We start from the raw sequence: 72089 nt of genomic DNA, 5'->3' as shown, positions 1-72089 counted from the left end.
CTTATCGACAAATCCCATCACTACGTTAATCATTGTTTCATATACAGTTATATAGGTGAATTTATGCTTCCATGTCGTCAACTACTGCTGTGTTGTTAAGTATTGATTCAGGGTGGGTGACAGCTAATAGAGGTGTCCTAAGGAGTTCTGCAGTGTCGGTAAGTGCGTTTCAGTCCCTCCCCTGCACGTTCGCAAGGAATGGATGCTTTGAGTTATGGAGCCAGCAGGTGGACCAATGTGTAAAGCGGTCATTTAAGCATCCAAATTCTTAGCAATAGGGTATATATAAAGCCCCAAAATGTCCTCTCTATGTGGAGCGGTGCTTTCTGCTTGCACCCACTTATGACAATTACATCTGTTGATGCGATATTTGGAAATATCCCTTTTATGTTCTCCATGCTTCTTACCCCATGTTGTCTTTATGTCTCCCCAATTCCTCTCCTCTTTATATTTAACACAACTGATGTCCAGTCCTTGCTATACTACAATTTCTTCCTCTCTTCTTTTGCATTATCTCTTGTGCTCATTATCTCATAGTTGATGACTCATTGCAATATTTCTCGTGCATCTCAGGCCCTTTGTCCTTCTTCCATGTAATATTTCCTTTAGTTTCATATAAAGAGATCTCCATCTCTATAGTTTTTGCCTGTGCAACCTATTGGGAATGCTGCACTTCATAAAAATGAAAATTAAATAAGTAAATATACTTATTTGAGGTGATCTGAAAGAAAACATTACAAATTTAAGTCCTGTAAGAATGTGATCACTTTGTAATAAGACAAACTCCTGAACAGAATTGCACCAACGTGCCATAAAGATAGACCTTTATCCATAATATATATTATTTTTTTTTGTTAGGTTGAAATCGATTTGAGATATTTGCATTACAAAAAAGGTGCAAGGAGTGTTAAAAGGGTAATCTTTTACAAAATCATTTGAATTCATATTTATGGGCAATGCAATGCCTAATTAAAAAACAAAACAGTTTTCATTGACTGAGGGAGATTTGTCTCCAATAGCCATTGTGGCATGTGCTGATTGTCTTCACATTGCCTTTGGTTCATGGGCTGTTAATTAATTACCACAATATGGGTGGCTGCCACAATTTGTCAATTTGTTTTGCAGTCACTTTTCATGCTATTGTCTGTGAACACTTTGAGGCTCCCACTTCAAAAATCTGGGTGAAATCTGTTGGCTTCAATATCACATCATGACCACGGGAGCAGGTGGGGTTATGAGGTGCATGAAAAGGTCATCAGCGATGGTCATCAAAGATGTTATTTAAAATGTCATAGGTGATGTAACATATGAGGTTATAAGCAGTGTATGATGGGGTTCAAGTTATAGTTAGCTCAATAAACTATAACTGGTCAATTTAAGATGTTTTTTGGCTTTCAAACAAAATCAATTTGGAATGTAATATATATATCATGCAAGGAAATTCTCTCCAATATGATAAAGGATATTGCGCACACTTGTTTTATGCAGTGACCATAATATACATATATAAAAAAGTTTGGGGCTGATCCGTGCAGTGGGGACCGAGAAATAGGGACACCGAAAAAGGGCGCATTTGTAATGTTAATTAGCATAGGAACGCGTTGTAGAACCTACAACCCGAACCACTGGACGGAATTACACCAAATTTGGCAGAACTGTAGATGTTGTTACACACATTGTGCTTTTTGTTATTTGATGTAAATCCGTTCAGTAGTTTTTGAGAAATTTAAGCCAAAAATAATCAATATATCTCTGGCCGTGGATATTTCGCAAAGGTTTCGCGATTAATTGCGAATGCGTCAACGGGAATGCTCTGATTGGCTGGACGCAACCTGAACAGAAAGTTGCAGCTGCCATTTTATCATCTGGCAACAGTTCCCGGGGCTGGAAATTTGTGTGAAAGCTAATTTAAGGGTTCACGGTGAACATACTCTGACCCCGTGTTTGAGAAATGGGTGTGTTAGTGACACAAGTTATGTGTCCAAAATGGATTATTTTTATCGCGTGCAATATTTGCAACGACTCCGTGACCGCCATGGAAGCTCCCATGTATCGTCACTAGGGTGTTGCAGTTATTGTGACTTCATCATGAATATTGGTGGAAATTTTGAAAAAATCTGTGAATTATTAATTTGCATTGTTATAGAGATATTGAGATTCTGATAAATGTTTTAGTAGAGCTATTTAGATAGTGAGTTATCTAGTTTGATGGTTAGAATTTCTTATATAGTTATAATTTTTTTATGTGGTGGTGGCTATTGAATTCCTACTTTTGCTTTCCGCTTTTGTGCCGTAACCACGGGAATCGCAATCTTCCGTATCATCGCGAGCTCCAGAATCATTGCGAAAGTGGAAAATAGGTGTTAGAGATGGTTGTTATAGAAATACCCTAGAAAAACATGAGTTTTGAAGTGTACAGCAATAAACCCCTTGTGTGTAAAATACTATGTGTGCACATATGTGTTTTTCACATTATAGGAAAGGTAAGGTAGTCGTAGTTAAAGGCATGGTCGCGACTTCCCGAATAACACCAGAAACAGAAAATAGGTCTTAAAGGTAGATTTTAAAGACACTTAGTACCAAAACATGAGTTTAAACAAAGTTTAAAGAAAATGTGTAATATTTTGGGTACTAGGGTGGTTCTGGAAAAGAGCTTTGTGTTGACTATGTGTATATGAGAGCTACACATAAGACCGGATGCAGAGTTTCAGGTTACTTAGAAACACCCTGCTGCCTTCGTCTGTAAAGTGCACTCCATCAGTTCTATAAATTCCATGCATATCAAAATGCAGACTGTTGTTATAGATATAGCCCATGCGATTGTCTCTGAGGAATGCAGAAACAGTTTTATTAACCGCCGCACCAAACAACAATACCATAGTGGTGAATAACACACCCCATTCATGGCTGAAAAGTTTGGTTGAGGGTTTCGGGAATAGAGTGGTTACCCCTGGATCCTCCCAGATCAGCAGGATTCACTCCCCACTTCTTGACTAAGAATAAAATGATATATGGAAGGAGATTGATATACCAAACTTCCACCCCCCCTTTGATTTGATTGTGAAAAAAGCATATATCAGATTAACTTTATCTGGCAGAGGGTATGTGTTTCAGATGTTAGTACTGTTGAAAGTTAACATGAGTAATGCATTTAAAAATGACAATGGTTTAAATGTCTAAGCATCATGTGCAGAACAAACAGATCTATGTTATATGAATTCTGTGATCCGTGGTACTTTTAGTCACACTATTAAATAGGAGTACTGTAGTCATGAATAAAACATACGAAAATGTGCTGTGCCTGTATATAAATTATAAAGTAGTATTATTTGTTAAGTATGTATTAGGAAATGTGTGTCAATGTGGGTTTTAACTTATATGACCGGTTTGCATATGTTTAGATAGTAAGAAATAAAGAAGAAATAAAACGGAGAGACCCATGATGTCTTCACTTTTACACTATGCACTCATCCAACCATCTAGGGAGTATTGTTGTACTCAAACAGAAACACATGTATTTACAAGTTTAAGTGAGGAATATGTACTCTTTTAGAGCCATCTGGTGAATTATATATGTAACCTGTCAGACACTGTTTGCATGTACTCGGAAGAATTAGTGAGCTATATGCTGGGGTACAGATTAATGTGCAGATTTTTTGCAGTGTTTCTCAAAATTAAAATCTGACATTTCTGAGTAGAAAAGGATTGAAACACTTAGGCATGAGCACAATGTAAGTCGGAAAGCCTCCGTTCCGCCTTACATCGTTGGTTTCAGATTGACAGCATTTTTACGATGAAGGCTGTTGGATTTGAAACAAGCAGGTTGTACCAACTGGCTTCTGGCGGGCTAAAGGAACCCACCGGCCAGTCGGAGGCTGCTCATAATCACCTATGTATGGCATTTATGCCATGGGGATTATGATGTTGGTTTCTGACAGGCTTGTCATGCTGGGCTTTCCGACATGAAAAGCCTGTCAGAAAGCGACTTTGGGGGCCCCTACGAGGGACCCCTTCCCACAGCGACCTCAAGTTGGAGGACATGGGGGGCGTTAATCCCTGCGCCGAGTGTAAGGCACTGTGTGGTGCCTGCTACGCAGTGCAAAGATCAACAAAAACACCCATTTCTCTATGGGAACTTGTGCTGCGGCTGGTTTACGGCCGCAGCACAAGCGCCCATAGAGAAATGGGAGTGTGCTGTTGCATCCTAATAATGCGGTCAGGCCGCTGACTGGAGGTCGGTTGGTCCTGATTCCACAACAGTATTGTGCGAAATCAAGTCCACCCGACATCTTTTTTAAATTTTTTTTAATTTGAGTTTTATATAGCGCTGGCTAGACCCAGAGGTATCAGAGCGCTTTACATGAGGAACATTGAGTTACATCATACAAATTTTACATCCGTTACAAGAGCATAGTAAAAACACACAAAAAACAATGTTACAGTAGTAAGGACACACAGCCGGGAGACAAGGAGAACTGTGCCCAATGACCGGCTGGGTAGGTGACGGCCGAGAGGGAAAACCAGGGCCGATCTCCTCTATAGCTGTCTAGCACCTCCACCGGGCATCAGCCATGTTGCTCAGGCCTCCGAGGTCAGGGATAACAAGAATAACAGTTTTGCATAGTTACATTCAGTTACAGTTGCATAGACAAACATATAAGGACAAGTCCCCAATGGAGGATGGATGGAAATGGGGAGGGGAGTAGAAACAGGGGGATGGGAAGCAGATCAGTTCTGGAAGACCGGCAGTGGAAGACAAGTACCTCATGGGAGCCCAAAAAAGATTAGAGTAAGCGGGCCCAAACCCAGGTGGGGTCACAATCCTCCTCCAGTTCCGCCGAGATGCCGTCACTCGGTGTCGGAGTCCCACTGGGCTCAGTGCTGAGCCCGACTCTCTTTAACATCTTTATGACCCCTCTGGCGGCACTGGCGGAATCTTTCGGGGCCCAGATCGTTTCCTATGCCGATGATACCCAGCTCCTCTTTACCTGCGGGAAAGGAGCAGATTTTGACGGAGAGAGTATCCGGGGTTGCCTTGGGGCTGTTTTTAATTGGTTCCAGCTTAACAGCCTCAAGTGCAACTCGGATAAATCGGAGGTACTCTTCTTCGGCTGCAGATCGGACCCAGATTGGCAGGAATGGTGGCCTGCTAATATGTTTCCCCCTGCAGGCTCTTCCCAGCTAGCCAAGAACCTGGGGATTAAGATCGATAATGGTCTGACGCTGAGATCCCAGATTCTTGGTCTTACTGGTACCTGTTTCGGCCTCCTCCGGATGCTCCGCAAGTTTCTTCCTATGCTCCCGAAGGATCACAGGAAGATAACGGTTGAGGCTATAATCGGCTCGAGAATGGATTACTCGAATATCCTTTATCTCGGCCTGCCGGAGTATCTGTTGCAACGACTGCAGGTGGTCCAGAATTCGGCAGCACGGGCCATCTTTGGATTACCCGGCCGAGCTAGAACCTCGGGCCTCCTGCAGTCACTCCATTGGCTGCCCATCCGGAAGCGGATAGTCTTTAAGACCTTGACTTTGGCCCATAAAGCTCTACATGCTTCAGGAGCAAAATATCTCCAAAAAAGGCTAGCTTTTTACCATCCTGCAAGGTCCCTGAGGTCGGAGTCTTTGTTTCTCGCCGTGGTCCCTCGCATAAAAAGGGCACGTATAGGAGGTCGATCTTTCAGACTGCTGGCTCCGCAGCTTTGGAATACTTTACCAGTGACACTGCGCAGTACCTCCAATCTGTTGGCGTTTAGGAAGGGCCTAAAAACCTGGCTTTTTATTCTTTAGATATCAGCCTTGATTGTTAGTTTAGGGACTTCTCATTTTTCTGCTTTTTTTTCTGTTATGTTGCGGTACAGGTTTGCATTAAAGCGCTGGGACACTCTTTGAGTAGCCGTGCGCTATATAAGACAAATATAACATAACATAACATAACAATATTTACTAAGTCCAGTGCCAAATTCAATCACCGCATTAGGTCATCTCTGTACTTTGGGGGACCTCAAGATGGGGGTGAAAATAAGGGAGCCTCATTAGTGGCCATTAATGTCTGGGGGGGTCACTGTACCACCCAAACCCTAAGCTGAGAGTGAATCCCTCAAGCGACATGCATGCAGAACAATGGCTATCAGTGTATGGAGCAGAGAGCTGTGAAGAGAGCTGATCAATGGGTACAGTCCAAATATACGACAAATCAGTAATAACAGTACAAAGGTGAGAAGTCCAGTGGGACCCAGTCTAACAAACTTGTTTTTATGAGGGCCTGAATGTACCAGTGACACAGTGGTAGAGGAGCACAGAAATAGCTCCTATGATGTGTTTTTGGATTTACAGTATTGAGACACTGTATTGGCTTTTACACTTTGGTTGATATTTTAAAATTAAGTACATAAAGGATAAAGTTGTCTTTTAGCGTGTATAATTGAGAAATGAGATATGATGCAGGTGTTTTGTAGAAGAGGGTGAATATTAAAAGGTAACTAATTACTAATTTTGTGTTTTGGTTTGGGTTTGGTACATTGACGTAAGTGCTTGTAGTTTTATAGGTAGGTTGATTTGTAGATTTAAAACTGCAAAATAACATAAATACTGTTTTTGTATTATGTGTAAGCCAGTAGTAAAGTAGTTGGTACACTGGCTGGAGTTCTTTTTAAAATATAGGTTTTTTTTTACAGATCAATATCTGTCTAATTACAGACAGAATGCCTACAAAAACTCAGAGGAAAAAGGAACAGAAGTAACTTATGTATCTATGCAGAACTGAGACTCAAAAGGGGCAAAATGAAGAAAAAGTGGTGAACGAAAAAAGAGCTATTGGTAAAAGAACAAAGTAATTTCTCAAAAATATACTTTTGCATGGTACTGGGGCAGAATTACAAAAGGTTTATGCAGTGGCGTAGGAAGAGGGGGGTGGTGGGGGCGGGCCTGCCTGGGTGACACGAGTTTTGAGGGTATCGAGACTCCGCCCCCCCCTTTTCAGACAGCCGCCTTGGGGCAGCAAACACAGGGGCCGCCACAAGCGGCCGCAGGTCTATCTACGCCACTGGGTTTATGATGGTGTGCAGTTTCATTTCTTTGGTCCTGAGCATGTTTCTAGAGAAAATGAAGAGTTGTTAAGAGGAGGAGCTGCAGAACAGGACACAGATATTACAGTTGATAGTTTTGAAAAAGAGATTACAAAATTTAACACAGTGTGGTCTGAAAAACCAGAGTATGTTTGTATATGCTGTCGACTCATTCACTGGAAGATTCAAACACAGACTGTTGACATGTATTTAAAAAGTGAAAAAGTAAATAATGATAACGGACAAAAGTTAGCTGTGTATTTATTTGTAGAGGAATGCTTTGACTTATCCATACAGCAAGTTACATGTAAGTAGTGTTACAATAAATCAGAATATAAAAAATTGAAGACCACATAGAAATTAGATACCCATTTTGTAAGATAATAAAATGCCTGCTAATGTAGAAAACTTTCAAGGGCCAAAAATGAAATAAAAACATCAACATTCTTTACAGCATTGCAAAGGGCTGTTATGGACTGCTCTCCAGCACCCACTTCAACTTGACAAACCATGTAGTGTGATAGCATACGGGACAACTGTGAAGCCAAATCTTGAAGTTGATATTGGACCCTCTGAATGGTCTCTCTGCCCTGGTGGTGTGCGGCCGCTATTGAAGTTGAGGGTCCTTCAGACTCATGTTGCCTTCTTGCTGCTTTTAGATGATTGCCATGGTATGTTTTTAGATGGTAAAGCAAAGACGGAGTCCTGCAAGAATATTTTTTATTTGTACCTCTTAATAATGTCTTGTGGCATATTGTGCATTACTGTGATATCCCAACACTGATGGCCTTGTCCTGTACAGATACATCCATGAATGAGCAAGTCCTTTTCACAGTTGTTAGTTTTGTGAAGTTTACCTGCTTCTTCTTGACCCCCTACTCATAAGTTGCTAATAGATTCGGGGCCTTATCAGGAGTCGATGACTGCGACTGACATAGTACTACTTTTGATTATGGGCTTAGCACACAGGGTGACCAGGTTGAGGATATGGATCTGATTCCCAAATTGCTGACTTCTTGTCCAAATAATTTGATCTCCATTGGGCCACACTTGCCCTTACCGGCAACTCATACAGTGCCCCTGGAATATGTCGCGGCGGCCGCAGACGAAATAGCTATAAAACCTTATCGTTCCGCACATAGGGAGGAGAGGGTAGAGGTGGAGGGCGGTTGCTCTTCAAGAAAGACCAAAGTTCTACAGGGGTCCTCATCTAAAGTACAAAGTGAGTTGGGGGTCTGTGCCCCTCCAAGGACGGTAGAAAGCACCCCGTATGAGATTCCTATGCCCACAAACAGGGCTATGAGGCCACTAGAGATACTGTCATGGAACGTGGCTGGGCTCCCTAATAAGCTAGGCAACACTGACTGGGAAACTTTTATTAAAGAACATGATATATGCATGTTCCAAGAGACGTGGGCCAGAGAAAACCTTTGCCACCCCGGGTTCGCAATTTTTAATATTCCAGCTAGATGGGGCGGGAAGGGACGCCCGTCTGGAGGACTATCAACATGGATTGCCTGTCATCTAGGCTGTACGGCCGAGGTGGTAGAAACAAATTCACTTGACATCCTGTGTGTGGTCTTACGTTGGCCCACTGGGATGGGTCTGAGTCTGGTAAATATATACTCTAGACCAGTCGGAGCTGCGGCCACCTCAAGGACATTGGAGGATCTAGTGACTTTTCTTGACTCTCTCACCGGCCCAGATACACTCCTGGTCGGAGGGGATATTAACATTCAGTTTGAACCACTTCCGACTCACTTAGATGGGATCAGTAGTGAGGAGGACGATCTTTGGGGAATCCAAAGCATTGTAGGTCCACCAGTCAGGGCAGCATCACCCCTCCTATTGCAAGTTTTAACATTAACATTGGCAAATTCACTTAGAGCATGCAATGGTAGGTTCGATGGGGATATTCCGCCCCAGCCAACTTTTAATAGACCAGGACAGGAGTCCCGGATTGACTACATACTGATCAGACTTCAGGATTGGAAATTGGCATTAGATTTTAAAATAGTCCCAAGGGTGGATAGTGATCATAACCCCCTAATCCTTTCATTAGCTGCAGATGGTTTCCTCAGGACCGAAACTCGAGGAAATAGACTACCTGCCCCCAGTCTCACCTTATCCAGTAACAGACGAAGATTAAGGTGGGACAAATTGCTAGAGAAACCGACCCGTATAAGGGCAATATACGAGCAAGTGGCATTAACCCTGGAAAGAGTGGAAAGTCTCCTCCCTCAACTGTCCTCGCCAGAAGGTTGTTCTCCCCTCGAGGACATCCATCAGACCCTTTGCGACAATTTAGCTGAGGTATTGAACCCTGTGGTCCGGGGCAGGAAACTGAGGAGTGAAAGAGCCTCATGGTTCAATGCCAGCTGCAGGGGAGCTAAGAAAGATCTTCTCCAAGCGCTCAAAAATAAGGAAGCATCCTCGGTGGTTAGGGAAAAGAGGGTGGCCTATAAGCTCCTCCTTGAATCTGCTAAAATAGACTGGGATTGGGAGAATTGGACAGAAATAACATCTGCTCTCAAAACTAGAGATTCAAGGAAATTTTGGCACATAGTCAAACATGGCTCAGTTGAGCCTGTTATGGCTATAGAAGGCAACATTGCACCGGAAGTCTGGGAAAAACATTTCTCATCGCTCTATAGTAGAGCTGGGCAAGACCAAATGGGAACTCCGCCTGAGAGCCTAGTGGCCCCCACCACCGATAATCACACTGAGCTGGAAGAATTTAAGCTGGAGGAATTGGAAATGGCAATTACTTGCCTTTCCTCAGGAAAAGCGCCAGGCCTAGATAAGCTCCCAGGCGACCTCTTAAGGCACGAGGTCAGAATTTGGGCACCATACTTCCTGGTACTGTTTAATGCCATCATCCATGGGATGGCTCTCCCTCCAACTTGGCTCGGGGCGGAGATTGTGCCCATTTTTAAAAGGGGCTCACCTTTGCTCCCCGCTAATTACAGACCGATCAGTCTGATAGACGTCCCACAGAAACTTTTTGCGAGGCTTCTGTTGGACCGACTTTTGGACTGGATCGAGGAGAGGGACATTTTGAGCCCTCTTCAGGCCGGGTTTCGCCAGAAGACTTCTACTATAGATCAGGTATTCAGGCTGTCCCTTCTACATTGGAAAACAATACAGTTGGAGGGTGGCAGCCTCTATACTGTATTTGTAGATCTAAGGGCAGCCTTTGACCTGGTCCCACGCGGTAAGCTCTGGGAAGTCCTGGCGAACGTTGGGATGCCAGCTGACCTCCTGAGTATGATCATCCGCCTCCACACAAACACCTATGCTCGTGTGAGGTGCGGTGGACAGGGTGCACTCTCAAATAAGTTTCCCGTTGAGAGAGGGGTAAGACAGGGGTGCGTACTTGCACCGACCCTGTTTTGCCTCTTTGTCAACGGTGTCATTGACCACCTTAACGGGGTCCCCAATTCGGATGTCCCGAAGTTGGCGGGAAGGAGGGTCCCAGCAATTATGTTTGCTGATGATACCCTCCTTCTCTCCAAGTCACCTATGGGAATCCAGCGTGTGCTGGATGGATTTGGGGACTTCTGTAGAGAGCATGGATTGGAAATAAACACTACAAAGACCAAATTCATGGCCTTCAATCCGCCACCCAGGTTCCACCGTATTCCTCGCATAGGGGAAAACATACTCGAACGAGTAAACACCTTTGAATACCTTGGTGTTACACTCAACGAGGAATTGGGGTGGGGTCAACACCAGGAGAAAGCGAGGTTGAAACTAGCGCAACATATTGGTGGAATATTAGGGATGGTGGGGAAGAACAGGTCGACCCTCAAACCGATAGGCCCTCCTCTTCACATTTATAGGGTCCAAGCAAGAGGAGCAGTTACCTATGGGAGTGAATTATGGGGTCACAAAGTACTGGACAGCTTGACAAAGGAGGAGAACAGATTCCTCAGGTGTCTAGTAGCTCTTCCTCCGAGTACACCGCTAGTGCCTTTACGACTTGACCTAGGCATTAGACCCCTGGAGGAAGAGTTGGCACTTCGTCCCGTGATCTATTGGCGCAGATTGTGGACGGTGCCCGAACTGACTCACTACAGACAGGGCCTCCAGGAAGTTCTCAGCTTCCCAAATTCGGGGAACATTGCCTGGCTTAAATTCGTAAGGAATAGTTTGGTGAGCCTAGGTCTAGATGCACTATGGAATGATCCTTGTAACGCCTGTCCCAAGCTTTCCAAAAAAGCTCTAACCAAAGTGTATCATGATTCCAAGGCACCTTTACTCCGACCTTCTAAATCTTTAGGGTCTCTAACAAATCAATTCCTTCTTATGAAGAGTACTTACACCTTTGAATTGGCCCTTGACAATGTTTACCCTATAATAATCAGGAAGCTTTATTTGCAATGGAGGCACGGGTCTTTGCCAATTCGTGCTTTTACTAGTTCCTGGTCCCTGTCGACACCCAGTATTTGCCCGGCATGCAGATTAAGTGACGAAACTGAGCTGCATCTCATATTCTTTTGCAGGGGTTATACTGAGGCGCGCAGAAAATGGATTATCCCTATCTGTAGGAACCTGGGCTTCACCAGGTGCCATGAAGCCTTTAGAATTCTTAAGAGCGAAACGGCCGTGCACATTATGTTCGCAGTGGCAAAATTTTTGGGGGCTTTTTGGCACAAACGGAAAAAATATCTAAAAATGCCAATCTGATTCATTGTATGTAATTAGCATGTATTAGCCGTGTGGCTGCACTATTTTTAAATATTTATCTATTGTTGTTAAATGTTTTTACATCATTTTATGTACTTTTATGGAGTTACTCCGAAATAAAGTTTTCTTGAACTTGAACTTGTATATATTATTTCCCGAAATACATATGATTCCCTCCACAAAGTGAAAAAGAAAAGCCTTCTCAACCTGTTCCTCTCACCTCAGCATTGTCTGTTTGTTTTTATAGAACTGGGGTTTTCACATACCTACATTCTGCCTCTGACAATGCCTTGGACAATATTGTCCCTTTGCAGTATGGGGTTGTAATGTCAATGCTGAAACCAGTGATCTTCAGCCTTAGAAATAATGATGTCCAGTAGGTCCTAAAAGGAGCATTTTATAGGCCTCTGCTGACATGACAGAAAGGTCAATGTGTAAGAAAGACAAATAGGGATGCCGTCCATCAAGAAAGCACACTTTGTATCATTCTTGTGAATGACAGGTTGTACGTGTTTTATCATACTGTTGAAAATTACTAGCACATGTATTCGTCATTATGTTTCTCTTTCTTTTTCATGAGAAGACACACAGTTTCCATGAAAAGCCATTAGTTATAATTAGGCCTCCCTTTTTTATTGTATTTATATTTGTAACATTTCTCTCTGTCTTTATCCATATTTATTTTTGGCCGTCTAATTGGTATTTCTTCATATTTATTATTGTCTTTGTGTGAACAGATGAGATGATAACTCGTATATTTCTGCATTTATTTAACGGATAAACGTGCACTCATACTTTGATGCCTGTCAGGTATCACACATCACACAGCTAGAGTATATAACAATAATAAACCCACATAAAAAAATAATATAATAGGAAATTTACATGATGAAATATGCATTAATTTAAGCTCATCTCATTGAGCTGTGTAACTCCCCACACAGCCAATATGTACAGCTAGAGGCCTAAAAGGCATTAATCACTGCACAGTTAGTCACTCAAAAGAAGCCAAGTTATCTGCATTTTTCCATTTTTTTAAATAAACACAGTCAGGAAAGACAATGTTTTCTATCTATATTTATCTGTATAATCAGTAAAAACAGAAAACAGGGAGCCCTAGTTAAAATAAAGGCAATTCACATAGGCATTTATGAGAACATTAAGTTGTATTTTTGTAGTGGTACTTCACACATTCTTAAATGCCTTTATGAATATGCCCCAACACCTCTAACATGAGATTAAAATGGGAATACATATATAATTAGTGCAAATAGGAATGTGTGCTTTTCTCATTCTTACTAATGTAAAGTTGGATGCTTCCAGTCTGATTCATGAAGCTTCATGAAGAGTGTTAGAGTAGATAAAAAAGGATTCTTGTAGTACTTCTTCCCATACTCATAAATACTTTTGGAATTGGACTCTGAGTTGTCTCTCACATACATTTGGGAAGATTAGGCTTTTTCCAATATTTTGACATTTGCAGATCATTTTGGACAAATGAAAGTAGAGGGATCCACGCAAGCACACCAGCCTGGATTTCCCTGGTTCTCCTTTTTTAAGAGTTGCCCAGGATGGTAGAGTCCCCTAAATGCTGTCACCCTCAAGCCAAAATATGTGGCTATTTCCATGAAAAATTAGAATAAAATAGGTTTTCTTTAGGTATAATTTCTGATTCTGATAAAGAAAAAAGTGTGGGTCCTACACAATCACAACATCTTGGATTCTCCTATGCTTCTAGTTTTCATACGTGTCTGGGGAACTTGATGATATTGAGTATAAAATCAAGGGTGGGGTTTAATATTAAAAAAGGAGGTGGCTTCTTTAACTTACCACTTCATGGGTGCACTGATCGCAGCCTAAATCAGCCAGAATGACGGAAACTAACAAAGTCTTCCCAGATTAGTTCTCTACCACTATGCTGCTAATCTGAGCAGAGGAACAGCGTTTGGGAGAGTGCTGTTTCATACATAACACAAAACTGTAGACGAATAACAATAAATGGGGTGTTTCTCATCTTGTTGTTTATTGACTGTCACTCGGATCCTCTTGGTTAAAACATCTACATTATTTACAGTTTTCCCAGCTATAATTGTATAGATTGGCCCAGATGCACAATGGGAATCGGGGGGGAGGGGTAGGGTGATGGGAGTTTTGGTACATCAAGCAAAATCACTGGCTAGTATTTAGATAGTTACATAATTAGAACAACGAGACGTTAATTAATTCTTAATTATTTCAGAACGATTCATTTGATCTCTTTTGAAACTTTAAGTATTTACTCCTCACAAGTACGTCAGTATGTACATCACTGAATGCAATACACACTGCACATTGCGAAGCCCGCATTCAAGAGCATTGCCTTCATAGGGATAGATTCATAGCACCCTGATGGTTCCTACACGAGGCATACATACAAACCCATAGGTGTGAGTGTACGGGTGTGACACTCAGGAACCTATTAGTATCTAATCACTAGCTAGCACAGTAGCACGACTTGCACTGGGGAAAAAGGGACATGATTTTAGCACAGCACACGTGAATCTGCATATTTAGTAGGCTTCTACCAATAGCAAGCATCAACATTCATGTACAAAAACAAAAATCAGAAACGGTGAAAAACCCTCTAAGCAGATAGAATGTCCTATACAGTTTGAACACTGGTACATTTAACGAGGCAGATTTGTTTCTCAGTAGTTTGCATCATCTCTTCCACAAGCAACTTTACTCTGCACACTTGTAACCACTGAGGCGAGGCTGGTGTTCAGCTCCAAAATCAGTAAAAATTCCCACTCACCAGCAGTCACCTTCACTTGTGTATTGAGCCTTCTTCTACATTACATATTCATTTCCGAGGTGTGTAAACTGAGAGGACTCACATCACTCAAACCAAACAAACTCTGAACTGAGCAGAACAAAGTCGGATGAGGCTAAAAGAAAGAGCTCGCCTCGTGTAAAGGCGCATGTTGCTCTACAGTGAGACATGGCGAGCTGCGTGGGCCTGAAGACAGTCTCCAGCCCGCCATCAGCAGCAGACGGAGGTAGCAGTGCGACGAGGAGAGATCAGAGAAGGGACTCTGCCCTGGTCAAGTGCTGCAGACCTATTGTTTTAGCAGCTGGTGTCAGAGAAGAGGAAAGTAGCCGCAGCTCTCATGTGGCATCAGACACGTGGCTGCCTGCAATCACCTTATTGGCGCCCAGTCCTGCCTGTTCTCCTCAGTTAAATCGATTTCTTATATGTTCTCCTCACAGCTGCTCTAAATTCCGTGTTCCATAGCGTGTACACCATGGGATTTAAGAGTGGTGTGACCACAGCATAGAACACAGGCACCACTTTGTCCACATGGACGGCGTAACTGGACTTTGGCCTCACATACATGAAGGTGATAGTCCCATAAAAGATGAAGACCACCATCAGGTGGGAAGCGCAAGTGGAAAAAGCCTTCCTCTGCCCCTTGGTGGAAGGGATCTTCAGTATGGTCTGTATTATATTGGAATAAGATAGGAAGGTAAACAGGAGAGAATGTATTATAATGGTCCAGGTTAGAACGAAGACCAAAATATCACTGAGCTGGATTTCCCTGCAGGAGAGGTTGAGTAGGGCAACAATATCGCAGAAGAAGTGGACGGCAGAAAAGTGTCCACAAAAGTAGAATCTGGACACTGGGATCACTAGTAACAGCCCAGTGAATAAGCCACTTATCCAAGACACACTGTTCAGATACCTGCACAGTCTCCAGGTCATTATCGGAGTATATCGCAAGGGGTGACAAATGGCGACATATCTATCCAACGCCATGGCAGCTAGGAGGAAAAGCTCAGTTAGACCCAAGGCAACAAAGAAGTAGATCTGCAGGACACAGCCACTGAAAGAGATTTTCCGGCTCTCTGAAAGAAAATCGCCCAGCATCTTGGGGACAGTGACGTTAGTGTACCATATCTCCAAGAACGACAGATGACAGAGGAAAATGTACATTGGGATCTGGCGCAGGTGACGATCCACCTTCACCACCACAATAATTAGCATGTTTGCTGTTATGGTCACAATGTGAAAGGAGAAGAACACTCCAAACAGCAGGCGCTGAAACGTCCTCGATGTTGGGAATCCGACAAGAACGAACTCAGTAATGATGGATTGATTTCTGCTTGACATATCTTCATCCAATGGGTTTCTAGATGAAAGAAAATGATCAAAGTAACTTTGTTGTCGATGCTTATACAATGTAATGTGCTGATGTTCAGTGGAAAGAGAATACTTGGCAGGTAACCATGTAATATGGTTCTACGAAGTAATTGAGGGTACTAGTGTTGTAATGATACACCAGGAATATGTAGAATGAACGAATTGTAAATGGCACCTGAACTCAAAGAAAGCTTTCCAGAACAGTAATATGTACTATCGGTTTAGTACTCTGTAATACATTTAAATAGTATCTTTTCATGGGACCGTGTTTCTTAAAAATCCATAATGCATGCAAATTATGTCATAATTGATGAGCATTGGCTTGGGTATTGTGTCATTCCTATAAATTCAGATTTGCAAACTACTCCTTCTTTGCAATAACAATAGACAAACATTATATACCAGGATGAATATCTATCTGCAAATAATAGTAGTTTTTAACTTTGGACAAAAAGAGTAAGAATATGTGAGTTATACATGGTTTAGTATCCCATTTGAGAGGATAAGGCAAAAATACGTTTGTCGTCGGAAAATCCACATTTTGTAAAGGACACAAAAATTCTGCAGGTTAGTGCAAGGGCTGTCTTTATGATGATGAAATCCATATTTCTCAGGGAACCAGGAAATACATTAATATTTCCCTGTAAAAGATCGGGTTTATAGCACTGCATATACAGTACCCAGAGAACTAATACAAATACATATTTGCAACACACTCTATAACTGACGGCCCACCATATTTTGTTCATGGTAGACCGAATTTGTTTACTTGCCTTTCAGTAAAGAGGTGTATTGATCATGGTGGGGGAATCATTCATCGTGTATAATATTTGTTGCATACCATATTGTGGAATTCCAGTGTTTTCTAATCAATTGTTTGCTGAACAATAACCAAGATTTAACTGTGTTTTTCCTTGTGTGAAAGTATTGGCATATGATGCATAGACACAACAGCTGCAAAGGAGCTAACTTGGTAGAGGCCTTGTTTGCCTTTAAAAAAAATGTCGTTTCATTTTTGCTTACCAATGGAATCCTCTTCTACTGTGACAGTTAATTTCTTCAACGGGAAACAGCAGTTTCTGCTTCTGAAAGCGACACACTTTTGCCATTCAGTGACTGCTATGTATATTTGCATATTTATGTATTTGTCTAATCAAAAACAAGCCATACTTATAGAACATACAATAGAAAACTGTTATGCCAAATATATATTACCTAGTGGCAATCGCTACTCGGTAGATATAGTAAGCATTGTGTTTCCATGGGAAATGCTTTTTTGGCGCCATTTGACGAATCTCCATGAAACTTTAAAAAAAAGTGCTACCTTTTGACTATTTGCACATGAAAAGTTTTGGGTCGATCCATGAAACGGGGGCCGAGAAAAATGGGGCCCAAAAACACATTTCCCCATTCATTTTTCCACAAGATATTTAGAAACACCTACAGCCCAAACCACTTAAAGGATTTACACCAAATTTGGCAAAAAGCTAGACCCCGGTCCATAAAAAGTGCTTTTTATGTTTTGGTGCAAATCCATCCGTAGTTTTGAAGAAATGAAGGTTAAAAAATATTGTATATATTACACCACAGAAGATCTGTGGAGACAACAGATCTCATGCTGAAATCTGATTGGCTGCCATCATTTCAACCAGCAGTTGGTGTCAGCCATCTTAGGACTCGGTTCCATGTCCTAACGAAAACGCAAAAAAAAGAGACATAGGTGGTAGGGTATGGATACCCTGATGCCCTAGACCTGGTGTCGGGGTCGCAGAGGGACCCTCCAGGGGACAAGATTGTTTTTTTGAATAATGTTGCCATAAATTCACAGAAGTTCTGTGAATCTGCGGCAAAATGTAAAAAAATAAATAAAAACAAGTGTGTGCTCCTACACTTGCTTTATTAAAAACCCTTAGTATGGGCCAGGCCCTGGGGGGCAATCGGTTTTTTGGGGGGGAGGAGGGTGTGTGGCCACCTTCCTGAGCCTGATAAGGTCCTGGGGACCCCATTATCAGGGGTCACTATTTCTATAAATAAGAGGGGGAGTGTGGGCCCTGTCCCTGAGCCTTAAAAGGCCCCGTGGACCACATCCCATGGGTCCGAGTGATTACATATAGGGAGGGGAGCACGTGGCGCACCTCCCAGAGCTTGCTTATGCCCCAGGGACCCATCCTCTTGGGGTGATATGTATAAAAAAGGGGAAAGGACCTTGTGGCCCTCCTGCCTGCACCATATAAAGACCCTGGGACCCAATACCCCAGGGCCATAACTAAAAACAGAAGTAAGGGGGGGCACATGACCCCCTCCTGAGTCTTCAATGGCCCCAGGGACCCCATCACCTGGAACCGACTCACCCTCTGTGACCCAGGGAGCCCACCTCTGGATCGGAGTAACTTCCTCAGCCTGCATGGTGTGGGAAGGGAAACATCTGTTTGCTCCCGCCTGGCAGGAGCATTTTCAAATGTCCTGCCAAACTGGAGCAAACACAAAGTCTGCACCCAGTGGGTGGAAGTTTTACCAAATGCTCATGTTGTCTGGGAGCAGACCTATGATCTGTTTCTCTGCAGGGAAACAGAACACATATTACTCCAGCCCAGAGGGAGCAGCAAAAATGCATCTGCTCCCTCAGGTTGGAGCAATTCTGGTTTCCACACCATGCAGGGAACAGTTGGGGCCAGGTGGCCCTGGGACTCCCCCTGCAGCCCCCGACGTTGGGCTTGGTTGGTACCCCAAATGGGAACTAGTGCACCCCTCTATTATAAAGACAGGTGCTGGGGTCAAGGCTGATTTGCATATGGCTGGGTATGCACAGATGTGGGTCCAAACTGGGGTTGTGAAGTGGGCTAAAGAACAATGATGGATTCAACCTAAATCTGTGACCGGGGGTGAGTGTCTGAAAAGTTTCAGCGCTCTATCCATCATCTCCTTGTGTTTGCTTTCTTCGCCCTACGTTGGCAGGGCATGCCCAGATGTGGGTCCCTTGCTCACTTTGCCACTGGATTCAAACTTGCCTGGCTGATGAGGGGCGTTACCCTGAAACAGTTCTCAGGATGCTTGTTTCCGGTCCAGGGAGAACTCTGGCCTTGCAGTTCGGGCAGGACTGTTCCCATGAGGCACAGGGTCAAGACTGATTTGCATATGGCTGGGTCCAAACTGGGGTGGCGAAGTGAGCTAAAGAACGATGATGGATTCAACCCAGACCTGTGACTGAGAATGAGTGTCTGAAAAGGTCAGCGCTCTGTCCATCATCTCCTTGTGTTTGCTTTGTTTGCCCTGAGTTGGCAGGGTATGCCCAGACGTGGGTTCCTTGCTCACTTTGCCATTGGATTTAAGTTAGCGTGGCTGATGAGGGGTGTTACCCTGAAGTTGTTCCCAGGATGCTTGTTTCCGGGCCAGGGAGAACCTGGCCTTGCAGTTCGGGCTGGACTGTTCCCATGAGGCACAGGGTAAAGACTGATTTGCATGTCGCCACTGAGGGATTTAGTTATCTCGGTATATATATAACCCCGCATCCTACCCAATTCTATGAAATCAATCTCAAGGCCCCACTGACTAGACTCCATAACGATGTGCTCCAATGGCGGTCTCTGCCCCTGGCTGTTTTGGGCAGGGCCGCACTGTTTAAAATGCTGGTGTTGCCTTAATTTTTGTATGTGCTGCAAAATACCCCCTATAAAATCCCAGATACATACTTTAACAGTATAGAGAGCGAGGTCAGAACTCTTTTATGGGATTGGAAAACCCGTGCATCACGACACACAAACAGACCAGGGGATGGTACGACGGAGGAATTGCGTTGCCCGACCTCAAACAATATTATTGGGCCTCCCAGCTTGCAGTAATCAATCAATGGGTCTATGCCTCACCGTCCGAACCGGCATATCACACGGACAAATGGATAATGAACCCGGGTGTTATCGGCATGCACTTTACTCTAACCCCAAACGCCAATGCCTTACTGGTCCCATGGCCCAAACAGTTGCAATCTGGCACCGTTCTCCAAAAACACTGGGGTGGCATAAAGAAACAACTTTGACCACTCCCTTATGGGAGTCCGAGCAACTCAGCATGCTGAGCAAATGCCCGGGCTTCGATAAATGGGACATAATTGGCATCTCTTTAGTTGGTCACCTCTGGAAGCAAAACAAGATAGTTCCCTTTAGAGACCTACAAGCGGAATATCAACTAGCAAGGTCAGAGACGTTCCACTACTTATAAATACGCCATGCTATAACTACTGTTGTGGAGAGTGGTGAGGCTTTGCCTTTAGGCCTCCCCGCTGGAGGATAGACTTCTAGCCGATCCCATGTCACACAAAGCAATCCCCGCTGGAGGATAACCTTCTAGCGGATTCCATGTCACGCAAAGCAATATAACTTACATACTGTTAATTAATAAATAATAGGCCGGACCCGTTACTACGTCTCTGGCAGTTGTGGGAATCGGATCTCAGGTATCTGGAGGACGAAGACTGGCAGGAAGCACTCTCTTCCCCCAGAGAAGTTGCTATTCCAATGAGGCTACGGTTAGTCCAGCTCAAAATCCAACATAGAACCTATTTATATGCAAATACACTGGTAAAAATGGGGCGTAGGCCAGATTCTGGGTGCCTCAGGAGGTGTGCCGCAGAAGGCACATTTTTCCACACGCTCTGGGAGTGTCCAAGCATTCACCCATATTGGGAGAGAATTATCTCCACACTTAAGAAGGTGAGCGGGACGAACATCACTAACTCCCCGCGACTTTGCTTACTAAATGTATGGGAGGCCACCGACCTGACCCAGACTGAACGCACATGGGCCTCACTGGGATTCACCCTTGCTGAGAGAAATATAGCTCAGACGTGGGGGACCGGGGATTTGCCCACATATCAGATATGGGCAAACGACATGGACAATGCGATGATTGCTTAGAAAGATGTATTTAAACACAGGGGCTGTCCTAAGAAATGGGATAAAAGATGGGCCAAATGGAATGTATCGCATGGTGAGTTATATGTTTCCCCAACAGAGGAACTGCGTAGGGCTGAAGTGGACATTGATCTTAATCCGACTTAATGTATAGACACTGTGTCTAACGTGTAAGCTGCTTTCAATTGTTGTACTACCACATTATCTGATTGTTGTGTGCCCTTGCTGCACCCGACTATACTGTCACAACTGTTTGATAAAAAGAATATATAAAAAAAGACTGATTTGCATATGGCTGGGTCCAAACTGAGGTGGCGAAGTGAGCTAAAGAACGATGATGGATTCAACCCAGACCTGTGACTGGGAGTGAGTGTCTGAAAAGTTCAGCACTGTGTCCATCATCTCCTTGTGTTTGCTTTGTTTGCCCTAATTTGGCAGTGTATGCCCAGATGTGGGTCCCTTGCTCACTTTGCCACTGGACTCAAGCTAGCCTGGCTGATGAGGGGTGTTACCCTGAAACCGGTCCCAGGATGCTTGTTTCCGGTCCAGGGAGAATGTGGCCTTGCCGTGCGGATTGGACTGTTCCCTTGAGGGACAGGGTCAAGACTGATTTGCATATGGCTGGTGATGGATTCAACCAGATCTGTGACTGGGGTCAGTGTCTGAAAAGTTTTAGCACTCCGTCCATCATCTCTTCATGTTTGCGTTACACTATAAATGAGCGGCACACTGTGAAGAAGATTGAATGATTTCCAGGTGAACAACTCTGATTGTTGATATAACATTCTAAACGTGGCATTTTCAGAACTGTGACTTTTAATCTGACTTTAACATTAAAGAGCGTTTTAAATTACAATTCCACAGACACCAAACATGACATTACTACCTGTTCCCAAACAAAAGTTATCACTTATTGACTGTAATAAGTTGACCCAATGGTATCCAATGGGAGAGGCAGGCCTTGCAATAGTGAATGAATTTGAGAGTTTTTCACTACCAGGACATGTAAACCTTTAGAATACATGTTCACTTTTTAGCTACATTGCACCCTGGCCCCTGGGATATTTACTTCTGACATATGTATTTATAAGAAAAGGTAAGCTTGTCAGTTCCAAATGGCAGTTTAAACCTGCACATACAGGGTGCATTAGCAGACCTGAGACATGTTTAAAAGGGCTACTTAAGTGGGTGGCACAATAAGTGATGCAAGCTCATTAGTAGCATTTAGTTTACAGACCTTGGGTACATGTGGTACCACTTTACTAGGGATTTACAAGTAATTTAAATGTGCCAATGGGGGTGAGCCAATTTTACCAAGTTTAAAAGAGAGAGAACACAGGCACTTATCACTGGTTAGCAGTGGTAAAGTACACAGAGTCCTAAAAGTCAACAAAATGGGTTCAGAAAACAGGAGAGGTGAAGGCAAAACGTTTGCAGGGGGTTTCAGAGAGAGCCAGGTCCAACAAGAAGTCTTAATAGTATGGAATTAGGTCAATCTTTGGGAACCTTTCTGGTGGCTGGAGGTATTGAGTTCTTTGTCAGTTTCCAAGCAGGCTGTAAAAAACCTGGGCATTTGGTGAGACAACAAACTTGTGCTTGATCAATAGACAGGCAAGGTGGCTGCCTGCTCTTTTGGTCTTCTCAGAAGCTTGTGGAAGTTGTTCTGGTCTCTCTCTACTATTGTTCTGGTGCTTGCTACTTCTCACCCAGATTAGAGCAATGTGCTCTACCTCTGAGTCTCTAGGGCATCACTAAAAAAGACTTCAAACCACCCACAATGCTGTGCCCCGCATACTGGGTCACATCCTCAAGCATGCCCACATTCCAACCACAATATCTGCATTATCACACAATTGAGAAATGCATCAAATTCGGAGTGGTTTGTTTCACATTTAAAGCTCTGAACCAGATACAACCTCAGTATCTCAGGCATCTTATATGCCACTACTGTCCTACTAAAGCATTGTGTTCCAGCAATCAGAGGTTAGTGGTGGTACCTTGCTTTAATCACGTGAATCAAGGTGGCCACTCCTTTAGATATTTGGCTCCTAAACTCTGGAACAGCTTTCCGCTACGTCTTTGCCTCAGTCCTTCAGAAGAGATTTTTCATAAACAACTTTAGACTTGGGTGTACTAATTGCTTTGCTTGGCTAGTTGCAGCAATTCTATTCCTCTACAGCTGGTATGCCCTGCTTGGGCAGCTATGTTCTTTACAAGGAATAAAAATATAGAAATAGAAAAATAATAGACCAACTTTTCTCAGCTTGGTCTGTCCAGTATAGTTTGTCGTTGAAGTGTATTCCTAGATAATCAAAGGACTTGACACAATCCAGGGCGGCTCCATGGATTTCTTCAATTCAATAGCAAAAAATGTGTGTTTTTGATGGTAATGGCAATATATTGGAGCTACAGTAAGTTTCAAACCTTTTAGTAGGTAGTGCATTGTCAACTCAGTTTGTGCCAGTAGTGCAGCATCATCAACTAATAAGAGTAGAGGTATCTTCTTTCCATCCATCACTGGGACGTCCAGATTCAGGTCCAAAAGTCATATGCCTACATTATTTATAAATACATTGAAAAAATGGCTACAAGTACACAGCCTTGGCTGACTTCAGTTTTAATGTACAAATCAGACGTGCACTCTCCTCTTGACCCATACCTCACCTTAGCTGTATTTTCCCAAAACAGCTCTTGTAGGGCAATGAGGAGTTTTTCTGGTAGTTGTTGCTCCTTCAGTTCAACCAGACCAATATTCGTTGTGTCGAAGGCTGTTTTTTAGGTCTGTAAAAACCATATACAATGGTGATTTTTCAGTACTACTCATTTAGGGCATATGAAATACAATCTCATTGCTTGATCTAAAGTCCCTACTCCTTTCCCAAAGCCATCTTGGAGATGAGATAAGACCTTTTCGTCCTCATTATAGTCTTGGGTGTCTTTTAGCAGCAATTTTCCATAGATTTGCCCAGCTCCGTCCAGCAAGCAAATTGGAAAGTAACTTGTGGGGTTGTTGCAGGTACCTTTTTTGTGTATTGGGACTATAATTGCTGTTCGCTGGGAAGAAGGGACTTCACGCCGCTCCCATATGGCATTGTATGTTGTCTTCAGGACGGGCCCAGACTGATATGGTATTGCGGAAAATATCTGAAGGGATTCTGTCAGGGCTTGGTGCTTTTAGTGGTCTTTGGCTACATATAGCTTCATACACTTCTTCTTCTGTGAAATCAGGTGTAGTCTCAGAAATGACCTCTCTTGCTGGGGGTTAGCCAACAATAGGCTAGAGTGAATCCTACATGGCTGGCCGGAGTTAGTCTTTCTGATGCATAGATGAAAAATATATAATTCAATCAGCTGGGCAAATTCTCATCTCTGTGTTGTTTGATGGGCAAACACATCCCTTCTGACGAATTCTCAGAATTTCCTTGTTTTATTTTCCTTAAGTGATATTTGGAGTGCCACTTAATTGTCTTTACATTTCTTTCTCTGACTGCAAAGTGAGAGAAGTGAGTAAACACAAATCCACATGGTAAAGAGTCAAACAATCTGTGCGGACTCCGGGGTCCGTAACATGCACGCGGCGGTGCGAACAGAACAAAGTACCTTCAGTTTGTGGGGTCCGCGACGGACAGTGCGGGACAAGTTGATGGGTCCGGGTCGTAGTTCGGCAGCGTATTCAGATGCTGGTCGGGTCGTGGTGTCGGGACGCGCCGTTGGTACGGGACCTTCAGGGATACGTGCGGATGGCCCGGATCAGCTTGCAGAGTCCGTGGCGTTCGGCGTTCGAGCCGTTCCTTCAGTGCGGATAGGCGGCGACACTTCTCGGTGCCGTACAGCGTACGGGGAGGATCAGCGTACTGCGGCTTCTCGGCTCGGAGTACGGCACGGTGCAGTACGTTAACAGCGTACGGACCATACCTGCGGGACGATGGAGCTTGGGTCCGGCGTACAGGGTTCGGCAGCAAGTGTTGTACGTCTCGAATCGGCGGGAAGGTTAGGTGCGATGCGGCCGGGAGGGATACGGCGCGTACTAATGCTTTTGGATCAGCGTAGACGCACGGTGCCGGGCGGCAAAAACACGGCTTCGCGGCGGATGGGGTACGAGGCGTACTGGGGCCAAATCCAGCAGGAAACAAGCACAAATCGTCCAGACAACTCAATTTTGGAAGGCAGATGAGTCCAATGGTCCTGGGACTCAGTTCAGGGGGCAAGCTCTTCTTCCAAGCCCTTGGAGATAGTTGAAAACAAAGTGCAAAGTCTCTTTCAGTCTTTTCCTCTCCTTTCTCAGTAAGGCACCAGCTGCAGGCCAATTCCCCAGGTCAGGGAAAGTTACTCCTCCTTCAGCTTCTTCCAGGTCCTTCTAGTCAGGCAGAGTTCCTTCGTGGTTCAATCAGGATCTTTGGAATAGAAACAAAAGGTCCCACAAAGTCCATCAGGCATCCAGGGGCTGGGCAGGGTCCAGGGAGGCAAGCCTTCCCCTGGGCTCCAGCAGCAGCACGCCCCTGGTTGTTTCAAGTTAAGCACAAGAACAAGAACATATTCATGGGGTCACAGCCCCTCTTTTATACACCAAATCCTTTGTTCTCAAAAGGTGCAGGGAAGGGGCGAACCAGATGCAACTGGTTCCTGAGCACTTTGTTTTGCTCAGCCTCTCTCCCTATTGACAGAGCAGGCCAGGGTCATCAGCCGCACCACAGGGGGCGGAGCCAGCATTGTGTGGGGAAAGCCCAGCCCTATTCAGGTCCTAGGTGTACTCCTCCCACTCATCAACCTGCAGAGCTCTCCACCCACCACTGGGGCAGACCCACCCTGACTCCTGGAGCCAGGCACACCAGCCAATCACACGCCAGACAGTCACTGCACATTTATGCCAGTGTCTAGAAGTGGCGCTTCTATACTAGCTACAGTAACACCGCACACATCATTGCGCAGCATTCACTCTCACGAGTTTGCACATATCAAACTCGACCCTGCACTCCCGACGCATCAGGAACTAGCACGGTCACTCAGATCCCCCATGCATTCCTATGGGAGGGCAGGTCAGTCTCATTCAACCACACAGAGCGCACGCGCTTTCCACTGGGACACAGTGTGAAAGCGCCCAGAGGCCTACTACCACTAGTACAACACAGGAAAAAGGCTAGGATACTGCAAAAAGTTCTAGGGGTGAACTTGCCAGAAGGGCCAAGTCCAACACTCACGGAACCTCCTCTGGGGATCACCACCTCCCTGGGGCAAAATGGCATTTTTAAAATGGGATGGTGGCCTGAATGCAGGCCCTAATAAATCAAAGGAGGGGGCGTGCAGCCACCCTCCTGGACCAAATAATGGCCCTGTGAACCACAAACCCCCAGGGGCAGCTCCTGCTATGTCCTCAGGTGCCCACCCCCGAAACATAGCTGTTTGCTGTGGCTTAGATGAAGCTATGACAGCTCCAGTTAAGTCACTACAAACACTCCTCTTCCAGCAAGCGAGAGCTTTTGTCTGGTTTCCTGCCTGCTGCCAAGTAAAATATCCAGTATTTGTAAAGCACAAACAATTACCTGAGGGTGTCAAGGCGCTGGGGGCCGTCGGGAAGATTAAGTGAGCTATTGCCCAGAGCCACATGGTGATCGAACCGTGTGCCCCTGGGTTCCGGAGTCAGTTGCCCTGGCCACTGTACCTCACCTCTTCCCTCAGTGAGCAGGGAAACAGATGAAAAGATTGCTCTCACACACAGGAGACTGAAGGTTTAGCAGCTTCCTGTGTGTGGAAGCAGTGCATGCTCCAGAAGGAGGCAGGGAGCACGCAGGGACTCCATGGCCTTGAGGCTACCCCTGCAGTCCTATAGCACACTGAGTGCCCTGGGTGCACCCCAGACAAATCAACAGGCCATGGGGGATTGGGTCCCAAGGGCCAAAATTGGCCCGTTTTGTAATGGGTGGGCCCAAATTGGCCAGGTTAGGGGGGCCATGAAGCCTCCCTCCTCAATTAAAAAAAAAAAGTAAAACATTTGGACTAAAGCAACTGGTCGCCACACTGACCCACAAGGCAGGACACATTCTCGACCCCATCTTCGCTGGAGGTAGCAGCGTTCAGTTCAGTCACACCACGCAGCCCCCTTGGACTGACCACCACTGCGTACACTTCCTCGTCAACAAACCCAAGCCACCCAAGCCTGCTCCACACCCCCGCGTAGGTACTGGAACAGAGTCACCGAAAAACAACTCAACTCCACCATCAATGACAGCATCCCCACCTCTGTAACCAATGCTAACAGCGCGGCCATGGAATACCACACTTGGATCGCAAACGGCACAGATAAGCTTTCCCCGCTACGCAACCCCAACAAGCAACGTCCCAGAAAAGCTGCCTGATTCACCACCGATCTCCAAGAAACCAGACACACCTGCAGACGCCTAGAGAAGAACTGGAGAAACAGCAAGAGTTTGGAAAACTACACCACCTATAAGGACGCGATGACAGAATACCATCAACGCATCAGAGCCACCAAAAGAACCTTCATCCACAACAGAATCCTCACCAACTCCAGCAACTCCAAGGAACTGTTTAGTGTCATCCAGGAACTCACCAAGCCCTGCAGCACAGCTAATGACATCACCCCCTCCCAGGACCTGTGCGACAAACTCGGATCCTACTTCCACCTGAAGATAAAGAACCTCTACGACTACTTCAATGACTACATGCTTGCCCCCGCAGTCAGCCCCCCCTCCGATCATGCCAACCTACCCACCATCTCCACCTGGACACTGATCACGACCGAAAAGACCGCCACGACTATGAAAGGCATCCACTCTGGGGCCCCCACATACCCCTGCTCACCACATATCTACCACAGTGCCGCCACCGCACTGGTATAACAATGGACCATCAACACCACCTTCGAGACCGGCTCCTTCCCTGACAACTGGAAATGCGCAGAAGTCAGGCCCCTGCTCAAGAAGCCCTCAGCAGACCCAACAAACCTCAAGAACTACTGACCCATCTTGCTTCTCTCCTTTGTGGAAAAAGTCGCAGAGAAGACCGTTAACGCAAAACTGACAAGGTTCATCAAAGACAGCACCATCCTCGACCCTGATTCTACTCGTCCTTTCAGCAGCTTTTGACACTGTCTACCACCGCACTATCGTGGCCAGATTACACAACTCCAGCATACAAGGCACTGGCCTCGACTGGATCCGATCGTTCCTCACCGGCAGAAGCCAAAGATCAGACTGCCACCTTTCCTCTCCGAACCCACGAAGATCAACTGCGGAGTCCCACAGGGATCATCACTCAGCCCAACCCTCTTCAATATCTACATGGCCACCCTCGCTGCCATTGTCCAACAGCACGGCCTCAACATATTCTCCTATGCCTGTGACACTCAGCTTATCCTCCCCTCAACAAGGACCCCACCACCTAAGACTCAACTTAGAGGAAGGAATGCAGGACGTGGCAGCCTGGATGAGCAACAGCTGCCTGAAACTCAACTAGGAGAAAACAGAAGTCCTCGTCCTCAGAACCATCCCATCGGCATGGAACAACACATGGTGGCCCACTGCCCTCGGCAGCCGCCCAACCACACGTACCATGCCAAAAACCTCTGCATTGTACTTGACTCAGCTGCTACAACACCCTCCGCATCCTCCGTACGACTTTCAAATTGATACCCGCGAGGCAAGGAAGTCTGTCACCCACGCACTCATTACCAGCAGGCTGGATTATGGAAACGCCCTCTAAGCAGGTATCAACAAGTCTCTACTCCGCAAGCTCCAGATGATACAGAACACAGCCGCCAGACTCGTCCTCGGTATCCCTCGACATGATCACACATCAGCTGACACCTACACAAGCTCCACTGGCTCCCCATAGAGAAAAGAGTCACCTTCAGGATACTCATTCTTGCCTACAAATGCCTGCACAACACCGGACCCCAATACCTCAACGACAGAATCACCTTCCATGTACCAAAAATAAACCTCCGTTCTGCCAACCTCTTCCTCGCCAAGACCCCACACATCCACAGATCCAGAGCAGGGGGAAGATCCTTCTCCTACATCATGGCCAAGACCTGGAACGAGCTCCCCACCCACATCAGATGCGCCCCTTCCCTGAACACCTTCAGGAAGGCTCTTAAGACCTGGCTCTTTGACTCAAAGGATCTGCTACCCCCCCCACGCCTTGAGACCCTCACGGGTGAGTAGTGCGCTTATAATGCCCCTGATTGATTCATTGATTGAGTGAGCCCTGGGGGATAGGGTCCCTGGGCCAAAATCATCTTGGTGAGAGAGACCACACAGCCCCCTCCTTTATTTGTGTCCGTGTTGAAGCTCCAGTACTGTAAAGTACAAATCATCCTAACTTCGTGCGCATGGCCAAGGCAAAGCAAGTGTGTTTTCTCTGCATTTCCACTGAGAAAAGTTATCTGTAATACGTGATGGAGGTGTTTGCATCCTTGCTTTTTCAAGCACATTATCTCACGTAGTGACTGTGACGTGTGGGTTCTTTCTTGTCATCTGCTGCTGTGAGCAGAGACCATGGTTCTCCCTCTCAAATGTCTGAAGTAATGCTCCAAATCCATAGCCCCTCTGACACACCCACTCAGACAGCCAGGCTCTCTCACATCCACTCACAGACCCACACAGATAATCACACAGATAGTCATGCCCACTCACAGACCCATAACACCACTCACAGACCCAGTCACAAACCCACACACCCACTGATAAGGGTTACAGGTTACAGTTAGGAAATACAATTAAAATCAACTTTAGAAATTCAGTGAAAAAACCAAAGGTTACAGGGATGTTATAGTTAGGAAATAGAAAATAAAAAAATAAAAAAATTGAAAAACCTTAGAAGTTTAATGAAGAGGGGGCTTGGCCAAGCTGACAACCGCAATGGCTGTTCGGCACTGAAGCTCCTGCGCCTCATGCCCGAAACCACGCTGAAACTGCCAACATTTATATCCACCACACGTTAAAACTGTGCTGGAGCCCTCTGGAGCATATCGTGGCCACCTCTGCTGCCGGACGCTAAACATGGAGGCTGAGCTGCCCCGGTAAACGGCGAGAAAGAATCTACGCTGAGCGGTGAGCGGTGGAGGCCCAGCCTGCCTCGGAGGTCCCAGGGAGATAAGGTCCTCGGGTGAGCCTGAGGCTGGAGTTGCGGAACTCCACTGGGCCCCGCTGACTTGCTGGGAACACCTGGCCCTGAGATCCGAAAGGTCGGACCCCGCAGAGGTGAAAAGAACAGACCCCCGGGTGCTGCGGAGCTCAAGATCATGTGAGTGGGGAGGGGCGGGGAATGGAAGACTGAGCCTTGCAGCCGCAGGCCTCTACTGGCGCAGATGCCATTGCTGCGGTGGGCCTGTGCTGGTCTCTCGGCCCCTTTGCTCCTTCTGCAGTCCCTCGAGGCCAACACCCTCCCCTTGGCTGCTACTGGGCGTCCAGAATAGGTTCAGAGGGGTGAACCTAGTGGCGTCCGATTTGGACCCTGAAAGTGCAGGAGAAGTCTGGAGCCACTGTTGGTGGAATGCTTCGGGACACCTGTCTACACCCCCTCCACCATCATATTACCTCCGAGACAGCACCTGGAGACATCAACCGCACGTCTTCTACCCTCGCCTGCTCAAGTGTCTAGAGTGGGTCAGAGAGAGACATCGGGGACGGACTACCACCATTTTGTGATCCCGGAGGTCTGGTGAGGCTCGAACATTAGGGTGGAACTCCCCCCTTCACAAACAAGTCAGTCTCACCCCGGTTGCTTGCAATAAGTCACTGAAGTCGTAGTCCAAGGAAAACGAGCACCTCACAGGGGCTGCCATACCGGGAGGAGGTTTACTGGAGGCCTGGAACGTGGCCCTGCATTACCTATTGCACCCCTGGGGACACTAGAGTAAACTGAACCTGGGAGACACGCCGCATTGCCGGTGGGCTCATTCTGGCACATTCCTAAACTTCAATAAGGTCCCTCTTCGTGCTGCACCTCCCGAAATGACTTACTTGCAAAGATGGGTCGGGGAGACCCGAAACAGCGCAAGATACCTTTGACAAAGTCGACAATTCGGAGCGTTTGGACCTCGACCACGAGAGGGAGGAAGGCCTGGAACATACAGGCCCTCTGCAATCCATGGAAGGGACGCGCCGCCATAATGGCAGAGCTCCGCGCAGGGTTTTGTGGCATTGACGCACGGCTCGACACGCTATCTTCTAGGCTCAATAGGATGGGAGAGAGACTAGAGGTACACACCACTCAGCTGAATGAGGCTGAACACAGAATATCTACTCAAGAAGACCGGTCTGTAGATGCAACGCGCAGGCTAGAACGGGTGGAGAGACTGTTAAAAATGGAGGCGATCAAGGACGAGGACCTTCAGGCCAGGTCCCCCAGAAATAATATTTGCATAATGGGCCTGGCGGAAACCACAAACATGGGCCGCCCGGAACATTTTCTTGAAACCATGTTGACTGAACTGTTTGGCGCCGAGAACCTCTCCAAAAACTTCATGGTGGAGCAGGCACACCGATCCCTCGGGCCGCGGCCTCCCCCTGGGGGTCCTCCTCAATCTATTATAGCTTGCCTGCTTAATTATAGGGACCGGTACGCGGTCCTCTGGCTGGCCCGGGAGAAATCCCCCGTGCAGTATCAGGATACTGTGCTCTCCTTTTATCCAGATCACACCATTGCAGTGCAGGAGGCCCGCCGGAAATTCTAAGAAGCCAAAAGGCAACTCCGTGCCCTGGGTCTCCAAAACCCTATGCTCTATCCAGCGAAATTAAGAATGATGGTGGAGGGTAAGCCCTGCTTCTTTGAAAACGCTACCAACACCCTTGCTTTCTGTAAACAATGACAGGGAGCGGTGCGGAGAAGTCCTGCAGTCTTCTGGACACTCTTCCCCGGATAACCAAATGCCCGCCAGCGCTGACCTCTTTGATGCGAGCTGAAGACCCGGAACTCTATCATCAGTAATCAATATGTTGACCTAGTCGTTTATATTTTTTCTATATCAGTGAAATTTTGAACCCTATGGTGGACTCCCTTTTTGTTCAGGGGATAAAATGTTAGGCTGTTTCAAAAGTTTTTATAATGCTAAAATTACGTAGTGTCTGATATGGGCATTGGGTGTCCGAGGCATTGCCCACCCCATTAGGATGACTCCGATTCTAATTCTGTTGGGGTTTTCTATTCCCCCTTTTTTCGGGTTACTAGGGGAGGGATCACGTTCTTGGGTCTTAGGGCCCAGGTGTGGGAGGTGGGTAGGTTTTGCAATATGTGTGTAATGTGTTGGCTTTTGAGTTATAATGTGTAAATATGTGTATCTCCCCCCATGTGTGTACCTCTGTTGGTTCTTTCGTTAACAACTCCCATCTGGAGTTATGCAATATGGCTAAGCAGGTCTATGATCCATTATCCCTGGGTATGGCTGTGGTACCGCTGGTAGATGTTAATCTTATCACATGGAATGTTAGGGGGCTTAAAAATCTAAGAAAATGTAAATTAGAATTAGCATATCTCAGAGGACATGAGGTCAAAGTAGCCTTTCTGCAGGAAACCCACCTTCCCATACAGGGGACCCCTTCCTTTGCATCCTCCTGGGGGCCCCACCAGTTCTTCGCAAGCTATAGCACCTACTCTTGGGGGGTATGTCTCCTTATCCACCACTCCCTCCCGTTTACGCATAAAGAGACCATATCTGATACACAGGGGGGCTACTTATTGGTGATGGGTACACTCCTAGGCCAGTCGGTCCTTTTATTAAATATATACGCGCCTAATGTGGACGACTCCAATTTTTTTGAGGAACTACATACCCTGCTAAATCGTTATGACAATGATACAATCTTCTTAGGGGGCGACTTGAACCTGTGGCTCGACCAAACACTTGACTCTTCTAACCCACTTGCCACCTCCAAGACACATTCATGTGGCGTGATGAAGGACCTCATACAGTCCTTGGACCTGCGAGACCTATGACGTAGGCACCATCCCATGGCCCCCGGGTATACCTTTTACTCTGCACCCCACTCCACTCCACACAAACTCATATAGATTATCTCCTAACTGACGCAATGGGTTGTCGATGGGTCAAGGGGGTGGACACACTGCCGCGTACTCTATCAGACCACTTACTGTACTTCTTCACCTGGATATTCCACACACAGCTGGGTGGGAACGCAAAAGGTCATTTCCCGCTTCTGCATTACTTGATGAGGTCTTCCGATCGGAGGTCCACGAGGACATTACTGAACATTTCTGCCTCAATACGGGTACAGTAGATCGCTATTCCGCGCCTTTAGGATGAATCACTGACAGAATATCAACATCAAAAACATCGGAGCCGAAATATCGATGTAAAGAATATCGAAGTCCTATCTACATTATGGTAAGTACAAAAATATCGCGAAAAAAATATCGTCAAAAATATCGTTGTTAAAAATATTGTTTTTTTATGTTAAAAATGTATGTAAAATAAAGTCAATGATACATATATTTAAAATAAACATAGTTAAAAATATGTTTAAATTATAAGTAATACATATAGGGGCCGATTCCAATCCTGTAAAAAGGCAGTACGAATCGTTGTACGGAGCGTTTTCTCCGTACAACTCGTACCCGGTAAACTGTCCCTTCAACCTAGGAAGTACGATTCGTACAGGAAGCCTATTTCCGTACGAATCGTACAAAAGACCGTATGTGGAAAAAATACCTACGATTCTCATCTGGAACAGCTTGTACGCGACGTCCGGACGTATTCAGGCAGCGGTTTCCGGCCCAGCAAGTACGATTCATCCCTACGTAACTCCGTACGGCTCTTTTTTTTACGGGAGTCAAACACAGCCGGAAAAGCAGAGTTCGACGCGAACCGCCACGCAACGGAGCCCCGGTACGCGACGTACACGCCATGAACCCCATCGTACGTCTCATCCCGGTCCTCCTAGCCTACGACCTGGTGCACCGGCCCCAACGCACACACCGCAGAAGGTGAGAACAACACCCAGGGGCCAGGGGGGGTGAGGAGCAGGAAACATACCCCATACCCAAAGCAAAACCTATAATATGGAGCCCATACATTACCACCAGGTTCTGGTCACTTGGGGGGGCGTGGCCAGCAAACCCTGCGTACCACAACAACGGAAGTGGACATGTACGGTGCATACCACACGTACCCCTACGGCACCGTTATAACAGTGATACGGACCGTACACACGCATGAATGCGTGGGTACGGTGCGTACCACATGTACCCCTACGGCACCATTATAACAGTGATATGGACCGTACACACGCAATGAATGCGTGGGTACGGTGCGTACCACATGTACCCCTACAGCACCATTATAACAGTGATACGGACCGTACACACGCAATGAATGCGTGGGTACGGTGCGTACCACACGTACCCCTACGGCACCATCATAACAGTTTATACGGACCGTACACACGCAATGAATGCGTGGGTACGGTGCGTACCACACGTACCCCTACGGCACCATCATAACAGTGATACGGACCGTACACACGCATGAATGCGTTCGTACGGTGCGTACCACATGTACCCCTACTGCACAGTAGAAGTGTGATACGGACCGTACACACACAATGAATGCGTGGGAACGGTGCGTACCACACGTACCCCTACGGCACCATTATAACAGTGATACGGACCGTACACACGCAATGAATGCGTGGGTACGGTGCGTACCACACGTACCCCTACGGCACCATTATAACAGTGATACGGACCCTTCACGCGCAATGAATGCGTGGGTACGGTGCGTACCACACGTACCCATACGGCACCATTATAACAGTGATACGGACCGTACACACGCAATGAATGCGTGGGTACGGTGTGTACCACACGTACCCCTACGGCACCATTATAACAGTGATACGGACCGTACACACGCATAAATGCGTGGGTACGGTGCGTACCACACGTACCCCTACGGCACCATTATAACAGTGATACGGACCGTACACACGCAATGAATGCGTGGGTACGGTGCGTACCACACATACCCCGTTACGGCAGCAGTAAATTTGGGATACGAGGTGTACACATGCCAGGAATGTGGGCTTAGAGGACTGGCCCAGCATGCTACCTTCATATTGGTGTGTGTTTAGGTCCATGCCAGCAGTGTACAGCTCCAAGGGGGTGCGTGGGTGGGTGCATATGACTACCAGCAGTGTCCAGACATATGAGGAGTGGGTGTATATGACTCCCAGCAGTGTCCAGACATATGAGGGGTGGGTGCAGAGGACTCCCAGCAGTGGACAGACATTTGAATTTTGAATTTGAGAATTTATTTGTAAAGCGCGGCTATCACTCCGCGAGGAGTATCTTGGCGCTAACGTCATGGGGTGAGGAAAAAAAGTAACCTGATCAAGACATTAAATCAGAGCAAGACAACAATCATTAGTGATGCCGTAAATCCATGTTTTTAGGGATTTCCTAAATAAAAGTTCAGTGTTACATGATTTAATCTTTGCAGGGAGCTTGTTCCAGGCTCTGGCACCCAGAAAGGCCAAGGTTTTGGCACCTTTTAGTTTATATCTGAAATTGGGCAATTTAAGGAGATTTGCTGAAGAGGACCTAAGCAGTCTAGTAGTTGTGTGTGGAACAAAACGTGCCGACAAGAATTTAGGACCCGTATTCATTTTTGCTCTAAAGGTGATCAGGAGAATCTTAAAAAGAATTCTCTTATGAACCAGGAGCCAATGAAGGCTGTTTAGAGCTGCAGAAGCTGAGGATCTTCTAGGGAGTTTGAGCACCAAACGTGCTGCTGCATGTTGTACCCCCTGAAGCTTCTTTAAAACAGCCTTGTTGACTCCAGCCAGGAGGCCATTGCAATAATCAATGCGTAAGAGTATTAAAGCCACCGAAACAGATTTTCTTGCAGGCAAAGGGAGAAACTTAAACATTTTTTTAAAGGTTTTTATTAAGCTAAAGCACATGCCCGCAACCGCTTTAGTATGCAGGAGAGGGAATTATCAAATTGTACTTCCAGATTCCTGGCAACCTTCACAACCTCCGGTGGTGGAAAAGCTCCATCAGGCCACCATTTGGACGGCTGGAAAAGGACGTCAGCCCCTATCGGGAGAATCTCCGTTTTGTCCGTGTTGCATTTTAACTGGTTGTTCATCATCCATTGAAGAACCGCGGTCAAACAATGTTTGAAGTTAATTTCAGCCTCCATGGAGTCCTTCTCTATAGAGAGAATCATTTGAGTGTCATATGCATATGACATAACCTCTATCCCAAATGAACTAATCAAAGCGATAAGGGGGGCCATATACACATTAAACAACAACGGACTTAAAGAAGAACCTTGTGGGACTCCTGCCGTAATGGAGCGTTCTGGGGACAAGAACGCACCTAAAGTGACTGCCTGTCTCCGATTGGCAAGAAAAGATTTGATCCACTTCAGCACCATACCAGAAATGCCGCTGCACTTGAGACGTTTCAGAAGGATGTCATGAGAAATAGTGTTGAATGCAGCCGACAAGTCTAAAAGAATCAAAACCGCTTTCTTGCCCCTATCAGCAATCATTTTAAGGAAGTCAGAAACTTCAAGGAGGGCCGACTCCGTAGAATGTTTAGGCCGAAATCCGGATTGAAGCGGGTGAAGGATTTGCTGATCTTCCAGAAATTTAGTTAGCTCTTTATGGACAAAAGTCTCCGTTATTTTGCCCAACAGAGGGAGAAGCGAAATTGGGCGGAGATTTGAAAGAACGGCCGAGTCAATATATATTTTTTTTTTTTCAATGGTTTAACCAGCGCCAGCTTCCACTCCGCTGGAACAATACCCGTCCTAAGAGAGGAATTGACTATATGATTAACGATGAGATTCACTACCTCCAGCATTTTATGAAGAATCGACGGAGGGCAGGCATCCAGCGGCGATCCTGATTTGCACCTTTCAATAGCCTTAAGTGTCATATCTAATGGAACAGGTTCAAAAGTGGAAATAGAGACCGAGCTTTCCACCAGGAGAGAGTCGGAGACAAGATTACACCCTGGAAAATCTCTCTGAATTTTATGGATTTTCTCCTCAAAATACAGGGAGATATTATCACACAGTGTCTGTGAAGCTGGAAGTTCCCTCTGTTCCACCATGGGTTTTGTAAACGACTTCACAATCAGAAAAATCGCTTTCTGAATATCCTTAGCTGTGTTTATTTTATTAGTGAAAAATTCCTTTTTTGCCTGCTTAATCGGGAGAAAGTAAACTTTCCTACCTTCTCTAAACACTGCTTTTTGTTCCTCATTATATCCCTTTCTCCACTGTTGCTCCAATTGCTTGCAATGCAAGCGTGCTTGGGCCAGTTGGGGCGTGAACCAAGGAGTGTTTAAGGTCTTAGGTTTTTTTGGCTTGCTCCCCTTCTCCAAAGGAGCAAGAGTCTTGCAGACATTGGATAACCAGGACTGAAATAGACGAGAATCTATCTCTGTGTTGCCTGTCAATGTCGGTATAAGAGCTTTAGCCACAGTCGATAAATTAGAGTTTTTTGCAATCTGTGCCCATGAAGGCCCCTGCTGAGGTTCTTTCAAAGATTTCACCACATGACCCTTCAGGGGAATCATGATCCTGAGGGGGATAAAGGAGTGATCGGACCAGATTAGAGGAGAAGGGGTATCTGCAGAGAGCCAGGGCAGGTTAGAACAAACCCCATCAAGAGTATGACCTGCCCGGTGGGTAGGTCCCTTCACTATTTGTTGTAATGAGAATAAATCTAGGACTTGGAGAAAATTACCTGTCCCAGGCTCAGAATTGCCCTCTAGGTGAAGATTAAAATCACCCAGTAGCGTGAAGTTAGCATATTTAAGCATAAGATAGCTCAGAGAATCACTAAGTGAGTCAATAAACTTGGTGCTTTGACCAGGAGGCCGATAAATAAGGGCACCTGAGAAACATGAAGTAGCATTCAGGGAAAGACAAAAACCTAAACTTTCTGCTTCTGCAATCGTATCAAGTTCAAAAAACGTACAGGCAAGAGAATCACGCAAAATAATAGCCAACCCTCCACCCCTACCTACCAATCGATCCTACCTATATATCAGGTAGCCAGGTGGAACAGAGTCCGCAACATCCGGACCACTCCAGTCCTTTAACCAGGTCTCTGTAACAAATAGTAGGTCCAGTTGAAATTCCAATATGAGATCTCTAATATCTTGGCTATGTTTACCCATAGATCGCGCATTAATTAGACCTCCTATAAGCTGGCCCCCACTCCTTGCCTTGAAAAGTCCAGAATTTAATTTATGGTTGATGATCCCAGTAGATAGCTCAAAGGGAAGGTGGAGCCTGCATTTATAGCAGGAACAGGCTCCATAGATTAAATCTGGGGAAATAAGATGTTGACAGGTAGTTTTTGTGTTTAAAATTTTAAGGTCCTCAGCATGATACCTTTTCCAAGTAGATTGGGCAGCATAACCCATCCTTGTCCCGTCCTTGGCGCGGACGGGTGCAGACGAGTTTGCCTTTGGCACGCCTTTGGCGTGCCCGCTGCGCGCGTCCGGCCCAGCATGGGTTTAAATAGCTGGCTGGCGCGTAAAGCTCTGTTCCCCGCCCTTTCCTGGAGGGCCAACCAACAAAGATTCAGATTGGCTGCAATCTGAAGGGTGTGTCCGCTTCCCTCCAATCGAACGGCAGCAAAGCCGGCGTTGGACCGGGGAAGCGGAGACCGAACACAAACAAGCACACAGAAGAGGATTTCAGATTCGTCGTGTCAAATGTGCCAAAACTTTATGAAAAGAATATGTTTTGTTTTTAAAAAATAAGGGCAACAATCCTTTCCCCAGAATGTGCAAAATCGCAGGTTAAAAATCGCCTTGTAATACACAAATCGTTCCCCCCTTAAAAACAAAAAGTGAACACTGCTCAAGGATTAAAAGTCAAAATAAGGGGTTTCCTCACCATGCATGACATATGCGGGGTGGGTGCAGAGGACTCCCAGCAGTGGACAGACATATGAGGGGAGGGTGCAGAGGACTCCCAGCAATGGACAGACATATGAGGTGTGGGGGCATATGACTACCAGCAGTGGCCTGCAATATGAGGGGTGGGTGCATATGACTCCCAGCAATGGACAGACATATGAGGGGTGGGTGCAGAGGACTCCCAGCAGTGGACAGACATATGAAGGGTGGGTGCATATGACTACCAGCAGTGGACAGACATATGAGGGGTGGGTGCATATGGCTACCAGCAGTGTCCAGACACATGAGGGGTGGGTGCAGAGGACTCCCAGCAGTGGACAGACATATGAGGGGTGGGTGCAGAGGACTCCCAGCAGTGTCCAGACATATGAGGGGTGGGTGCATATGACTACCAGCAGTGGCCTGAAATATGAGGGGTGGGTGCATATGACTCCCAGCAGTGGACAGACATATGAGGGGTGGGTGCATATGACTCCCAGCAGTGGACAGACATATGAGGGGTGGGTGCATATCACTACCAGCAGTGTCCCACTCCCAGGAGGATGGATGTCTTTCACACACTGCATGGCACACCACATGTGGGTGAGAGGATATATAACACATGCATACCCACCCATGGCGGATGCAGCACAATACACACCCTGATTTCATGCCAACAGACTGTATAGTCATGTAACTTCATACAAAACTAAGATAGCCAAAGGGAACACACACTGTCACGCACATCCCAGGACTGATAGGAATGTGCAGGTGCTGGTCCAGCCACCAAGATTTTGGCTCTCATGGAATGAATATGGTTCAATTCCACTAGATACAATGCCCACAATTGTGAGTCAGGTGCCCAAATACCCTGCATAACAAGTACCATTTGTGTGGTAGGCCGTGATTACACACATGCATAGTGCTGTAAAGGGGCAATTTGTCCCTGAAGGCATTCCTACATACACAAAACACAAGTACAGTGACTAGCAAGGATGGCACAGACGATTCAGCAGGAGACATCGGTGAGCAGGCATGGCCATTGTTGAAGGGATCCCTCACCAACAAAGGAAATGTTGACACAGGTCAGCACAAAAATTGCGCAAATGTTCGCAGGGAACATGTCAGGTGCCACAGTGGAAGGAACACTCCTTGGGACAATGTCTCCAAAGAAAATGAACACACACTACCAATGATTATTTGCATAGACATTGTGATGGCACACAGATACCATGGTCCACCTCATGACCATCATACAAAAATATTTCTCAGAGCCCTAACACATTACCAGAACAACAACTCCAGGAGCCTCATCACCAACATCAAGTACCTGAAATGCAATAGTGTTGAAAGTAAAAGAAAAGGATTTATTCAGCACCATAAAAAATAAATTAATAAGAAACTATGTACAAAGGCCAATGGCCAGTCCATTTCTCAAGTCCAAGGGTGGACATAGGGCACGGCGTCCACCCCTAACCTTGCCTGCACAAAGTAACCTCAAGGTTTGTCGACCAGGGGGGGGCATCATCAGTGGCAGGACCAGGCACCGCAGGGACAGGAGGGCGATGGGTAGGTGTGGTGGATGCAGGGGTGGACGTCTCCACCACAGGGGGTAGGGCAGCGCCAAAGGTGGAGGTGAGCTCAGCGCTGCACGCTGCTGCTAGGACGTCCAGACTAACCCCTGCACCTGAAGATACCCCAGGGCCAATGGAGGGTGTGGTGGCCGAGGGATGGGGTGCAGCACTCTTGGGGGAGGGGGTGGACATGGGGGGGGACTCAACTTCCATGCACAGGGACTTCCTCGCCCGCTTGTGGGGTGGTGTCTCAGTGTGAGCGAGGTCCAGCTCACCCATGTAGGTCTCCTTGGGTGAGGCATTGGCAGGGAAGCTAAGGGGAGTGGTTTTGGAGGAAGCGGGTTGTGAGGACTGCAGACTCCGACTGTGGCTGCGTGTCTGTTGTCTGCCCCCAGACCCTGTGGGTGTGCCTACATCCCCCTGAGTGTGCATGCCAGGAGGTGTGTGCTGTGCCTTACTTGGGGGTGTGCTGGATGTGTCTGTTGGTGTGCGTGCCCGTGACTGTCTGGGTGTGCGTTGGGCAGGCATGGGAGAGGGCAGTGTGGATGGGTCCGGGGTAGGGGGGGGACGCAGCGCTGCTGGGCAGTAACTGCTGCCGTCAGTGAAGAGTCCATGGACCGCAGAATCCTGCGTAGGTCAGTCATCATTGCTGACATGCCCTCCATGAACGACACCACCTGAGTGAGCAGTTTAGTGTGTTCATGGAGGACATTCAGCACTGATGCCTGGCCAACCTGCAACTGCCACAGGATGTCCACAGACTCTTCACTGAGGGCAGCAGGGGTGACAGGGGCATGGGGTGTGGTGCCTGGGACGAAGGAGACATGGTGGGTCTCTGCACGGACAGGAGGGACGGGAGCAACTGGGAGGGCGGAGATGGTAATGGAGGAGGCGGGGACAGATGTGGTGATGCTGCCAGTTGTTGTTCCAGCCTCCACCTCCTCGGGGAGGTCAGCCTTGGACCCGTCGGCGTCGTAGATGCTCTCGCCTCCAGACAGGTCCTCCGACTGACTCCCATCGCCCTCCGTGCCACTGGCTCCTGCTGACTCCACAGCACTGGTGGCACTGTTGCAGGGTCCCTCCTCCAGGTCCATGCAGGTGTCTCCCTCGGTTTCGGATGATGATTCTGTGGGCAAGGAGAAGAAACCGAAATGCATAAGTCACCCGTATACATCTGACACATGAGCACAAACCAATTTGTCACAGTGCAAATCCGGCAATACATCATGAGTAACAGGTAGATTACTCCGCACATATGTAAGCCCTGTACTGACCAGTTTGTAGACCCACTATGACACTTGGACACCAGGACAAAAAGAACACACCAGGCCACAACTTGACTGAGAAATACACTGAGAAGCTAGTGTCTGTGAACCGGTGAGCACAGCAATAAAATGAAGTCATACCACCTCTTGTTTACCCTGAAAGAAACATCAGTGGTGCACCCAAGGTAAACTAACACACCTCAATACTCAAGGTGTCACCACACTCCGAGACCTGTAAGTACTTTGGAACACCAAACAAAAAAATGTGGTTACCTTGGGACTCACAATACTTTACTCAATCGACATGTTTTGAATGTGGCAATTCGCCATTTTGTGAAAAGAACACTCATGTGCCTGCATGAACTATGTCGCACAAGGCAGTGCACACAAAAGTACTTTTACACTGTCATCGAAGAAGCTGGCACCTTTTCTAAGAAGCCACAGTTAGAAATAAATGGGGTTTCAGAAAGTACATATACATGGGCCCATGGAGGTCTGGATGTCTTGAGACCTGAGTCAATGTGATTGATACAGATCAAGAAGTGACACCTCTTATTCAGGGTTACAATAACTGTGCTTGAAAAATTGCTTCATTTACATAACATCACCTCGTGGGGCTGGGACCACATATTTGTGACAAACAACCATCAACAGATTGTTGTGAATAGCCACACAATCACAGCCCAGTGTGAGTATGCACAAGCAAAATGTGTATCCCTGTCCAGTGGACACATGTAGCACACATTTGAAAAACACAAACTAGGCCAGGGAGCAATGCGACAGAGGCAGACCTATGCTGAACCCACAGTGAATGTGCACAGTGTTGGATGACAGACATGATTAGGAGGCCAGAGTGTCTCAGGGGACTGTAGTGGGCACACTGCTCCGTGGTCCTGGAATGAGCTGACTGTACCATGTTCAACCGTCATGGCAATATGCATATCTCACATGTCTGAGGCCACAACATTGGTCATGCATGCTGCAAGGGTGTTCAGTTGAAAGCTCACACTCCTATGTTGAGAATCATCATCAGTGACAACAAATATGGACTCCCAACATAGTGAACAGGTCATGGCACAGGCAAGGTACCAACACAAGTCACAGACCACCCTCCAACATGATGTAGAAAGCTATGTGCACTTAGATTTATTGGCACCCTAGATGACCATGTGCAAATGTGATTACACACAGACCAGGGGACACATGTCAAGGAGGGGAAGGGATGAAAAAGAGCACCAGGTGATATTGGGGAACAGAAAAGGCACTGCACATATAAACACTGAGAGTGTATTCAGGCTACAGAGCACTTCCAAAAGCTGGCGACACATAACACGACAAAAAGCCATGTACCTACCCCCTCCTTGCTGCAGTCTCTCCTGTAACTGCCTATCGAGGTCAGGGACGACCACTGCCAGGACACGTTTCATGTGGGTGGTCAGGCGTCGTCGGCCGCCATGGGGGCGAGGACTGTCGAGCCCCAGCTGGACCCGGGCGATCCGCCGGGTCCAGCATCGGATGTCCTGCCACCTCTTACGGAGCTGTGACAGCTGCCGACTACGCTCCCCCGCAGTTCTCACGGCCCTGACGACATTGTTCCAGATCACCCCCTTCTCGTAGGCAGTTACCTGTCAGGATGACAAAGTGACACTACATCAATACACCTGCTCCATGTCCCAGAGACACACATTAGAACCTCTTTGAAATGTTGAACAGGTCATAGGATGCTGACAGGAATTTGCTCATTCACAATAAGAAATTTGCATGTGTGCAAGCACCAATGCACTACATGGCATTCAAAGTCAACAGGTGGCATGAGGGGTGCGACTTACTCACTGATCATGCCACACACTGTGCAGCACATGCAACAGCAGGTTGTGTATTAGCAGTGTAGCATGTGCTATGTTCATTGACATTGATATTGGCCGACTCTCAATCTTCATTCTTACAAACAATGTCTTGCAGGGCACTGCCTGTCCCAAGACCAATGCCAGAGTTGGGTGTCATGAGGGAACGTGCCTGCATCCAACGTTACAGATTCACTCAACAGTTGATTGAGGACTTGAACAACAGGCTGGCACCACACCTCCAACCGCGACACAGGCATCCTACTGCGCTGACCCCAAAGATGAAGGTGATGGCAGCCCTACATTTTTTTGCCACAGGTACGTTTCAATTCACCATAGCTGATGTTGGTGGGATGTCACAGACAATGTTCAGCCGTGTCCTGTGTGATGTTTTAGCAGCCATGTTGGAGCACCTTGATGAATTTATCACATTTCCTACTCCTGAGGAGTTGACAGATGTCAAGGGTGATTTCTATGCCCTGGGAGGGATGCCCCATGTCATTGGGTCCATTGATGGTACACATGTGGCTTTGGTACCACCACCTGCACAGGAACAAGCCTATCGCAATAGAAAACATTCCCACTCGATAAATGCCCTTGTGGTGTGTCTTGCTAACATGCTGATTTCCCATGTCTGTGCACGTTTTCTAGGATCAGCACACGATGCCTACATCATGAGGCGTAGCAGGGTGCCACAAATGATGCTGCGGCTGCACAATGATTGAGCATGTCTTGTTGGTGGGTATACTCTGTTTGTCCTGTGTGTTGCGGTATCTTTAGCTCTTACGGCATCTCCTGACCCACTTTTTTACATGATGTTTCCATGTAGGGGACTCTGGATATCCCAACATGCCATGGCTAATGACACCTGTCCGCAACCCAAGAACAGCTGTAGATCACAGGTACAACAATGCACGCGGGCAGACCAGGCGAGTGATTGAGAGGACGTTTGGCCTCCTGAAGAGCCGATTCCAGTGCCTGGACAAGACAGGTGGGTCCCTCCCTTATGCCCCGGAGAAGGTCTGCCGAATCTTCCTAGTGTGCTGCATGCTGCACAACATGGCAATTGAGAAGGCAGTGCCACTCATCCTGGATCCGGATGAGCAGGAACATCCACCCGTGGAGGATCAAGGGCTTGCTCACAAGGCTAGTGATGAGGAGGAGGGGGAGGATGATATCCGGAGTCAGCTCATACGCAACTTCTTCTCATAATGGTGAGTCACTGGGTATGAGTGTGCAAGCTTGTAGCATTGAGTGGCATGTGTTGCAATGTGTGTGTCCAGCTGACTGAATGCAAAGTGACTTTGATGTGTGTTCTGATGTGTCACTCGAGTGATGATGTCATGCCACACAGTTTTGCGGAGAGACTTTCTTTGAAATTTACATGTGTCCAACATTGTTCATGTTTTGTAAATGTCCCTGTGTGAGGCGAGAATTCTTTTAGGTAACTTCTTGTGTGTCTGTAATTCCCAGGTTTTTGCGCCTGTTGTCTGCTCGTGTCATCTTTGTCCTCCTGCTGTTCCTCATGAGGATTGCAACATATGCTAAATCAGCGTTCCATGCACGGACATGTGGAAATGTCAGTTTGGGTAAGGATAGCAGCAAGGCTTTTTGGTGGTGGTACGGGTTGGGAATGTGTGGGCCTGCTTCTGTGCATGTTGTGGTACCATGCATACATGTCTTCTCACCATGGAGCACATAACATGTAGCATCACTCCCATGACATGATAGTCACCCTTATTGACTGTCATCTGTAGTGGAGTGTGGCATCTGATGAAGGCATCAATGTGTGTAAACCTTGCCTCTGAAACATTGCGGATGCTACGGGTGGACATAGTGTGGGACATCACAACAACAGGCTCTATGGGGAATTGCAGCCTCTCCGTGTGCAGCAGGATTTGTTTGGCTCATCCCCTTGACTTGTGTGCCAGTTCATTGGGATTGACATCATCCGTGTCGTGAAGGGGGGGTCCAGCGTATGTCCCACATGTTCTATCAACTGACCTGTGAGTCAGTACACATGGATCCATTTCCCTTTGTGTGTGTATGTGGAGTAAAGGTGTTCAACACAATCCAAAGTGCCTCATCTCTGTCACTGCAGCTCTCTTGCCAGTTTGCATGCGTCACCTATGGCATACTTGGCAAATATTGAGGATATGTGTATATCTACTTTGGCAACATGCATGCAGTTATTCATGGCTAATAATATCTATTGTGCATGAAGATCCTGGTCGTGTATGTATTTGTGCTGGTTGCTCCCCACAAAGGGACGTGAACACATGCTGATGGTGTGTCTCCTGTGCGCAGCTCCCCATTTTGTTGCCTGACCCTGTGACCGTCATTTTTGGTGATTGGTCATACATTTTCTTGTAGTGACCCATGAGTTACCTGACACTCCTTCGTTTACATACACCTGTTGCACTGTGCCTTTCTGGCCTCCTTGTCTTTGTGTGCTACTTTTTGCATAGTTTTTCACCCCTTCCGCCTGCTGCTGCCTCACCTGTGGCACCGCCCCGCAGAGTGCCATGATTCTGCAACCCACACGCCTCCAAAATGCTCCTCCCTTCCCCCCTCCATCCATTCTTCATGCAGCCAGTAGCTTGTCTCTGCCACTGTTGCGCCAACGCCGTGCCAAAGGCAGGACCGTGTGCGCCTGCAACATGCACAGTGCCCGAGCCTCTGGTCCTTGCATGACCCACGTCACACAACAGGCTCATGCTGCAGCCAACCTCCAAGCAATGTCCTCCACACAATCATCCGCCTGCTATCAGGCAACCCCTAAGCGCACACACGACACCTTCGCATGCTGAGTGTGCAACTCCAACTGCCTACACAGCGCTGCCCAGCCTACCAGACCCTGTCAGGGCAACCAGGTCATGTGCCTCCTACTCCACACCCGCTCCGTCCACCAGCATGCCATTGGACTCTGTTACCTCCTCAACCCAACAGGGCCACACATCACCTTCATGACAGTAACCTGGACATAAGCATCCTCAGCACACGACTTCTTCATTGCCATCTCAGACGGATACAAGATCACCCGCAGGGACGGCACCAACAATCCCGGAGGATGAATTGCAATTGATTCACAAGTACACCCTCAGAGTCACAAATCCGGGTTTGCAGCAACTCCCTGGCAACCCTCAGAGTGACACTCATCTACAGATATCCAGGCCTACATCCACAATTGCGATAAGCCATCAACACGTACATCTGCACGCACGCCCTCACCTCCACAGGCTACATGTGGCTGGGGGCCAGTAACTTCTGGCTGGAGGAGAACCACACCGCCATCCATCATTGGTCCATCAACATTTTGATTGACGTCTCCGACAACCAACACACTGCCCCACACCCTGCTAACGATCCCCCAAAGATGATTGATGTAAGTCACCACAGACAAGCTGTGTGGGACACTCAAAACAACACCAACGCAACACCCTGAAACCTCACGCACTGGATCAGCAACTGATCCAACAATCTTTCCACATTGACAGACTTTCCTGTGAAGCTCAACAATAGTTAAGGCACCTGGGACAAGACAGACCTACTGGACTCCTACAGACGTAGCCGGACTCTTGTGCACACCTTGCAACACAAAGAGCCATCATTTACCTTACAGGCCTGGAAAAGACCACACACAGCCATCACCATATCATCAGCAAGGACAAGTGGAGATCCTTCAGATAGTGCTGAGACACCAAAACACACGACATCAAGGAGCTCATCAGCATTGTGCGTGAACTGACAGCAGATCTCCATCTAAGACACCCCACCCTTACAAGGCAGATCACATCCCTTGCAAATTTGTACCACTGCTAGCTCATGGCCATACACAACAGCCTTGGCACACAGAGGCAGACAGCACTATTACCCATAGGACAAACCCCACTAAGGTTCTGGACTCCCGTCAGCAGCAAGTACACCACCTGGCTCATGTGCACCATCCACTCTGGCTCTCCATCAGGCCCCTTCCCACACAACATCTCAACCACATCATTCCCCATCCTTGCAGCCAACGTCCAGCGCGTCCTGAATGTCTCCTTTGAGTTGGCCACATTCCATGGGTTCTGGAGGCATGCAGAGACCCAGGCCCTTCTTAAACAACAGACGGCAGTACCGCAGGATCTCCTGGTACATCACCCTGCTTCCCTACCCATCAAATGTCATCCGGAAGACACTCAACAAGCAACTGACATATTTCCTCCACGCAACCAGCTCCAGGCAACTGGCACCAGACCGTATTCCACAGTAATCACACCACTGCAACCGTCATCATTGCCACCACCAACAACAACTTTGCCCTGCTCAACAATGGTGAGCCCACCCCCCTTGACCTCTCAACGGCATTGTACACCATGTGCTACCACACTGTCAACTCACACATCTCCAACACTGGTATCCAGAGGAGGTCCCAGGATTCAATCAGAAAGTAGCTCACCAGCAAGGCCCAGGGAGTCTGCCTCCACCCTGCAGCATGTAGTACACTGGGGTCATGTGGCACATGCCCCAGGGCTCTTCTCTCAGCGGGATGATCTTCAATGTCTCCATGACCCCCTCTCCACCATCACATGCGCACACAACCTCATCATCATCTCGTATGCCATTGACACCCAGCTGCTCCTCAAACTCACCAAAGAGCCAGACATTGCCAGATCCAAACTTCAAGAAGGCATGAGATCCATTGACGAATGGCTGAACATCAGCCACCTGAGGCTGGACTTGGACAGGACTGAGGTCATCATCTGAGGATTATCCCCTTACAGCTGGGGCAACTCCTTGTGTCCCACTGGTCTGGGCACCGCACCCGCACCCAGTGGCCACGCACGCAAGCTGGTGTTCATCATGGACCTATCGCTGACAATTACCTTGCAACTCACCACCATCTGTACCTCATGCTGCAACACCCTCCGCATGCTGCAAATGATCCATAGATAGATCCACTACAAGGCAAGACAGACCGTCCCCCAGGTCAACGACACCAGCCGGCTCAACTACAGCACCGGCCTCTACGTGGAACTACAGCAGGACTGCAGGAGAAGTAGTCCACATCCAGGGTGCATCCGCACACCTCATCTTCAACATCCCCAGCCCCAGCCACATCACCGTCCACCTGAGATAGCTAGAATGGTTCACTGTCTGCTGCAGGATCACCTTCAGACTCCTAATCCACACTCAGGAGGCAGTCCACAACCCCAGACCCAAAACAAACCTTGGACGTCTGTCATCCAACACCCCGTTGTCCCAAATCCGTGCAGGCCACATTGCCCTGGCCACCATTCATCACATCCACATAAACACTGCATGCAGGAGATAGTTCTCCCACCTCACCAAACAGACCTGGGACTCCCTCCCCGGGAACATCAACATGACCCATGACCTGTACACCTTCATGATACTCTTCCAAATTGGTGTGTCTGAGCAGTATTGCAAGCCCCCCCTCAGCAGCTTGAGGCCATCACGGGTGAATATTGGGCTACATGTCTGTATTTGGTGATACATTGAGACACATGTGTGTCCTCGACCGGACTCAGATCCAAGTGTATGGATGGCTGGAGTTACTTCCACACTCAGGCATACTTTGACATATCCCCACACGTATGTTGTCGACTCATGCTAAATGACTGCAACAAGAAATTTCACATAGTAATTATTTAATTATAGGTCTGGGGCATGATTTGTGCACAGAAAAAGGTGACAATAGAATCCAAAGTTCACAGGGGGAGAAGGGATCCTTGCCTTTTGAAGTCATTAGAGTCCAGACCACAGTGTTTGGCATCATTAGTCAGACTGTGACCAGCAAGTCCATGTGGCAGATGATGTCAGTCAATGAGGTGATGCTGTCGCACATGAAGGCCAGGTGCCAGGCCAGGTGACCTGGGAGATGTGGATGTGCCGCTGCCTCTCACGGTCTTTTCCGTGGACAACCCACCTTCCTCCGGGGACCCTCAGATGCAGGCCTTGACGATGCTTGGGACGCTCCGTCGGACAAATCCTCCTCCTCCTCCTCTTCCCTCCCTGTGGCTGGTGGTGGTCTTCGCCTGGTGGCACAGGGAGGGTTGGCCATGTTGTCGGCGATCCGACAGAGTGAATGGCCTATGTCCCTTTGCACCGCCAGGAGCTCAGCCAGTCTTGCCTCCATCCGTCCTTGGTGTTCTTGTTGACTGGGGTATTGCTCGGCCTGCTGGTTCTTGATCTCTGTGAGGGTCACCACTACCTGGCTGAACTCCCTGGTGTCACGCCGGTATGCCTCCATGATGTTGTGTATGTGTGACATACCGGTCCCTTCAGCTGGCTGGTCAGGTTCTCGCCTCCACCTGCCTCCACTCCCACCACCCCTGCCCACTCGAGCCTGGCCTGCCGTTGTGTGCACATCCGGTCTACGGGACCCCTGAGGGATGGCAGTGGCAGTGTTGTCTGCCTCCTCCTGGGTGCCCGGCACTCCTTGTCCCTCCTGGTCAGACTGGCTCAGTTGTTCACTGCGGGCAGGGCTCCTCGGTGACTCCTGGGATGTGGCAGGAATGGGGGTGGTGGTTGGCACAGATGGTCCTGAACCAGGTTCTGCAGTGGCTTGGACACCAGAGGGTCCAGGTCGGTCGGGGTCATCCGCGGAATGTTGAGTGGCGTCGCTGCCGGTGGGATCAGGTTCCTCCCGGGCCAGGGACTGTGAATCTTCACCCCCATTCTTGTGGGTAGATTCATCACGTTGCCCTGTGTGTGAGAGACAGACAATGTTAATGCTGTTTCATGCTACATGCATGTATCATACACATTCTAGTTGGCACTGTTCCTCCAGGTAGTTATATGTGCCTAGCATTCTCCTCAATGTTCATTTGTGGATGGGTATGTTGCGGGGGACAGTTTGATATGTTCTCCTGAGTCTTTGACATGTAGATTTTTGGCTTGGATGCTTCTTTGGCTATGTATTGGTGTTGTTGTGTTACATGTTCATTGTGACTGTGGGTACATCCATTGCCTGTCCCGGGGTTGTCTGCTTGTGTAAGGGGTGTGTGTGACAGGGCCTGCTGGTGGGAGTAGTGTGATTTGGCAGTGGGGCTCCCAGGTGATGTAGCTGTCCCCCCATGGAGCATGCTGCCATGACAGTGAGTGTGAGTTCCTGTACTAGATATCTGACCTTGTTGTTTTGGGTTTGTGTTTGCACTGGTCACAAGAGGGCCTTGTGCTGCCTACACCCAGGCCGAGTGTGAGCTATCTTGTCAGTACTTTCCCAATCCCTGTGCATTGCGCATGGTGCATGGGTATGTACCTGGGCTATATGGGATGAGGGCAATTGTATCTGATTTTGAGTTCAACAATGTGTTTTGTGCCACCCACCCTCCCAGCATACCGGACATCCATTCTTGGGTTGGTGCTTCGTGTAGCATGGGACATAGCATGGCCTTGCTTTCTCAATGGAGCATACACATGTTAGTGGCATTAGCTTTATTTTTGAGTGTGGTTCTGGCCAGTGAAGGCTTGGGGGTAGTTGCATGCATTTTGTGCAGTTGGGGTGTGGATGCCATTACCCCGATGTTACGTAAGTTGTTTGTGTACTCACCAGGCTCTGGAAGTCCTTGCAGTCCATGTACTCCCACCGGCGGAAGCAGGGCTATCACCTTCTTCTCCCAGGGATGGTAATGTACTGGTCTGCGGGGCGTACCACCTCCAGTGATGTTGCTCTGGGCATGGTCCTCATTCATTTTGCGCTTGACTGCCCTCTGCAGATCATACCACCTGGCTTGGCATTCATTCCTGGTCCTTCTGATGGGTGCAACAGCATTCACCCTATCGACGATCCTCTGCCACAGGCGTGATTTTTCAGCTATGGTGGTCTGTCTGACCAATGTTCCAAACACATTTTTGGTGGGTGTGTTATAAGGGGTGGTTGAGAGTTTGCCCCTTTGTTTGCCTGTTTGGATGTGTCCAGGTCAGTCATTTCAATTTTTAGTGCACTGTAGACGTGTTTTGTGGTGTTGTGCGACATCACGTATGTACGGTGCGTACACCGCCATTGCTATGTATGGTGCGTACACCGAAATCGCGTATGTACAGTGCGTACACCGAAATCACGTATGTACGGTGCGTACACCGCCATTGCTATGTATTGTGCGTACACCGACATCGCGTATGTACGGTGCGTACCCCGCCATTTCTATGTACGGTGCGTACACCGACATTGCATTTGTACAAGTCATTCCCCGTGTACGGGACGTTTTCGGTACGAATCGTAAATCGGAAAGCCGGTCCGGATCGTACTTGTACGCTCGGACTGTCTTTTTACGGTTCGTACGGAAAAGTGTCCGGGTCCGTCTCGTACAACTTTTCCCGCTACGATTCGTACGGATCGGGCCGATCCGTATGTACTTTTTCCCGTACGAATCGTACTTCACGGGTCGGACGTGACTTGTACGATTCGTACGGAAAAAAATACGGATACGCGTCATACGGGAAAAGAAAATACAGGATCGGAATCGGCCCCATTATGTAAAAAAATTAAATATATACATATAAAATATAATATATATATATATTTAATAATATTTACAATTCATTATTGTAATAACTTATAAATTGTTAAAAAACATTTTATAAATTATAAATACATACATACACATACAACAATAATATAAATAAAAATAGATATAACAAATTGAAAAAATTGTTAAATAAATTATACACTACATTAACAAAAACAGTAAATATTGGATAGCGTAGGGGTAAAAATTACTATTTCCACTCCAAAAAGTGCAAAAATAGGGAAAGTGTTGGATAGCGTAGGGGTAAAAATTACTATTCCAACTCTAGAGAGTGCAACAGTAGGGAAAGTGTTGGATAGTGTAGAGGTTAAAATTACTATTCCAACTTCAGAGAGTGCAACAATAGGGAAAGTGTTGGATAGCATAGGGGTAAAAATAACGTACTAATAATTACAATATTTTTTTAAAAATAAATAATAATTTAATTATTAAATAACAATAAATTAATTAACAATACCAATAAATAAGTACTTACAAATAATTACCAATTAATAATTAATTAACAATTAAATTGATGCTAAATACAATTAAATAACAATTTTTAACAATTAATTACCAAATTATAACAACATAAATAATACATTTTCAATACCAAAAAACAATAATTATTAAAATTATTTAGCAATTAATAATTAAGTAACAATACATTATTGATAAATAGCAATACACATTAATTAATGACAATTAATTAACAATTATTATTTAATGAAAACATTTCTCCCAAAACATAAAAATATTAATTATTAAAAAGTTTTTACCCACCCTATTGCCCTATAAACTCACAACACACTTCAATAATAAATGAATACACTTAATATAATTACCAGTTAATAAAAAATAATTACCAATTAATACAAATTAATTACCAATTAACAAATATTTACCATAAAATTAATTATCAATACCAATAAATAAAAATAAATAATTACTTAATTACAATTGAATTACTTCCCACCCTATTGCCCTATAAACTCACAACAAACACCCTTCAATAATAAATTAATACACTTAATATAATTACCAATTAATACATTAATAACAATTAATTACCAATTAATAAAAATTGATTACCAATTAACAAATATTTAACAAAAAATTAATTATCAATACCAATAAATAAAAATAAATAATTACTTAATTACAATTAAATTACTTCCCACCCTATTCCCCTATAAACCCACAACCCGCTACAAAACTAAAACGCAAAATTTACTTAAAAATAATGACTAATTCCGAAAATTTTTAAATTAATTTAATATAATTCAATTACTTCCCACCCTATTCCCCTATAAACCCACAACCCGCTACGGTACTAAAACGCATAATTTACTTTAAAATAAAATTACTAACTTCTAAAAATGTTATACATATATTCTAAAACTAGTACAATAGTTAACAAAAAATATAAACAGAAACATATAAAATACATAATAAAATACATAACACTAATATAAATATTGATATTATTAACATCAATATTTTTGCTAGCGATATTACTAACTTCGATATTAACAAAAACAATATTTCTTTCCTTCAGGTCGATATTCTGGTCGTCGATATTCTGGTCGTCGATATTCTTGACTTCGATATTGTGTCCCTACGATATTTCAAACATTATTATTGTAGGTCGAAATTAAAAACTCAATATTTAGACTGATTACCCTTTAAGGGATATATTCGGGGTGTTGCTATACCCAAACAGGCTAGGGTGTTGCGGGTGATCCGGGGCAGCCTTGCTAGTGTGAAAGCTGAGTTAACACTGTTGGATGCGTCCTCATCAGACCTACAAATGCAGAATAAACGCAGCGCACTCATCTTAGAGTTTAACGAACACGCTGACAGAGAGGCGTCCCTGCTTGGGAAGTACCAGACGGCCCGTAGATACAGGGAGGGAGAGCGCCCCGGGAAGACACTAGCGCATCTGGTGCACCCTCCCAAGGGGGCTGGACACATAGCGACAATCATAAGAGATGACGGTACGATAGCAACAGATGACATGACATATTAGCAGAACTGGTGACATATTATCGCTTCCTCTACTCTACCACACTCGCCAAGGACTTCTCCCAACACCTAAAATACTTGGAAGAAGTTGCCATGGTCTGGCTTACCAAAGGTCAGGCGGACTTCCTGGCAGACCCCTTCACGGTGGAGGAAATTATGCTTGCTATAGATGCCCTCACGTGTTCTAAAGCACCGTGACTCGATGGACTAACGGGGGTCTTTTATAAAGCCTTCAAAGAGAGTTTAGCGGCAAAACTCCTGGAAGTCTATGCAGAGGCCATGGAAACTGGCGCTCTCCCTCACTCTATGAGAGAGGCAGCCATCTCTCTGTTACTAAAGCCGGGTAAAGAACCCATAAGCTGCTCTTCCTATTGCCCCATCTCCCTCATAAAGTTTGACAATAAAATTCTTGCCAAAATGTTATCACTAGATTATCACTGTTGCTGTAACAGATACTCTCCCCAGTACAGTCAGGTTTTATTACACACCGCTCCACAGCCCTCAATCTGGGAACAGTCTTTTCTGTTATCAACTACATTGAACCCACTACCCCATGGCTGTGGCATTATTAGATGCAGAAAAAGCCTTCAACTCACTCAAAAGGCCTTTTCTCATGGCCACGCTGAGCAAATTAGGCCTTTAACAGCCCGACTCAGAGTAAATGGTTCTCTGTCCCCTCCCATTCCAATCATGCGTGGAATGCGTTAAGGATGTCCACTATCTCCATTATTATTCATAATTGCACTAGACCCTCTGGTCACCATATGCAGGAAAAACACATGTTCCGTGGTTTACAGTTTCCTGACGGCTCCCTATTAATGTCGATGTATGCGGATGATATCTACAACCCCTGGTGGAGGAGGTCGGATGATTTGGGACCATGTCGGGCCTAAAGATAAACTGGTGGAAGTCGGTTCTGTTCACGGAAGCAGCCTTAGCAGCCTTAGCAGACAAGACCGACTATCCATTGGCAGTGGCCGAAGATACAACTACATTTCTCGGGGTCCACCTCCACAGAGATAAAGGACAAGTCATACTCTTAAACTACGGGCTTGCAGTTGAGAAGCTTGTATTACAGGTAGAGAGGTGGATGCAGCTGCCCTATCTATGGCAGGCCGCATATCGCTTATTAAAATGAAAGTACTGCCCTGTTTCCTTTACCTGTTCCGCACCATACCCATTCCACTTACCAATGCATTTTTTAGTCAACTGTGGGGAATGCTTATAAAAGTAGTTTGGGCCGGTTGCAGGCCTGGGATACTCTCACACTCTCGTATAACTGGGGCGGGGTCACGGTCCCGGATCCTCAACTTTATTTTTTGGTAGCACAGGCCCAATATGCACATCACTGGTTCCATCCGGACGTCCGAATACCTTACACGAAACCCGACTGGGAAATGGCGACCTCTTCGCCATTGGAAACTTTACTCCCTAAGGGCATACCGCTAGACCCACAAGACATTAAACCCCTCTCTTCCACCTGCTGGGACTGGCGTAAACTCAATACCATGTTGGGAGATGGCCCTCTTTACTCGCCGGCTATTCCGCTGCCAAATAACCCGTTCCTCCCACTTACCACCAAAAAGGTGGTACAGAATACCCTCGCTAAACTAGGTTTGGATACTTTTGGTTCCCTCTTTCCTGAGGGCTTAGGTGAACTCCCCGGGATGACTTACATGGTCAATCTCATAGTCGCTAGACCTTTGAAGACACTTTGCTCCAGCATCACTACTTTTCCCTCCCCATATGGGGACTTTACCCAACTCACTTTGCTTCTTACAGATAAAGTAGGAACACACCTGGTTACTAAGCTATACAAAGCCTGTATGACACTCAAAAAGGTACGGGACAGAGGGGTCCGACAGCACTGGGAGGAAGATCTGGGGCGTTCCCTGACAGATAAGGAATAGGCATTCTGTCATGACCAAATCCAGAAAATATCCCCAAATCATAGACATAAGCTCCTTCACTTTAAACTTATCCATAGGACATACATCACTCCCCGACAACTTGCCCGATTTGACCCTTCCAAGTCATCTAACTGCCCTAAATGCAACATGCAAGACACCGACTTTGCCCACATGGCCTGGTCCTGTCCTCAAATACTTTATGAATTCAAACGCCTAGGCAGTCTAAATTTAAGCAACTCAATTGTACAATAAGAACACTAATATTGTAGAAGGAGACACATTGTACATGATATTAATAAAACCAAATACGAAATTTATTATGTATGAATTGCACAAAAATGATAATAAATTGATAATGGACAATTCAAAATTTAGGGATACAGTTCAAAAAATGTCAAACAATGTACACAATACATGGCAAATAATGAGCTGAATCAAACATACAATACAAGAAATCACAGAATACAAAAATAGACAGACAGAAGTGGCTGAGGCCGAGATGTTCTCAACGCGCGTTTCGACGCTAGCAAAGCGTCTTCATCAGGAGAGCCACAATATCTTTGATCCTAAAAATGTGCAAAAATATCATGTAAAACAGAATATAACACAAAAGATTTTTTTATAACAGTAATTTTTTTCTTTAAAAACACTTTTCATGTACAATGTGTCTCCTTCTACAATATTAGTGTTCTTATTGTACAATTGAGTTGCTTAAATTTAGACTGCCTAGGCGTTTGAATTCATAATGTTATTTACCCTGTCCTAGGAGTCTTTTGTTAGTCCCTACAGGGGGTCCCTAATTCTAGCCTGTCCTCAAATACTGCCATACTGGATAGATATATTTCAAGTGATAGCAAAAATAATTGATGCCCCTCTCATTCCCTCGCCATGATTGGGACTGCTGGGATTGGTCAACCGTATTAAGCTTTGTTACTGTAGGTTTGTAGCTATTGCCCTAATGCTTGTGAAGGGAGAGGTGGCTACACACTGGGGGGCAAAAATTAGGCCTACCAAAACGGCATGGGCACGCAGTATGGCATACTGCAGTCTGCAAACTGTGATCTATGTCACACTCCAGCCCCCAACCTCAAGACCTTGAGATATATGGTGCATATATCGCACATACCTACAACAAACACCTGACGCTTCCCAAGCCCACCCAACGAGCCTGCAGGTAACCCTCGAGAGTCCAGAGACCAGACCAGCTCACAATACTATTTAAATCTCTGGTATAGTGCATCCACTCCCACTACTAGCTCTAGTACCACGGCAACTACTCGAGCAGACACACTTTAATATGGCATGTATCATGCCAGCTAGAATGACGCTCAGTGAACCCACAACCCGGAACCCCCTTTCCCCTCATTTTTCCAGATGTTTTTGTTTGCGCTTATTTTTTTTTAAAGGTTTAGTAGAAGATTGTTTTGCGTTTATGTCATGTCAATAGTCTTATTATAATTAAACATTGTATTGTAATGTCTCCATTCTCAATAACACTTTAAAAAAAAATAAGAACAATTAAATGAAAAAAACTAAAGTTCCAGGGAAATTATGGTAGGAAATAGAAATAAAAGCCTCACAAATTCACAAAAAAAATCAAAGGTTACAGAGATGTTTTAGTTAGGCTCATCATTCCACTCATACAAAACCTGTGAAATTCAGCAGTTACAGTTACCTGAGATAATTATAACTTACACCACTGCTTATGACCTCACATATTACATCACTTATGACATGGTCAGTGACATCACTGATGACATCTCTGAGGCCACATGGCCTCCCTCCCTGAGCCTTTAATGGCACCAGATACCCCATTAGCCGTGCCAGCTCAGCAGCTATGTCCCAGGGACTCCAACCCTGGAAATAGTGGGTGCCATGCCCGCAGCGGTGCCTATATTTGATCTTACTTACTTGGAGCATTTGTAATCTCTCACCAAGCAGGAGCAAACACCATGTCAGCTCTCAGTGGGTGCGAGCTTCAAAATGAAAGTGATTCGGGAAGGAAAGGAGATCCAAATAATGCTCCCGCCTGCAGGGAGCGGCATTATTAGCTGCTCTCTGTGGGCAGAAGCAAGGCCGGCTCCCGCTGCATGTGGAGTGCCAGCTGGGTCCATGGGGTTCCTCCCACATGGTGGGTGCCATGGGTAGGCACCAGGGCACCCACCTTTTGTTGTGCTAGGCCCCGGGGAAGGGGTCCCCAAAGCCGAAATCAGCCTGAGGAGGGGGGCCTTGTGCCCCCCTCTTCAAAATGGTACCAGGTCCTGACGATCGGATCCCCGGGGCTGAAATCTGCCCGGGAAGGGGGCCGGGAGCCCCTCCCCAAACAAACATGCTTGGCCCTGGGAATTGGGCCCCTGTAGCAGAGATCAGCCTGGGGAGGGTGGCTGTATGCCCCCCGTCACCCTTCATAATCAAGCCAGGCCCTGGGGGATGAGGTACCTGGGGCCTAAATCGACCCAGTAGGGGGGCTGCAGGCCCCCTCCTTCTGTAAAGTGAGCCAGGCCCGAGTGATGAAGTCCCGGGGCCAAAATCAACCCAGGAGATGGGCTAGGTGACCTCTTCCTATAAACATTTTACCAGGCCTGGGGTTGGGGTCTCCAGGGCCAAAATTGACCCAGTAAGAGGGAGGCCACGCGCCACCCTTTCCCTTTATTTAAAAGAGTGGCCTTGAGGGATGGGTTTCCCATAGCTTAACAAGGCTTGGGTAGGGGGCCACACAGCCCTCTCCTCTTTATTTGAATAAGTGTCCTCTGTGAATGGGGCCTTGCTAATGAGTTTTAGGGGCCCATTAGGATGGAGGGTGGATTGCCACCGCCCGCATGGCGGTGGCGATCCACCCTACATCCTTCCCCGCCAGCCACCCATTTCCCCCGCCATATTATTGGCGGGAGGGACTCCGGCGGACTGAAAGATCGTCTGTCAATTTTCCGCTGGTCACACAGGTGACCGGGCGGAAAAGGGGCCTGCTATGGTGGACACCGCCATCCATATTAGGAAGGCAGCGGGATTGCCGCCATGGAAACGCATGCGGACAGTGACTTCGGGGGCCCGTTGCGGGCCCCCAGGGTATTGGGGGGTGCACATGGGGGGTACCTATATTACCCCCTGCATTTGCATGCACAATGTGGCAGGCACTGCGCGGTGCCTGCCACTTTTTGCATGCAAATGCACAACATGCAGTTTTACCATTGCAGCGGGTGCTGCTGAAAGCACCACCCGCTGCAATGTTAAAAATGCATGATGCGCCCGGCAGTGTGGCGGGCGCATCCTAATATCCCCCACGGGACCGCCGCACATATGGCGGGCGGTCCCGTTTTCCATCAGGATGGCGGGCATCCTAATGATGCCCTAAGTGTTTACAAAACACATGTTCTCCTAATGCACCATAGCTGTGTAGCAATATTGAACACATTATAGATGTTTGTATTCAAGAGAATCGTGCCAGCATGACAATTTCAACTTAATATAGAAGACTTTGTGCACCAGGTACTAACCTATGGACATGTGCTTGTTTTGCTTCAGAGGATGGGCTATATGTAAAGTATTAACCACATTCTGAAGGGTGCAGGTACTATGATCTTTAGCACCTTCAGATAATGGTTATATTTAGCAAATAGTGTCTTTTATGACATCTTTTGCATAGAGTGTACACTCTTCTTTTTAATACTCTGTGGTGTATTTCTCATGAGAGTTTAACTGTTTGCAAACAGTGTGGTACAGAAAAAACTCTCTCCATGGAGTAAACGCTGTTTACAATACCTAGTTCTCTACTGATATCACCTTAATTTCTCATTATAGGTTCTGTGAGTGTTAGGGGTTGGATACAGATAAAAGGTGTCCATAGTAGGGCTTTTGTTTTGGAACTGGCATGCACTATTTTGGCTTTCACTATCTCCTAGGGCACAGGTCAATATAAGGTGGGTGCCTTGGTGCCCACCCAGGGCACCCACCATAGTATTGTTGTAGGCTGAGAGGGGCCTCCCAAGGCCCCCTCATCCCTATCCTGCTCCCCGCATACAGCTGGAGTTGGCATTACTCCTGCTCACCAGGAGCAGCTAATAATGCTACTCCCTGATTGGCAGCTGCAATCCTTTGACCTGTTTCCCTCCCCGCTTCACTGCGGGCGAGTACACAGATCAAAAGTCCACTTCCAGCTGACTGGAGTATTTTGTAAGCTCCTGCCAGCTCGGAGCCGATTTAATGTTTGCTCCTGCTTGGCGGGAGATATGAAAATGCTCCTGCCAAGTGAGAGCTAACAGAGGTTTACTTGCACATGCCCCTGCACGTTGGTGGACTCCCAGGACATAACTTGCGAGTCGGCTCCGGGAGTGAGCTCTCCAGGGCATTTAGAGGCTCTGGGAGGGGGGCATGCAGCACCCCTCCATTGAAGGAATCGGCCTGGGGGTGGCCTCCTGGGGCCTTTCCAGACTTGACAGGGGGACAGCACAGGTCCCTCCACAATTTCTTAAATCTGGTGTGGGCTTCGCAGAGCTTCTTGAGGTTCAGGAGGGGGGCACATGGCCCCCTACCCATGAATAGTGATATTGGTCCTGGGGGTGGGCTCCCTGGGGTCTCTGGAAGCATGAGGAGGGGGTCCTTATGGCCCCCGCTAACCATATCAGCTACTTTTGTCCCTGTGGTGGGCTCCCCGGGACCTCTGGCAGCTTGAGGAGTGAGGCTGTGCATTTCTCCTCTCCATTTAAACAATGTTGTCTCTGGGGTGGGCAGCTGATTCCACTTTATAAAATCAACCCCGGGGGTAGGCTCCTCGGAGCATAAAGATAATAAATAAACGCGGCCCGGCCACCAATTTTGTTGATCCTACAAGAGTCTCGGTTGATTGCAGCATTTTTTGCCGTTTTTTTCATTTTGACTCCAGGGGGTGTGTCCCTACCCTGCCCCAATAAATCTTAGTTTTTTCTATCTTCAGGACAGAAAGCTAAGTCCCCGAGGCCTATAATGGCTGCCAGCAACATTTTTCTCATGTTGCTGATAGCCAATCAGAGCGCTTGCTCGCACAGGAATTTGACTCCTGCAGGAGCTAGATGGCCTCAGGGAAATACAGTTCCCTGGGCCGATCAGAACGCTCTATTTGTTAAACCTATTTAATACCATGTTCCTCCTGAAAAAAAAAAATCAATGCCCCCCCTCAGAGTTTCTCACAATTTATTCTATTAAATTGGCAATGTTTAAATAAGTCTAGACATATTTAAACAACGCTGTTAAGTTCTGATACCAGTTTTTAAGTGCAATCAAATACATGATTGGCAAACATACTATTCTGCCCAGGCAGGCCTTACTAACATGTAAATCTTTTCACAGCGTGATTATTAGAAATGGTGGTGGAGGCTTTGAAGAACATTTGGAGTCCCTTCCCTTTTGACAAACACTCCCAGCAAGGATATACTTGACAAAAGATGTCTGAGCACTTACTGACACTCATTTTCTTCTGCTTACAACAAAGCACTGTTCTCAGCATAATGCTTCTATTGGTCCAAGCCTGGTGCTCCCCCGGATCACTTGAAGCCCCCCCCCGGGGTGCCTGCCCCCCAGTCAGAAGACTCCTGGTCTAGAGAGCCTCTTGCAGACCCAACTGCCAAAATATACTATCATTTTTACCCTAAATGTCTCCAAAACTAGTGAATGGATTCACACCAAATCACAAAAACCACAAACTGCGGACCAGGATCTAGCTTCCTGCCGAATTTGGGGTTGTTCTGTTCAGCAGATGTTTCTGTAGCCTTGTCTAGAGGAGTCTATAGAAAATGCTTGGAATTTTGCTTTTTAGGATCCCCCTTTTTTCTTGGTCCCACTTGACAGATCTCCCCGTAACTTCCCAGGAAAGAGCTAAGGTGGATGAACATTTGTTTTTGGCAAGTTTTGTGCTGATTCATCAAAGGGGGCCAAAGTTATTAGCAAATCAATAGATGCTCTTTCTATGGAAAAATGGACCTAAATATAACTACCTATGGTGACCTACACTAGGTAATTATCTATCTATCTATCTATCTATCTATCTATCTATCTATCTATCTATCTATCTATCTATCTATCTATCTATCTATCTATCTATCTATCTATCTATCTATCTATCTATCTATCTATCTATCTATCTATCTATCTATCTATCTATCTACCGAACATAGGGGTTTCTCTTACCTGTTTTATATTTACCAATTTGGTGTGAAGGCATGCGTGATAAAGGCATATGTGTGCTAAAGGCATTCATTGTAATGTCAAACATCCATTAATTTTGACCACTGTCAGTCTCATTGAACTATTTCTCTTGAATACAATTGAATAGAAAATCTAAATTGCACAAGATAAAAATAAAAAAATAAAAATTGCAGTACTGCAGAGACACCCTTGCCAGCTACCACTTTATTATACGGTGGCTGAAAGAGAATGCCTTTTAGCGACCTTTTATGTTTTACTTAGGACCCTTGCCGGCTGGACAGCGCAATGGTGCCTCAATGGGTGTTAAATCAGACTCCCACCCCTAGTCACAAATACCACAAAATTAGCTGATGTACATGATGCTTGCAATCTCACGACCTGGGCTGGCACACATAAAAAAAAAGACTCATTCAGTGTTACTTGGAGTTTTCCTTTCTGTAAAGACTTATTGGCTCTGCATACTGCATGTTATGACGTGCCTCTATCTGACCTAAAGACAGAAGAGCAGTGTCTTTTTTTGCTGCCTGCTGGCCCAAAGACATCTGTTCAAACATTTTTGGTATGCTAAAATGTTAATATTGCCGTGCCAACTCCTCCTGCTCCTCACTATTTTGGGATTTGGTTTTGGGAATGGGGAGATTGAAGGAGCCATCATGCCTCTTTATATCAAAATTGCTGAGTGTCCAGGTGACAGCACAGCTTTCCACCGGTTGCACCAAGTGCTGCCTTTTACTTGTGTAAATAATTGGGCGATACACCAGAGCCGCATGGAGTGGGGAAAATGAAGTCACCTTTTTAGCAAATATAATATTGCGGTTGCTTCCAGTGACACCCTGGATTGCATCTCTTGAAGGGCATTAAAAAGTATGGGCTAATTTGAATAGGACGGGACCCCGGCTGCTGCGCATAATGCAGATCTTTGGGGAAACCTTGGGCCTCTACATGAACCCTCGAAAATCCACCCTATGGGTCTTGGGAGACGGGGGTGCGCTCGGCTCCTGGGTGTCGTCGGTGCAGGTGGTTCATGGGGATTGAAATATCTGGGACTGTTCCTGTCCGATTCTCCCACCTCTGCATGGGATCGGAACTTGGCACCCGTATGGGATCGTGTGCGTGCGGACATCAAGACCTGGTCCCATATGCCCTTGTCTATCTATGGCCGGTCAGCCATTTTTAAGATGGTTTCACTCCCGCACCAACTGCAGAATCATCCACACCCGATTCCCCCCAGGTGGTTCCGTCAGGTGAACGCAGCTCTGGGTCAGTTCCTCTGGGATGGTGGGGCAGCAAGGGTGGCACTACAGACTTGCTTTCAGTCTACTTATTGTGGGGGATTGGCAACCTCAGATATCTTGTCTTATTATATGGCCTTGCACCTACTTGTTCTTAGTGAGTGGTGGTATGGGGACATGACAGACCCGGCCTACGCCATCGAGAGACGGGGCATGGGAGACCACACCCTACACACGATTCTCTACTCTGACCCGTTGAGACGCTCCCTACCGTCTGCCACGCGATTGTCTTTCAGATCTGGAGGCAAGTGTTACGGAGGATGGGGTGGTGGAACAGACTGACTCGGGAGACCCCTCTCTGGCATACCGGCCGCTTTCCACACCTGGTGGCTCTGCCAGGGTTCTGCGACTGGGACAATATTGGGATCTCCACCTTGAGCGACGTCGTGCGGGGTCCAGTTTTGAAATCCTTCCAGGATATCCAGAAAGACTTTCAGATGCCGAAAACCCAATTTTTTAAGTACTTACAGTTCCGGCATGCTATTTCCCCCCAGCTTGGAGGGATTGGAGTCGCTGGCTGAGTTCAGCCCTGTGGAAGCCAAGGTATTTATGGGGGACCTCCATGATCACAAGATCTCTACCAGTCCCTGGTTACACATTGTTCCCCTTCACTGCAGCGCTTAAGGGAGACCAGGGAGGGCGATGTGGGTCCGATGGAGGAGGAAGACTGGACAGAGGCTCTAGCATCTCCGCGAGGGGCAGCCATTGCGATGACCCTATGGCTTATCCAATTCAAGTACCTACATTGGGTATATTATTCCAGAGTCAGGCTTTGGAGGGCGGGTTTGGTGGCCTCCCCGGTGTGTCTCCGGTGCAAACACGAGGATGGGACCCTGCTGCATACTATCTGGCTTTGCTCTGCATTATCGAGATTCTGGAGGGGGGTCCTGGCGTGTCTCTCCGAAGTGCTGGGGTGGGAGCGTCCCAGTTCACCAAAGTTGTTTCTCCTGCATGTAATGGAAGGGATTGGGGGCAATATTTACAAGCGCCATCTTATGCTCCTGGCTTTTCTCTGGCGAAGATGGACATCGCCAGGGCTTGGAAGGCAGCAGTCGCTCCCTCTGTCTCTGCCTGGAAAAATGGTCTAGACTTTTGCATGGGTCTGGAGATTCCGGTATTTGTAGCCAGGGGATGTCCCCGAAAGCACTTTAAGATCTGGAAGCGTTGGGCTGACTATCGAGGTCTGGAGCTTGAGCCGCCACAGGGGGACCGAAGTCGAGACCCAGTGTGATCTCCATATCTTTCATTGTTATTTTCCTTTATGTTCTGTTTAAATTTATGCCCTTTCCTGCAGCTCATAGGCAGAGTGGTTGCCTCTTAGGTAATGATATCTTACATTGTACAAAAACAGTTTTTGAAGTGATATGTTGCTCTGGCATAGACGACAGTGCCCTGGGGGGTGGGGGGTTACAGTTCTGAGGTTCTAATTTTATTTGTATTGCCTTTCATCTTCTCCTGATACTTCATGAAAAATGGTCAACTTCAATTTATGCATACTAATGCAGCACTGCCTCTGGGTCACAGAGCTCTGCGCCATATGTGATGTTTTGCCGAATAAAATCTGTCTACAAAAAAAAAAAAGCATGGTAACTATGAGCCTGAGTGCCATGGGGCAGAGTGTGGTTAAAAGATGTGGATAAAATAGCACAATTCATTCCATAACCATTCAGCCATCAGGTAGCTGCATATGTAAACAAGGTCTCGTCTATGCAACGTTTTGGCTTTGTCAATGTTTTTTGCCATGTTGTACAGCAGAGTGACTGCTGTGCAGCAAGTCTGGAAGTTTTTTAAAGAAAAAGAACTATGACGTGGCCAGCACTGACTATGTCACACTGCTTTGTTTTGTTGTTAGTGAGGATGGGTAGTGCGGAAACAGGGAGAGCTGTAAGAGGGGGAAAGTGGTATGACGTGGTCATAGTGCTTTTTTTGTTATGCCACTTGGGGGGCAACACAGGAAAATTAAGGGAGGGCAGACAGATGGGAGGACCAACTCAGACAACAGAAGGGGGAAGGGAGGGGAAAATTGATATGAGGCGACCAGCAGTGTCCGCACCAGAGTGCCTTTTTTTGCTATGGGAGACTGGCGGCTGATAGAAAACAAAAACTCTTGAATAGACAGCGCATGCGCGCTCTTGACAAGACCTAAAAATTAATTTTTGTAGATGGTAGGCACCATGGCAAGATTGCTTTTTACTTATACATTTTCATGTACAGCAGCTTTTTACTGCAAGTTTAAGGTGGTGATGAGAACACTAGCATCTGCCCAGTCCACCCCCTTCTAAATTTTAACCACCAGCTGTCAAATCTGCACAGTCCAGGATCCTTTTTTTTCTTCAATAAAATGGGAACAGGTGAACTATATTTGCAGTTCAAAATACACCACAAGGTTAAAGTTTGTATAATTATTGCTTGCCATTAACGCAAATGTGCCACTAAATTAGCACAAAAAATGCAGTCCTTTGCAGCAAAATGTCCTTTTTTGTGCCGTGAACTTTTCCTTATCCATGCCACAATACCCTGGTGTGTCCTGGCAATATACTGTCAGCTGAAGCAATCCACAGTCTGTAAGATCTTGTCCTGGGGTTTGCAATGCCCTTGTGCCCCCAATCTAGTTGAGGCTATCTGGGACATCTAAGAACAAGTCACACCAGACCTGCAGGACTGTAAGCTGCACCAGGGCTGCCTTCTCACCAGTGTGGGCTTGGGGGACAGCTTACCACCGGGAGGTCTGCCCCCGGGGTTTTTGGGAGAGTGCAGCATTCCAGGGATTGGCAGTTTGTGTATTGCGCTATATTATAGCCCAAATAGCCCAAGGAAATATGTAACTTAATTGGGCTCTTGGCGTTTTGTGTAGGCATTTGTTATAGCTCTTACTTGTGATCATGGATGCAGCAGGGAAAGTTGCGAAGGCAATGAGGCTCCTCAGGGAAGCAGAGTGCCTTGAACTGGTGGTGGACGAGGACGTGATGGTGAATGCGGCCCACCCAACCCATTGGCCATTTGCCCCTATTGATGCTGCCAATGTGGTATGCTCACTGCCACGCAGATGGTGGCTGGCAACATCAGTAGTTGAAGATGTAAGTGCCTGGGGCCGCTCGGTGTCATGGAGAGTGGCCCCTTGTGGGGGTGGGAAAAAAGGGCCTTATCGGTGGGGGCGGGCCAGGCGGTTCTGCCTGAGTGCACCACTGATGCGCCTGGACTGGGGCTGTGGAGTACAGCTGCAAATAAGGAGGGCCTGGGCGCCTGTGCAGGAATGGTTGAGAGTGCCACTGCATGAAAATGTTGTCAGCGACCCAACCACACAGCCTGCGTGTATACAGGGCTGCTGCAAAAGGGCTAGAAATAAAGCAAGCGTGAAGCTGAGCAGGAGCAGGTGCAGAGAGGCGAGGTGGTGGGGGAGGGACCTGATGACAGGGCATTTTACATTCAGGTCATGGGGGACTTTGAAGTTGTGGTGTAGCGAGGGGCATCCGAGGGGCTGCTCGCTGGCTTCAAAAGAGTGAAGACAGGAGTGGGGGCAAAACAAGCAAGTTTGGTGCCCCAGGGGGACAGTGAAGAGGTAAGGAGGGAGGATATGATGTATATGGAGGGCCCTGTGGTTGTCCGCCCTCATGGGCTGTAGATGTGGCTTGGGAAGGGGGCAATGACAGGGAAGAGGAGCAGGATTGATCATTGAGGAAATGGGAGCAGCTTCAGAGGGCCCTGCAGGAGCTCCAGTCACGATGGGCAGTGGGAGGTCCTTGGGGGGAGGGGGTAAGGGGGATGTGACAGGTAAGATACTGGTATGGTGTCCCCAGGACAGGCAGGGAATGCACGGGGAGGGGAGATTGGCAGGTTGGTGGCCCTGAATTTTTTGGGTGGCCATGTTAAAATGGAGAGACGATGAGGAGGAAAGGGAAGAAGGGGAACAAGTGGTGGGGTCGTACGGCGGGGCAGATACACAGCGTGGTTTGGGAGACATTGGGGTGGGTTTTGAGACAAGGGGGATGCGCTAATAAAGGCAGGAGGAAACAGTTGGTCATAGGACCTGATTGGCGACAGGGGCCAGTTGCGGCAGGTACAGGGGGCCAATACACCAGTCCTGTTGTCTTTTTTATAGGTCAAGGAGCAGCGCAGGTGTCCGGACTTAGTAGAGATGGGGACAGCTCAAGAGCCCTGAGGTTAAGAGATGGCTGGGTCTAGAGTAGTTCACCGAATGGTGTCAGGGGATCTCTATGAGGCTGAGAGAAAAAGGTCCAGAATGGCATCTTTGGCCCAACTGGCGGGATGGACATGGATGGCCTCTGGCCAGCACTGCATGGTAGAATGGGGGGTGGAATCGGCAGAGCAGTACAGAGGGGTTCTTTTGACCCCCTGGACTCCGTGTGTCACCTACTGACTAATAAAAGTGTTACGATATCACACCAGGAAGTGTGTGCACGCCTTGACTGTGCCCGGTTGGATGATCTCATGGGGGTCACACAGTTTGATTACGATGAGGATCGGAACTCCCTTGAGGAAAGCAAGATGCTGGACTAGGAGACCTTGGCAGTCCAGATGACTTTACGGGCTGGACGTTCTGCTAATGTCATGTCTAGTGTGTTATAGGAGCAAGTGACTGGGCTGAGCATGGCTGTAGAGCCTCGCCGGTCACTGGCGAGGCGTCAAGCAGCAGTACGGGCACTGACCTTGGAGCCAGGTAAGGGCCAAGGCACTGGCATGGGTCCAGTGATGATGTCCACAGGTGTGGATGTGGGGGGTGGCTGTGCAAGGGGAAATATGTTGCGGATGTAGGGGTAGGCACGGACATATGGAGTGAAGTGAGCACAAGGCACTGAGTTAAGAGCCACAGGTGGTAGTAGGGTAGGAGTGGAAAGTGAGATGAGTGCAGGAGGAGATGGGGATAAGAAGGAGGGTTGCCTTACATGGGGGTCACAAATCCGTTGGGAGCACATTTGATGTTGGCCACCAAGGAGAGAATCTGGAAATCGGAGTATGTTGAGATGCTCAAACTACTACATTCGAAAGCGAGGGCTAAACAGGGGTCTAAAGAGGAGAGTGAGTTGGCCAAATGGCCAAAGTTCCCATTAATGATTGAAAACTGGACCGCAGTGTTCCTCATTTACACCAGCATGTATTGCGAGAAGTTCCCGGAGCGCTACGTGGCCATGTTCAAATAGATGGACGCGATACTCTTGGCCCAGGTTACGGGAGGGGTAAATACTCCTGAGCTCAGTATGATGAGGAATTTTGGGCATGGTTGGCATGGGATCCAGAAGCTAAGTAAAGTGAATTGAACTCGGATCTTTCGCATCATACCATGGGTGCTGCAAAGTTGGGAAAGACTATTTTTACAGCTAGCGGTTTGCCAATATTTTACCAGCCCTTTCAGGGGCACCCACCCTGGGAGAGGTGAGTGTATCAGCCAAGGGACAGAGCACAACTGGGTGTACATGCTGGAATTACAACAAGGGTATGTGCAGTCAGGAGGTTTGCAAGTTTAGATATGAGTGCTCCAAGTGCGCCGGTCAGACATGCCCTTATTGCCTCAGAACCACAAGGGGACACCAGGAGTGAAATTCAGGACAGTGGCAGCCATACGTGAAGAGCCAGCACTCACAGCATCAGCAACAGCAAAAGCCATACGGCAATAGAGGGAGTAGAGGTTCTTAGGGATCCTGTGCGAAAAGCTTGTATTTCAGTTAAGTCGGACAGTTTGGAGTACTAGCTACGCTTTTACGAGAGGCCGGAGTAGGCTTGGTCATTGCTGGAGGGGTTCACATTGGGTTTCCATTAGGGATACGAGGGTCCTTGGGTCTGGAGGTAGACAGACAATTTGAGGTCTACTAAGGAACACAAACCGGCAGTGCAAGAAAAATTGAATAAGGAGGGTTTAAAAGGCAGGATGGAGGGCCCCTTTCCGAATTTACCAATGAAGCATTTGATCGTATCCCCTATTGGGGTGGTGCCTAAAAAGGAGCAAGGGAATTTTTGTTTAATACAGCACCTTTCTTAGCCAGAAGGGAGGTCAGTGAACGATTTCATCACAGAGGATATGGCGTCGGTGTCCTACTCCTTTTGGATGAGGCCATGTCACTGGTGGTGGCGGGGGCCCTGGCACACTAATGGCTAAGTGCAACATGAAGTTAGCCTTACAGTGCTTCCTGTGCAGCCAGATGATTTTACTTGATTGAGCATGCAATTTGACGGGCAATGGTACGTTGATAAGGCACTGTTGATGGGCTGCTCAATTTCATGTGCACGGACTGCCAGAGGATGTTGGCTAGCTTCCAAGACCTCATGAGTAACCTTGGGGTGCCTCCAACACTAGGAAAAAACATTGGGCCCGGGTACAGTGTTATCCTTTCAGGGCACTGAACTTAGTTCACAGAGTATAGAGGCAGGATTGCTGCAGATTAAAAAAAGACAATGTAGGTATTGTTGGATGGCATGTTGTAAAAGTAAAAGGTGAAAGACAGGGAGATTAAGGTGTTGCCTGGGCACTTAAATTTCATCGGGAAGGTGGTTAGAGCAGGTAGAACTTTCTGTAAGAGACTGGACTTAACGATTTTGGGCCTCTTGCTGCCTCACCCTCATGTTAGGCTCTCGGCAGGGATAAAGGAAGTTCTTCGGATGTGTTGTTTTATCCTGGGTTCCTTCAATGAGATTCTTTTAGCACAACAAGACGATATGGACTGGGAGATACAAATTGTCTCTGATGCTGCGGGAGGTCTGGTGTTTGGCCTATACTGGACATCAGGGTGGTGCACAGAGGAACTGCCAGCACAGTGGAAGGCAGGGGGCAGGAGAATTGCTTCCTTTGAGTTGTTCCCATTGGTGGTGGCTGTCACTTTGCAGGGAACAGAATTGGCTCGGTTGTACAGGTTGCGAAAAGCGGGGCTAGAGACACACAGGTATTGAAGATTCTGCGGGTTTTTGTGATGGCTTGCATGAGGCATGACATTTCTTTCAGAACTCAGTACGTACTGGGTATTACAATGACATTGTGGATGAATTGTCTCATTCACAGTGGGGAAGATTCCACGGGTTGGCCAAATGGTACAAGACACCCATGCCGGAGTAGTTGTGGTCGATCAGGGACTCGGGACACTATAAGTGGTGGTAGGGTCTCTTGCTGAATCAACTAGGAAGGCGTACAGAAAGGCATGGGCCCGTTTCTTTGATTCATGGGTGCATGGAGGAAGGATGGCTGCATTCGGAGGATATGGTGCAATTTACTTTAGATTTGTCAGAGAGGGGCCTGTTGCTTCTTTCCATAGCTGGGAAGAAAGTGGGGATTGCCTTTATGAGAAAGCTGTTGTGGGGCTGTGCCCTGTCCTCAGGTGAGATGGGCCAGAAGATGCTAGAGGGTTGTGCAAGAGTAAAAAGGTCAGGTCAGGTGATTTTGTAAGCTGTTGATGTGGCACTTGTTTTGCAAGAAGTGGGAGGTCCCAAGAAGGGAGGACAGGATAGAGGTGGGGCTGTGCAGCTCAAAGACAGATCAGTGTGTGTGGGGCAGGAGCATAGTGCTGCATTCTTTACACTCCTATGATCATTTCCCAGTGGCATGGGGTGACCATTGGTCCGCATGCTGTGGATTGCTTGGCAGCAAGCTCTTCAGGTGCAAGGCATGCAAGAGGGTCACTGCATTTCAGCCATTATCAGTCCTGCACAAGGCGCTTGCGGCAGCTGAATTTCCACCAGGAGAGTATGATACCCATTCTTTCAGCATTGGCGTGTAAGCGAGAATTAAGTGCTTGGCACGAGAAAATATCATGCAATTGTGACGCTGGTCTTCAAATTGCTTCAGGCAAAATGTGCTAGCCACAAGGGAGAGTGAAGTGTAGACAGTAATATGGTGTGAATTTTAACTACTGTTTTGTTCGTTACAGGTTCAGTCGCAGGCCCGATGTCTGAGGAAGTGTCAATTTGAGTGGTGGGCTACTCCATCATGAAATGGGCGGAGAGACAAGCAGTGGGGCAAGACTATGGGGCGAACTTGAGGTTTGAACGGCATTGGTTTCCTATTATATGGAAGGGAAAGGGGGCATGTGTTGGGGGAATTGGTGCAGGGTTTAAATGGTATGTTGGAAGTCGACAGGTGTCTGGACGTATTGGTGCTTCACTTGGAGGAGAACAACTTAGTGAGAGAAAAATCTGGGGTGCAGTTGAGGGCTACAAAGCGTGATTTACTGCAGTTTGAGACCCAGTGGACTTTGTTTTGTGGACAGAGTTCATGCCTAGGGGGTTAGGAAGAGGAGCCAACAAGACATCAGTCATTGACAGGGCATTCAGGAAAATCAACAAGCAGAGTGATGGATTTTGGGTGTAGTAAATATGGAAGCAGCGAGTTTTTAGGGGTCATGGTATCCACTTATCATTCATCAGGATGGAGCTTTATTTGTTGGAATTGAGGGAAGTGCTGGCCAGGACGTTGAACATCAGGAGAGTAAGGGGGCAAGGTTAATGTGCAAAGGAGGGTGGAGGGGCCTAGAAAGTTTTGCAAAAGTTTACAGAAGTTTGGTTGGCGTTGCCAGCTGGTGAAATAGTTGGAACAGTGGGTAGATAGGAAGTTTAAAGTTAAATATGGAAAGCTTTTATTTCTTAAAGGTTGATACATGCTATCATAGGCTGTAGGGGATAGTTAAAGTTGAAAAATTTTGAAATGCACTTTAGTACAAATGAGATAGCTGCAGGGTGTGGTTTGTGGAGGGGTTAGCAGGGGTGAGAAATTTGATAGTTCCTTTGATGTATGAGGCT

General features: G+C 46.9%; 1 protein-coding gene across 1 annotated transcript; it reads right to left on the bottom strand.

Moving 5' to 3' along the window:
- Positions 1-14973: 14973 nt before the first annotated feature.
- LOC146871400 (olfactory receptor 6B9-like) lies at positions 14974-37412 on the bottom strand. Its single transcript, XM_085646963.1, has 2 exons — positions 36745-37412; positions 14974-15925 (listed from the first exon to the last, which is right to left on the bottom strand). Exons 1-2 carry the CDS (start codon positions 37410-37412, stop codon positions 14974-14976), a joined length of 1620 nt encoding a protein of 539 aa, XP_085503089.1.
- Between the last annotated feature and the right edge of the window lie 34677 nt (positions 37413-72089).

This window comes from Triturus cristatus, chromosome 1_1 (assembly GCF_964204655.1).
Source record: "Triturus cristatus chromosome 1_1, aTriCri1.1, whole genome shotgun sequence".
NCBI classification, from domain to species: Eukaryota; Metazoa; Chordata; class Amphibia; order Caudata; family Salamandridae; genus Triturus; species Triturus cristatus.
Note: the sequence above shows the minus strand (reverse complement) of the source record. Positions and strands in the feature narration are given on the sequence as shown.

Coding starts and splice junctions, on each gene's coding strand:
- LOC146871400 (XM_085646963.1), bottom strand. CDS start 37,412: ATGATTCCCCTGAAGGGTCATGTGGTGAAATCTTTGAAAGAACCTCAG. Junction 15,926..36,744: donor ACACTTAAGGCTATTGAAAG/GTGCAAATCAGG, acceptor TCTTTCATCTAG/AAACCCATTGGATGAAGATA.